The 71784-nt window shown below is 38.4% G+C and overlaps 6 protein-coding genes across 7 annotated transcripts in view; 2 read left to right on the top strand and 4 right to left on the bottom strand.

Annotated features, from left to right (window-relative positions):
* Nucleotides 1-2173, top strand: part of slc30a1a (solute carrier family 30 member 1a) — a 5428-nt gene extending 3255 nt beyond the window's left edge. Inside the window, exon 2 of the mRNA XM_062437554.1 lies at nucleotides 1-2173. This exon is cut by the window's left edge and continues 463 nt beyond it. Within this exon, the coding sequence (XP_062293538.1) occupies nucleotides 1-445 (445 nt within the window). The 3' untranslated portion in view covers nucleotides 446-2173.
* Nucleotides 2174-25430: 23257 nt separating this feature from the next.
* Nucleotides 25431-29652, top strand: rd3 (retinal degeneration 3, GUCY2D regulator). The gene is made up of 2 exons (XM_062437680.1): nucleotides 25431-25720; nucleotides 29286-29652. Exons 1-2 carry the CDS (start codon nucleotides 25431-25433, stop codon nucleotides 29650-29652), a joined length of 657 nt encoding a protein of 218 aa, XP_062293664.1.
* A 591-nt stretch (nucleotides 29653-30243) lies between these two features.
* si:ch211-22i13.2 (uncharacterized protein LOC553945 homolog) lies at nucleotides 30244-34647 on the bottom strand. Of its 2 annotated transcripts, none has more exons than XM_062437240.1 (7): nucleotides 34517-34647; nucleotides 33425-33497; nucleotides 32860-33033; nucleotides 32569-32630; nucleotides 32374-32469; nucleotides 31657-31746; nucleotides 30244-31562 (listed from the first exon to the last, which is right to left on the bottom strand). In XM_062437240.1, the coding sequence occupies exons 1-7, from the start codon at nucleotides 34517-34519 to the stop codon at nucleotides 31512-31514; spliced, it is 549 nt and encodes a 182-aa protein (XP_062293224.1). In that variant the 5' UTR covers nucleotides 34520-34647; the 3' UTR covers nucleotides 30244-31511. The 2 variants fall into 2 exon arrangements, with proteins under 2 accessions (XP_062293224.1, XP_062293225.1); XM_062437241.1 differs by having other exon boundaries at nucleotides 32374-32466.
* A 1936-nt stretch (nucleotides 34648-36583) lies between these two features.
* rhag (Rh associated glycoprotein) lies at nucleotides 36584-46413 on the bottom strand. The gene is made up of 10 exons (XM_062436850.1): nucleotides 46153-46413; nucleotides 40603-40786; nucleotides 40254-40404; nucleotides 40008-40155; nucleotides 39656-39822; nucleotides 39435-39572; nucleotides 38752-38873; nucleotides 38569-38639; nucleotides 38352-38425; nucleotides 36584-38049 (listed from the first exon to the last, which is right to left on the bottom strand). Exons 1-10 carry the CDS (start codon nucleotides 46331-46333, stop codon nucleotides 37975-37977), a joined length of 1311 nt encoding a protein of 436 aa, XP_062292834.1. The 5' UTR covers nucleotides 46334-46413; the 3' UTR covers nucleotides 36584-37974.
* Nucleotides 46409-66045, bottom strand: LOC133997968 (cysteine-rich venom protein TEL1-like). The gene is made up of 8 exons (XM_062437708.1): nucleotides 65967-66045; nucleotides 65524-65654; nucleotides 65219-65309; nucleotides 64918-65060; nucleotides 64646-64737; nucleotides 64178-64263; nucleotides 63692-63768; nucleotides 46409-46564 (listed from the first exon to the last, which is right to left on the bottom strand). The coding sequence occupies exons 1-8, from the start codon at nucleotides 66043-66045 to the stop codon at nucleotides 46409-46411; spliced, it is 855 nt and encodes a 284-aa protein (XP_062293692.1).
* Nucleotides 66046-69803: 3758 nt separating this feature from the next.
* The window catches only part of LOC133997966 (serotriflin-like), a 5232-nt gene continuing 3251 nt past the window's right edge, over nucleotides 69804-71784 (bottom strand). Inside the window, exons 7-10 of the mRNA XM_062437707.1 lie at nucleotides 71506-71648; nucleotides 71276-71370; nucleotides 70683-70768; nucleotides 69804-69931 (exon numbers count right to left, since the gene is read on the bottom strand). Of these exons, the coding sequence (XP_062293691.1) occupies nucleotides 69804-69931; nucleotides 70683-70768; nucleotides 71276-71370; nucleotides 71506-71648 (452 nt within the window). The remainder of the gene's footprint in view (nucleotides 69932-70682; nucleotides 70769-71275; nucleotides 71371-71505; nucleotides 71649-71784) is intronic.

Raw genomic sequence — 71784 nt, 5'->3', positions numbered from 1 at the left:
CCTGCTGAGTCTGGACGGCGTCCTGGCAATCCACGAGCTGCACATCTGGCAGCTGGCCGGCAGCCGCATCATCGCCACGGCACACATCAAGTGCCATGACTCCACGTCTTACATGGAGGTGGCCAAACGTATCAAGGACTTATTCCACGACGAGGGCATCCACGCCACCACTATCCAGCCCGAGTTCGTCACATTCAACTCGGAGTCTCGAGACTCCCTCTGCGAGCTCTCCTGTCGGACTCAGTGTGCTCCCAAGCTGTGCTGCGACTCTGCGGACAAACAGAACACAAGCTTGGACAAGAAGGCCAGCAGTGACTGCAAGGCCACTGCCGCTTCAGACCTGGAGGTGATCAGCGAGACCTCAGAGCAGGCCGCGGCCGCTCAGGTGACCCTAAGGCCAGAGGCCGCAGTCACCATCACCAGAGAGGTGGAGTCGTCTCTGTGAGATGGAAGGGAACGAGAGAAACGGAGGAGAAGCTGGAAAACCATCACAACGAGCAAAAACAATCATTGTCATCTTCAGGACCCAGGAATCTTTTTGACCTACACATAAGGAAAAGAGATGTTTTCCATTTGCCCCTTCTGATTCTCAGTTTCTATCCATCTCTCTCATATATATCCTCAATGGCTGGAAACATATTCAATATAAATTCCAACCACTGCCCTCTCTCCCCCCGACCTCTCCTCTGCCACTCGGCCCCTCTCTCGTCTGTTGCCCTGACAGTAAGGTAGCGATGCATGTTGGGGTTCACTGACCTATCTCCTCCTGGACCGGAGCGAGGCCTGCATGAGTGTCCCTCATTAGCACCGTGTTGTGATGCGTCATCTCGTCCCATGGTGTTTCTGTGCCAAAGCGTCTCACTACAGGACTGAAGGGATCGGAGAGACAGCCCCTCCTCCACAAGAACACACACAACACTTGCAAGTCAGAGCACACATCACTAGGTTATTTCGTTTAGCCTGTGGACCGGTTGGCAAAACGTCTACTTTTTGTTTCTAGCGCAGGCTTTGAGCAGATCTATTTTCTTAACCTCTGGCCCCAAATAGAAGAGTATTGTATTGCATTATAATTTAAGTATTTAAGTTATTAGAAATGATCTATTTCTCTCTGTAGATGCTGTTTGTAATATTTAGTTTGGGTGATAGAAACATTTTTGCAATTTTCTGTCTTGAATTTTTTTCTTTTTTTCTTTTGGACAAAAACCATCTATGCTGTAGTCAGTTTTTCAAATGTGATGTTTTATAATGATTTTATTTCTCAAACTCTTTCTGGCCTTGTTATTATTTGGATACAGAAGCCGTATCAACATTTCTCTCACTTTGCCTTTTAAATGAAACAAACTGCTGTGGTATAGCACTAAGTATAGTAGACACAGTTTAATGGAACTTGCAATGGCGCAGTATGTACGGTTAATTCAAAATCTGATGCATTACAAGCAAGAGGGGTTGCTTTGAAATGAGCACTGTATACCATTAGTAAAACACTATTCTGTGTGTGTGAATCTGTACTGGAAAGCTTTCTGATGATGGCTGATCATTTTCAGTAAAAAAAAAAATCCTCATGAATGTGTTCGGCACCATGTCACAATCCATGCTGAGGGAGTTTTTATATCTTTAGGACGTTCTCCTGTGTTTGCATGACAAAACTGAGACCTGGTGCTCGACGTTCAAGAGCTCCGCTAAGAGCTCCGGTTGCTGCTTACCAGAACGTGCTGGTATCCTCCAACAATACGAATTACTGTGTATGGAATGACTCATCATACAGCTCGCCTGTCCTCCGCTTTTGACAGCTGAGCAGGCTGTTTGCTGATTTGAAGTCCATACGGTGGCCTTTGAAATTGTTTTGAAATTTCCCTCATCTTTACAGATATCATTTAAATGGTGAGCCATCGATGCGTTTCAGATCTCCACTCCCGATTTTAATGTGTATGCAATGTAGAAATATCTGCTGGGAAATGTATTTTGACGCATTCCTTCATTTGTAATGTTTTGGTCACTTTTATTCTGTGTCCTTTGAGACTTGAGCTCTGTGTGATAATTGAAAAAAGTATTGTTTTTTTTTATTATTTTAGGTATAATATGTCAGCTGATGTGTTTTTTGAGATATATATTAGTATCTGTCCAATGTGTCATTGTGAAATAAAAATATATGGCTGTTTGGTACAGTTGATGAACCCAAATGTGTCACTTATCTCATTCTTACTAAATACTTAGTCTGACTTTAATTTCAGGTTGTAGCAGCTGTCGTGAGCACTTAGTGCATGTTTCTAACAGCGGCAATCCAAACTTTGATCTGCTGTTAACTTTTGTCCATTAAATCCACTTTAGCTGTACAAGTGTGAAGGGGATTAAAGAGGAGATTTAGGTCTAAAGCTCCCCGCCAGTGTATTTTTTCCTTTTCAAAATGTCTTATATATTTCTGAATCATTTCCCGACAGTGTTGATTAGCCACACTGTTGGCTAAATATTTTTTGACAATTCATTTTGTGCAAAAGTTTAAGCCATTGCTAAAAAGTAACGTGATGTAGGACTAGTAGAACGCTGTGGTCATACGTCATCAGCCGCCTGTGTGCAGACATGCTGCATCAACGGATTTATGTTTAAAATACACATTCATTTCAGTTAAACACTTTCCGACTAAAATCGGCACAGAAAATCACTTTTAATGTGGTTAAAGCAGGAAAGTCATTCAATGAGTCTGCAGTGATCTATTAATGAATGTGGGTGATTCTTACAATATCAATACATCATAAGCACAATCTCATGAAATTGGCAACACTGCTTCCTTTAGGAGAAGTTTATAACTTTAACATGAAGTTAAAGAGCTAAATCCTCAGTCACTGATTTTTGACTGGACTTCACAGTGTATTTCCTGTTAGTAGATTGCCCTGCCACAGTCTATGGCATCACATGTGTGGAGTCATATGATTTCAATGACGTGACATCCCAGTCTTATTCATCATTAGCATTCAGTAGAAAAGATATAGATATATTTGAGTTTAGGTTTCCCATATTTGACTATGTCCCATATTTTACTTATTACCCTATATTCACTTTCACTTAGCACATACATGGACCATGATAGCAGGTGCGCACAGTCTGTGTCTAAGATCTACCACGCTGCATTTGACATTTATTAAAATTTCAGCTGAGGGTGCAATGCATGCATATATCCCAAAAAAGTATAACTCTCATAGTGTTATGACATCTTTAAGTAGGTGTTTTGATTACAAAGAGGGGTGGGTGTACTGTTAGAATATGCGGAGCATATTTGGAAATCTGTTATAACATCTTTATTTAAAAGATCAGGGGTAACATATTTGGATAGACAAATATTCTCCATCAAAATAATGCTGCAACACTACCACACCACAATTCACTTTGTGTATACTGTAAACATGTGAGGCCTGGTCATTTACTAAAGGCTGAAATAAAGCAAGATTGCTTAGATGGTCTGATTTCACCCATGGTTTTCACACATCTGTTACTGACATGTAACCTAGTCTATATTGCTAATGCTGTGGTAAATGGACAGATTAAGCTATAATATCCCTACAATTCCAACACATCGGCAGTGCACTAGAATGGCAATCTGGTTGCCATAGTAATGGATTACGTCTGACTATTAACCGCAACCCCCATGCTGCGTTTGAGAAAGAACATTAACCGTTTAACAGGAAGTAACACTGGATGGAGTGGGGCTTTAATGAAGCAGCGATTGTGCACAGGTCTACACTCAGCCTACATTCAGGTTTCCTTTGAAATCCAGCGAATTAAAATCCATGTTAAATGTGTCTTATGCTTTTCTTTGAGAAAAAAACAAAAAGAAAAAATGTATGGGTTTTGGGGGGAGGGGTTGATATTGTGCCCATTAACTCTGTTTTTATCAAGCCATTTCATTTTAAACTTTACTTGCAAAAATGAATGAATGCAGCAATAGATTAAGACTATTTTTCTCACGCTCTTTTACTTTTGTAGATTTTTCATATGCATTAATTTTAAATGTATCCACCTGCTCTGACTATTTTGTAGTCTAATTCAATTTACTATTATAGTGGCCAAAGAGTCTATGCACACTCCACAGGTTAAAATAAAGACACAAAAACTATAATAAAAAAATCAATACAACAACAGGATTGAGGTTAATATATCCAGTTACAGAGTTCAGGTAACAACTTGTCAAAGAGATAAATTGAATATTTATACGGTAACCAAAGCACACATAGAAAAAATATGAGTTTTAATCATAGCAGAGCTTCCAAACTAGCAATCAGAGTTTAAATCATATTGCGTACAAGGTGATCATTTCAATTTGTCAGTGAAAACCACATCAATGAGCACGTTATGTGTAAAGCAAACATTCATCTAGGCAGTGAGGCCAGCAGGATGTTTGTGGCTGATGTCTTCTGGTTTCCTTACAAAACCTTAGAGTATCTAAACAGTAATGATGGTCAGAAGTAAATCTTCTATGCAAAGTGTGAGTGAGTTGTGGAGTGTCACGCTACAATTACATAAGTCCGTAATTACAGCATTTCACAACTCTTCTCCGCGGTGTAAAGAACACACACATACTGGCTTGAGTCGCACTAAGTCTGTTGCGCCTGCTGACCGTGGCCCCAGGGGCCTTACGTAAGAGGCCCGGGGCCCGGAGGCATTCCAAAGGCAACAAGCACGGGGCTCTACCCAGCATTCCTCTGTGCTGCTGGCTGCTTTCTCCTCACTCTCTGTCCCTTTTCATGTGGTTCATGCAGACAGCAGCTCTCTTTTTGTGCTCTTTGTGAAAGTCAGGTGCTCTTTACACCTTTACTGCCGGTCATTGTATGTAACAGTAAAGTGGGTCTGCATGCTTCACTGCTGACATCTTTTTTTCACACACGCACAACATGTAATCCTTTCATGTATTAGCTGCCTTTACATAGAAACAGAGGAATACCTAACCCAACCATCTTTGACAAGGATAATTTAAAGAATTAATCTTAAGATAGTTTTAAGGAATTCACTTTCTGGTGGAGAATGGGATGAGAATATTTATACTGCTTTCCGATTTTCCATTAAAAATTACCCAACAGCGAGCAGCCCATTAACTTAACTTAGCAACAAGATCCCATTAGAGCTGCAACAATTAGTTGATTGACAGAAAACTAATTGGCAGCTGTTTTGATAACCCTGGAGATTAACCAAAAATGAAAACTGTAGTCCATTTAACCTTCTTCCTGGAATATTCTGCCCACAGACAGAAGACACATCAAATATAGATTTTCTTACAACAAGTCACTAAAACAATGTTATACCACCTTCCTACTTCTCCATTACAAAAGGCACTACAGGTTACAACTGGAAGCAGGGAAACAGTAACAAAATACGCCTGCTAGCAACTCTAAAGCTCAATAGTTGTCTTGTTGTAGTTGTGCCCATCGCTAGAGTGTCTGCTGGTTGCCTGGCAACTGATCACAGCTAAAAATAGCTGTAAGTATGTCATTTCCAGCTACCTGAATTTAAAAAACATTTGAAAAAAACATGTTTTCTTTTGTGTGTGCATCTGACAGATTATTATTTGATCCAGGTGGTTTGAAGAGTCTTTGAGGATTCTGGAAATACTGAATGAATTGAGTGACACGTTTTGTTGAATGAGCCTCGGGATTTTTCCAAGATGGCTCGGTATTTATTTTCCAGAAACAAATGATGCTTAGTTCTGTGACTTGAGTGTGATACCAATACATGAGAGACACAATATGAGGCTAAGTTTCACGCATCATCAGGTCTCTTTTTTGGGGTATTGTACCCCCTTTGTTGAATGCCTCTAGTTTTAGCTTACGCATGTCGCTGAGCCTACAAACGCTGTGTTGGCAAAGGTGAATCTATTTAGCAGCAGAGTGACCTCTCACCCTCAAGTCCAGTGTTCAACCCCCCTCCCCCATAACCCCCACCCCACCCCCTGAGCTCAGCCTGATGTCCTGCTCACCCTGTTGAAAATCCCAGAAACAAAGCCAGTGAGACAGACAGATGGCCTGCTGCGACACAAACACACACACACACACACACACACACACACACACACACACACACACACACACACACACACACACACACACACACACACACACACACACACACACACACACACACACACACACACACACACACACACACACACACACACACACGCAGGGGTAGTATAGTGGCTTGGTGCAGGACTTTGAATATCCAGTATTGTCTGTCAGGTGTTTTTTCTTTGAAATGGGGGTTCCTGCTTTACCAGCTGTTTGCAAAATCTGAGATCACACTAGTATTTCGCTGGACATTGTTTTTGGGTACATTTTATTTATTCTGCCTTCTGCCTTGAATATTCTCCCCACAGACAAAAGACAGATTTTGGAATGAATGTAAGAAGCCAAACAGTTTTGTTGTGTATAATGGGAAATACAGAGCACTCATTCATTAATTCATTTAACTAAAGTAACTAAAACAAAAATGGATTAATCTCACATAGACTTAGAAATCATTAGCATTTGGTAGACTTAGATTTACTTATAGTTTTGGCACCTTTTTAATACTTTTACAATTTTATTTTTGTTAATATGTACAGTTATTTAACTTATTTCCAGATTTTTGTGTGTGGCCTGTTTAGCTCTTTCTTGTTTTACTGATTAATGGGGCTAGTGGGGGGCCAAATAAAGAATCAATACAGACCAGGATGATCCTCACTGTGGGCTTCAGTGAGTCTCTTGATGATTTGGATGCTTTCTAAGACATTTATCTACTCAGAGATTCTGGTAGAATTACAAAATGTTTGTCATTTTTATCATAGAAATAATCAAAAGATACTCACAGATATCAAATGTCTGTTTGAAATATCAGCAGCTGCATGTGAAAGAATATTAACATCAGTACGAGCTGTTCACTGAGGCCCTGAAGGCTACACAGACATGTATTATCCTGTATAATGTCCTTTTCTGCTGAGACAAGTTAAAAAAGTGGTTCTCCTTTTGTCACAAGCTGAAACACTGCTTTGCTGTAAAGTAAAGAAAACAAAAACAACTCCAGATTTGACTATTTTGAATGGAAGACTTTGATTTAAGAAAATGATCCTACCTGTCAATCCAAATAAACCATTTCAACCCTACTGCAATATTTGAAAATCTTTGGTTGATTGTGTTGATACAAGGAGTTTGTTTTATTGTGAATTTATGAGTATACAACACTGCTTGTATTTTACACTTATGAACCAACCACTCAAAACAGAACGCCATAAAATAAACACAATGCTCAACTGTAGGTTGCCAACACAGCCCCAGTCTTTCCTCTGTCTTCCTATTAAAAGAATGAAGGGGGTTGGAGGGTGAAAACTGACAGTAAAAGTTACTGTTGTAACAGCAGTCAGTGACTTCAGAGCTGTGTTCATGAAGAGAAAGAGTCCACTGTGTATCACAGTCCCATGCACAGGCTGCTTTCAAAATTTGTGGTAATGTTTGGCAGAAGAGATTTGTCCCAGGGCCTATTTGTTAATCCCTGTTCCAGTTTTACATGCTAAGGTGAAAGTAATTAAACTTGACATTCATAGCCTCAACTTCACTTCACTACAATTTTGTTGCAATTATTATCATCAACGCTAAGAATGAAACTCATCTGCAGCTCATGTGAGTCAACAACCCAGTTTTTTTGTTCAGTCTTTTGTTGAAGATCAATAGTATGACTGCAGGCTGTGCTGTGACATCACAGATTAACTGTATTAATAACAATGAATATGCTCTTTGATTTAAATCTTCAAATTCAATCACCGAAACTCTGCATCTGAACCTGGATTTTAGGACACACCAGAAACATGTGATGTTTAATATTTGCAGTATCAAATATTGTTGTTTCTCCCTTTGAAAGATTCACATGTAATGCTGTTCACTGAGCTTTGTGAACTGACCAAATGTTGGCTGGTCAGTTCCCTTCAGTTTTCTTTCACTGAAACAAACACAGAAATACTGAACTGAAATACTGATATTTGGTCTAGAAAGCAGAACTTTGACATTTAAGTCAGTTAATTTGTCATAAGCTTTTGAACATTTCTGGTTTTGTTTACGTCAGTGAGTAAAGTGTGACTAAAGAGTCATCACTGGCTCTAAGTGACGATGAATCTTACAGTTTGTTTCACTTCCATTGTTAATTTCCCTTATTAAATGTGGGGCTTTTTGTTACCCGCGCTGAAACTGTACCATACCATTCTTTTCCTCTCTTTTCATTACATTTCTTTGTGTTTTTTAAATGTTGCATTAATGCATTTTCATGTATTTTATGTAAAGCATATTGAATTACAGTTAAAGGGTGCTAAACAAATAAACTTGATCTGCTTTACTATGCATGTTTATTTTTTTAATTGATCAGTTTCACCTTGATTAAAATACATATATATTTTATGATTTTTGTATTGAAACTTTAGAATAAAACAAAACTTTTGGTTCTTTTGGTTACTAGTAATTCAGTAAATTATCATTTTAATTGTCAGCAGCATTTTGGCTGCATGTCCTGACTTTTCTAGATGCAATCTGTTTAACCTAATGTTTTAAATGAGATACCCTTATTGAAACATCCTTTTTTGCAGTAGTATTACTTTAACATAAGAAGCATCAAACTGCAACAACAATACATTAATCTCTCCACTTCTGAGGATATTTCTAGGCACCAATGATGCACCTCACAGAGCAGGGTTAGAGGGAGTAGATGAGTACGTACTGTAGTCTGAAACAGGGCGGTCGGAAAGTGAAAAAAAAGAGAATCACTCAAGAATCCCAGGACTTTACTACAGGACTGTCCTCTCCCACACTCTTCTCGGAAGCCTTTAATCTGACCACATGGCAGGTTTGTACCCACAAAAGACCTGTCCATCTCCGACAGAGATTAGAAGGGCTGGAATGTTAACCAGCTCCATGGTGATGATGATGATGATGATCCACGGTGGTGGAAGAAGTCCTCAACTCATTAACGTAACAAAAATACAATGGAGAAAAAAACTCCTAGTTAAAGTACTGCATTCAATTTTGAATTAAGTTAACAATAATTAAGAATTTTTGAAAATAATTGGGCAACAATTTTGTACAATGCATTAAAAATAAAAAAGGTAACAAGTTGACTAAAATTTTGAGTTATTAAAGGAAAAGAATCCTTAAAGGAATGGGTCAAAATCTTGGTTAATACACTTATTTTCTTTTTTGCAAAGAGTTAGATAAGAAGATCAATACCACTCTCATGTGTGTAGGGGAAATAGCTACAGCTAGCATCTGGAAGGTTAGCTTAGTTTTGATTTATTCTGAAAAATGTTTAACAATTACTTTTGCTGAGCTTGTATTTGTGTTATTATTGTAATTCATAGAAGTGATAACTAAACAAACTGGAATTGACCTGACTTGAGAATGATAAAGCTAACTAAATACTGTATAATTACACTAGTAAACATACATGTAAGTGAGCCCGCTAGTAGTTCAACATTTACTGGGTGCTCACACAGAACATGAAGCAGATAGAATTAGCCCAGGACAACATGAAATGATACAAAAATGCATTTCATGCGAGTTGAAAATGTTTCAACTTGAGTGAAAAATGTGTGCATAGGTCAGTGGTCAGTGTATCTGTTGCTAACTAGTTCAAAGCTAACGTACAGTTAGTACATAAACACAAACGATCCAATGGTCAAAGTTGTGAACATTTGCTTTACATTCTGTCTTAACACAGCATCATCAAAACATTAGCTTAAGATAGTAAAAGTGGGTGCTTGGTTAGCAGTAAGCTGATCCTAGAAAAAAAGAAATTCTATTGAATCACTGATCAACAATCACAAAACAGCTGCAAAAACTAAGCAAATATTTAGGGACATCTAACCAGATGCCCTTGTTGGGGCAGCATACCTGGGGCACCAAATATTTAGGGACATCTAACCAGATGCCCTTGTTGGGGCAGCATACCTACATATGCTGCCCCAACAAGGGCACCTGGTTAGATGTCCCTAAATATTTGCTTAGTCAAAGATCCCACAAACAGCAAGCGCAACTGAAATCTGCTGCTGCTGTCAGACACTGGGTTAAAAGTTGAGATGAAATTAAAAAAGTCTTTTTAATTCTACATCACTTCCCTGATCATATTGTGCAAAATCAATTTCTTTGTATTCTTATAACAACAAACAACGACAAACAAGAGTTCATTCAGTGTAACTGATAAGTCTGGTGAAATCTAGTAAGAAACTAGTTAACAGAATTTTGTGACTTTGTAATGAATCAAATATAAGGATTAGTTTTCAGGACTCAATTTGTTTTTTAAAAACGCTTAATCTATATAAGTCTAGATAAGGTGGGCTTTCAACTATCCATAGATCTCATGAGAGGATGGAATTTGCTCAGTGATTGTCAATGTAACTTACTCAGCTTTTTTTTGAAAAAAGCAAGAAAGCTGTTTTAAAAGCTCGTAAGTGAGATAAGATCATCGTTATAGATCTCACCATGGAAAGTGAACGATAAAAAGATAAGATATACAATTGCATCACGAGCATTTACTTCACAGAATTGAGCTTAAAAACAAAACCAAAGGCACTAAACGGTCCAATAAACATGAACAGTAACAATAAATTGTACCGAGACCAAAAAAAAGTAAAAAAAATACAATGTGAATCTTGACACAGTATTTAACACAGAGCCAATGACGCTGCAGAACAGGACTGATGTGCTCTATGGAAGGACTTCTGGTAATGATATTTGCACATGATATGAATTCTGGACAAAGTGAAGTTTATGAGGACATTTGAGAAGAAGACCAAAGTGGATAGAATTTGCATCAGGGTGTGAATGAGAATAGTGTAGCTGTTAGGTGTACCCAGCCTTTTAACTATAGGGGAAGGAATTATCAATAGTCAATGAAAAACTGGCTCATGTTCAGCCAAAGCAGCTTTAGAGAAGAACCTCATTTTTTATCACTATTAAGTTTGAGAAAGTCGTATGAGAACCAGATTTTGTGTGTGAAAGATGGGTGCACAGTTTGTCCTGACCTTTTGAAAACTTTCTAAGTGACAAATCAAGCCTCAGTTTCTCTCAGGGCTGTGGTATGGATATGTTGACGTAAAAGAATTTGAGTTAATGTTTCACCGTCTCACCTGCCTCACTCACCAACTTTTCAGACTTTGATCACAGAGTTGAGTGGGTACAACCAGCAATAATTAATTCCTCACAGATAAACAGAGTGCTAACAACTCCAGGAAGAGAAAAGAAAAGATCAACACCAAACATGCCCACTCTCTCCCTTCACCATTATGCAATCTACATACAGTAAAGATAAAAGTATCTTTATGGAAGTACACAACAGCCATTATCAGATACCACTACGATCTGAGAAGATAAAATAATAATATAAAACATATTGAAAATAATAATAGTCAATATTAACCAAGACTATTAACTTTCACCAAAGCCCTACACAATCATACAGCAATCATTAAAAAAAAGTTTTCATTTATTTCCTACAAGAGGATATTAGGAAAACATTTAGAGTTGCAACTAATGATTTATTATTGGCTGATTTCTTTTTTTTTTTGATTACGTGATTAGTCGTTTGATATAAAGATGTCCAAGAATGGTAAAACTGTTAACCGGTGTTTCCCAAAACCCAAAGTGACATCCTCAAATGTATTCTTTTATTCAGTTTACTATCGCAAAGGGGCAGAAAATATTCACATTTAAAAAGCTGGAACCAGAGAATTTTAGCATTTTCATTAAAAAAATGATTAGTAGAGTAGTTGGCGATTGATTGTCTGTCAAGTAATTTATCATTTTAGTGATATGGTCAGTATCAACATTTTGCAACACGACAGATACGTTGATTTCCTAAAGAAGTTGGTAGAAAACAAGTGATTGAGAACTGGATAAAACAAACACATATAATTCAAAACTGATCAAAAAGGATAAAAAACTCACTTCACTGAAGGACTGATAATAAATAACTAATAAATCATATTTCCATAATGTTTCAGTGTGGTGAAAATGTTGATCAGTGACTAGTCATGACAGATTCTCACTGTTATAAAACGTGTTTGCTGCTCTTCCTGCCTCCTGATGTCCTCCTCCTCCAGCTCACAGATTTTTTTATGGTTCAGATTTATCTTTGGAAACAAACACACAGTCAGACGTGGCTGTTGTATAGATACCTCATTCCTCCCCCGACCACGCGCGCACATACACACACACAAACACACACACACACACACACACACACACACACACACACACACACACACACACACACACACACACACACACACACACACACACACACACACACACACACACGCACACACATTATCACGAGGATGTGTGCAATAACTGACAAGAGGAATTCTGTGTAAAAACAGCAAACTCACTGCTGGAATTGTGGGCCCTCCTATCCAGCACAGCTGATTTATTTTGTTCTGATATGGTCCCCTCCTACACACACACACACACACACACACACACACACACACACACACACACACACACACACACACACACACACACACACACACACACACACACACACACACACACACACACACACACACACACACAGCCTCTGATTCAGATTTCCAAGTCATGAATTTAAACCACATTAGGAAGTGTCTGTTTTAAGTCACTTTTCAGATATTGCCTGTGACCAACAGTAAGTCATATCATAACAGAGAGCTGTGTTCATTTGTGGGTGTGCAAAACAAGCAGTATGTGGTGATATGGGATGAGAGTCATGTGAAGTTAGGCAATAGTGTTCACAACAGGTTTCACTCACTGTAATCATTCTTCCAGTTCATACTGGTTATTAAAAGATTTCCACAAAATGCGTTTACAATGCAAATGATTGGGGACAAACTCTGCAGTTTTTGTTTTGAGCAAAAATGTATTTAAAAGTTTATCTGAAGATAATATGAGGCTTAAGCTGTCTGAGTTAGAACTGGATATCTACCACGGTTACAGTCTTTTTAGTAAAGATGTCTTCTTGAGCAGTTTTCCTGTTCAGCTCTTGTGGAAGGGTTAGTGTTGAAAAAAGAGAATTTGGCACTAAAAACACTGTATCTTTGAAAAATATCAACTTAATTTGACTAATTTTGATGGCTGAAGCTTTATATTAGCTTCAGATAAACTAGTACATGTGAAAGGAGGGCTGTAGATTTAGTCCTCTATGAAAGTACTTTATTAAGTTATCTCTTAATGGTCAGTATGAAGGGGAGGAATGATTAAGGCAAGAAAAACATAGGTCAATGTCGTGTGAACCTATCCTTAATTTACATGCTCGAAAACAGACTTACCAAACAATTGTTTTACTGGCATTGCTAAAATAACTCAAGGGATTAATACATTATTACGTATAACTTGTCATATACAGTAATACATTGCTTTGTAGTCTTGTTAGATATTTTATGTCTCTATTTTAAAACATTTTTTTGCACGCAACATAAATCAAACAACACCAAAAACAGCACATTTACCAGCATCAACCACATGAAACCTGTAACCTGAGGGGTCAGTTGAGATCTGACATCTTGGGCTTGTTATTGGAAAATGGTCCTGAAAATGTCCCCCCGGGTATCAGAGTCTGTTTGACATGACGGATGAATGTTACAGTACTGTACATGTTTATATAACAAGGACTTAGCTCAGGAGTATCATCAACATAAAGAGTGTTATGTGTTGAATTTATAGTTTAAATCTGATAATTCCATGTTTCGACTCACATGATAACAGTACCATGTCTTCTTGTTTTCTCTTGCCTCTGTATGTAATGTAAATCTTGTCATTTATGCCCCTGTGGGCTGGGAACCACCCGCTATATAGCACTTGATTTAAAAAAAAAGAAAATAAGGCTGTAGCTCTGGGGTTAAAACTATGAAGCATGAAACAAACAGAAAACATTAAAGCTGAGTTATAAAAATACACTTCTGGTCTCTTCTGGGCTCATTCACAGTTGTTCTGTTGTGGTTTCACCAGATGGTTTCACAATTACCCGTCGGCGTGTTCAGACTCTAAACTCTGTTATTTAGAACATGAGAGATTTGGTACAAGTTGTTTGTTTGTTAGTGATAAAGGTTAAGTTAGTTACAGGTCATCAATGTTGTGATGGTAACCTTTCTTTACACTTTATATACTTGTAGGTGACATTTTCATTTTCAACTCTGCTGAGCTCATAAAAGGTGATGTCACTCTGGATAAAATGTGTGCACAAAACCCCAAGGTTGCTTGCTTTTTGGAAGTCTCAAGTGCTCGCCATTGCATCTATGGTAGCGTTCATGAATCTGACCTGGTGACAGACAAACTGGGACAGCTGCAGGGCAATAGGTCCATCAGTTGGAAGCAAATAAAGTGTTTTCTTTTCTTTTACATGAGTGTACAACAACAATAAACACTTTGGACACAGTCTTGTGGACTTGAGGCCTGGAGCTGTTCACCAACAAGGACACAATTATGGGGTCAAAAAGGGTATTTCAACACTGAGTTTAGTCTTGGTGTCAAGTTTGTGTGTGTCTGAAATGTTTAACAGAGGAAAGTCAGGTGAACATGGAGAAAACATGAAAATGGTCTCTCCAAAGAGGGAGGGAAGAGCTTTTCATGTCATGTGACAACAGCAACAACCAAAAAGTTGTATCCATTGATTATCATGCCAATCATAAAGAAAGAACTTTGGAAAGCTTTTCTTACTTCTCTTCTTATTTTTGCTTTGAAAAAAAAAAAAACACTTTAAAAATGTGGTCATGTGCTATGACCGGTACCTTAATATTAGTATGTATTCATCAGACCACTCATGCTGACTGGTCAGCTGTCAACACCCCATAACCAATTCTTTTGTCAACGCTTTTTGTAAAATAGAAAACATCAACAGACACCATTCTTGGAAAATGTTATAATACAGAATTCACATATAGGCCTATTGTATGTAGTAAAATGTAAATACACACATTCTCAGGAAAACTCAACACAAACTCCCCGTTGTATGCACAATTATATCCTTTCATTTGACAGGTATTGCGTTGTGTGTTTTTATGCTATTTTCTGCTTTTTTGGATAGCTTTTTATTTGTTACTCTGGCTCTTTGTTCTGTACATAATATGTATTGTCTTACTTTTCTCATTTGTTCCAGTATCTGCACACAAAATTCAGGATTTGTCTGTCAGGAGTGACAAACAGAGAGAGCAAGCAGTTTGTTAAAGAGGTCATTAGGTCATGTTATTGCAATGTTCAGAAGACAAACTGGAGACCTTCATGTAATGAAGCACAATGCAGATCAGTCAAGCTGAGAATGTTTGCAGTGTTATCTAAGTAGCTCCATGTACACTAAATCAATGAGCAAATCATTTGGCAATTCCCCTACTAAACAGATAACACCCTGAGCAGAAAGTGAACTCCAGTTTGCATACAAGAATTTATACTTTCATTTCATTACATTTCCAGCCATCTGGCCAAGCAAAATGACTGTGTAACAGGCAGAGAATCATGCCTCGGGGTGTCTCTGCCAAACTGCAAGCTGGCACACTGATCTCGATTCACTTCGGTGAGCAGGGAAAACGGGGATAAATTTTATATAACTTGTTTTTATAATGAATGCCTTCACTGTTCTTGTTCATGTGTTTAAAGCTGCTTAAATCAATATTTTTATGTTAACAATAGATGAAATCACTATGTATAATGTTAAAGGGGTCACTCGTGGTGATGAACCCACAAAGAATTATTAAACTGCTCTGATCTACACTCCAATCCAGAAGGTGGCAGTAATCATCAATAGAACAAACAACAAAAGACAAAAGCCACTGTGCATTATCTTTTCCCCGCCCACATTCTGCAACTGCTCCCCCCTACTCTGCCTCTGATTGGCTATAACCCTGATATTCTTATCCTAACCCTAACCCATCTGACTCCTCGTGCCTAAACCAACCAAACCAACAAAGGCAATGAGTACTAGCACAATCAGAGGCAGAGTAGGGCAGGTCTCTGCATAATGCAGGTGGGAAAAAAATAAGGCAGCCACTGTTTATTCCAAAAGTTCTAAAAAGTCAACTTGATGAGCAAGCAAGAGCCTGGCAAGCATTTAAGACACGCCCCAAACACACCTGAGGTGTATCACACAATCAAGAGCGATAGGTGGGATTGGACAGGGCTTTGCTCAGTCAAGTGGAGGCTGGCAGATGAGAGCAGGACCTAGTGTGGTGTGGGTCGTGCAGAATAGTGAATGGCATGTCTCTATTATTGCTTGTGCATAAGAAATTGTTAATCAGTTGCAAGAGGGGCAACAAAGAGACACTGCTAACACAATATTTGACTTTCTTCAAGCTTTGTATGGAGGCTCAGCCTCAACTGCTGATCTACTAATAAACTGAGAGACTATCCTTCAGTTAAGAAAAGCCTTCCAAAAATGGAGGGTTCACACCATCTGCAACACACACTGAGAAACCAGATGATACTTGGCCAGCAGTCTGGTTTGTGAAAAAAAGGAGCTCCAGAGGCAGGTGTATAGAAATCCAGACTTATGTTTTTTAAGCCGTTACTCAAGGCTATTTTGGCTTGTGTCACTTTGGACCTGCCTTTTAGACTGTATAGTTTGGAGGGCTTGAGGGCAGTCCTTTCCCAGGTGCAGGAGGACAAAGAACTGCTAACAGTTTATGCAGTAAGCTAGCTTAAATGTACCGTAACAGAAACATTAAAAGACTGTCTGTTGAACTAGCTAAGGTTACTATGTTTACCGACAATAACCCACTGGAGCATTTGAACACTGCAAATCTTGGAGCAGCTGAGCGGAGGTGGGTGGCACAGTTGGCAAACTTTAACTACATCCTTAAATGTCACCCAAGGAAAGAAAATAGCAAGGCATTGTCATGGAAACCACCAGAAGCCTCTGCCACCATGGCCATTGCAACGGAATAGGCAGAGCGCCAGGAGCAGTTGGGCTTGGTTAGCACGCCAGCAGGAGTACCCCACATTTTTACCCACACAATTTTGTGAAAGCCCGGATACTGAGAGGTGAACAGATTTCAAAACACACTCAGGAACACAGACTAAAGTTGTTGCAGATCTATGCTAGTCTTGGGCCCAGTTGTTCCCATGGTGAAGAAAAATGGTTTGGAAACAGTACCATGAAGCTATTGGCCATTTGACGAGCACCAAGACTTTATCGTGTTGCAGCGCAGATTCTAGCGGACAAGTGGCACAACAGCCAAAATACTGTAGACACACATCGTCCACCCAAATACCTGCCTGGAAAGGATACATTCAGACTGGGGAGTAGCTTTTGAGTCAGTGGTCTTCTCAGAACTGTGTCGGATGTACAGAGTCCGGAAGACTTGTACAACCCCAGGGGAACAGCTCAGTGGACAGGCTCAATCATACACTGCTGACCCTTCTGAACTCCTTGAAAGAAGAGGAGCAGACAAACTGGTTGTTGGGATGACGATCCTTAATGGTGGGAGAAGTATCATGAAGTTTAGCCAAGAAACTAGTGTTTTGTATGATATTTTCACAGTGTAAATACTCATTGTTTTTATTTTGGCTAATACATAGGTGCCTTAAAATCAAACATGGATGTCAGCCAATGCTCATTGTTCAAAGTACAAAAAGAACCCCACCTACATTTATTGGATATAGTATTATATTATGATGCACACCCTCACATGACCAACTCTGTGATGATACAACCTTTACCATCTATTCCATTCTTTATATTTTTATTTTAGTGCAGGGATCCACAGCAAGGAAACAACAGGTCATAAATGACTAATAATAAATGGTATTGATATTGAACCTGTAAATGCTACACCTTTATCCCATTATGAGGAGTGACTGAGCTTAATTTTACAGTTTCTTTATGCCTGCTCATACAACAGCTTAGACCATGATGAGCTATGAGAATATTCAGCTCCCAGTGCAGATTCACTGACCTTAGTACGCAATCCACAGAGGCTTTTCTAGTGAAATGGGACGCTGGACAAAGGCCAATGAAAAAGGGGATGTCAGCAAAACTGAGTTTTTTTTCCACTGCACTCATGTGATCTGCCCTGAACTTCCTTCCCTATAGTCACACCAGAGGGCAGTCAGGTTGATTTCAATTCCAGTCAGAAGTGCTAAAGAACATGTCTGATACTACACAGCTTTCGGATTACATAATGAAGTTTGAGCAAGAGGAAATTCTCAGTGCTTTTGTTAAGACAGTTAAAGAAGAAAGTGGATACACAAATATGACAAAAACGTGACAAAAAGTTTCCAGAAGTTAAGTTACACAGCGTTAACATTTTTTATATCATAATCTCAATGTTTACTTTTCTTTCTCTCTGTTTGTAGGATGTCCACCGCTCCTTCCTTCTTATCACCCTGCACACATTTTTACCTCAAATTCTCCACGTTCTCCCTTTTAATCTCAACACACAAGTGATGACATTTGGACTCAGTATTCAGATCACTTACTTCAGTACTTTGTCAAAACTAAAAATGCTTAAATAGGTGTTAAAAGTCCTGCATTTGAAATTCAGCTTAAGTAAAAGTTTACAGATACTTTAACTTTCCTTTTTCCTTTTTTCCAACAATTATGTTACCTTAGTTAGTTTAAAAATAGACAGATAAGCTAATATATCTTCACATAAATATGACACATATACCTTTTTTAATAAAGTAGTGAGTGCAGTGAGATCATAAACTATATTACTAGACTATATGATTGAGCATCATATACCTGGATCCATGTAGATTTAGAAGTCACAAATGATCACATAACAGAGAAAAAACTTGAAAACGAGCGCAAAAAGTCAGTTTCAGTGGAATGGACCTTTATCTTCAGTGTCAATGTGGTGTGCTCAGCTCATCATGTGACGGTTACTGAGTTCACTTCAGTGTGGAGTGCACAAAGCCAGACAGATGAGTATAGGGACTCAATGTGAAGTACTCTGACAATCAAACAAAGCTCACATTCAGTTGAGTTTGTACCCGTCTACGACATTTCAATGCTTGTTTCTCACTGCAGTGAAGAAAAAGCCGGATTGTCTTTTAATATGCTACACAGCAAGCTTTAAAGGGTTATATTGGGTATAATGTAGTGCTAATTAAGTATACCTCTAACTACAAATGTTTATCTAGTAAAACAAATGTACATGTCATATTACCTGAGGCCCCCTTCCCTCTTTTCTTTGTGGTTAGTAAGGAATGTGTTATATTTGATCAATGGGTGTGATGGCGTGTTGTTTATTGGATCAAACGCTTCAGGCTTTTTCATCTGGAGAAGTATGAGTTCTCAAAACAAAAAGTTATTTTGCTCTGCACACCCAGGAGTTCCTCTTTCTCCACCCAAAAACTGCATAACAATACTGACACCACCTGTGATGACTATAACCCCATCAAACTGAGATGTTACAGAACTGAGGCACAGAAACAATGAGGCCAACAGCTTCTTTGGCACCTTTGAGCCTGTAAAATGGTGAGAATCTTCCCCCTAGTGGTGAGTGTGAGTGCTGACAAAATGCTGGAAATGTGGAACAGGCCCAGCTTTGTTTCAGATTTTATCGAACAACGAAAGTGGTTTTCAAAAAAAGAAAAGAAAAGCAGTCAATAAAGAATGTGGCATAGGGTCATGTCATATTTTCCTTTTACATTTACATTGCACATTTATATCTAAATAAGCCATGTATGCAGATTCCGTGGGTGATTAAAAGCTAAAAATTTGCAAAAAATACTTTAACTAAAAATGTACAAGTACACATTACAGGAGCATCATATGTGTTATAAGAAGTTCACACCAGTGTCTGTGTTGTTGTTCAGGCTCTTGTGACCAGTCTGTGCTTCCCATTGACTCATACTGAGTCACTGTCTACATATGACAAGTCCTGTTCACCACATGAAGATTGTGAGGTTTATTGTACATCAAGATCCGCTTGTGTACGTGTAACAAAAAAGAACTTGAATACAAATCTTTTTCACCGTTTATAACAGAAAGAAGGGAAATGACTTTTATCAGATTGTCATTGCTGAGCTGTTTGTTCTGGTTTGCTGAGAAAGTGATTCAAAGCCTGGGTCTATATGGTGATGTGACGCCCCCTGCAGTAATTGAAAAAGAGTTGCATAACAGATACAATTCCAATTTTAAAAAATAAAAACAAAACATTTGTAGAATAGCAACACACACAAAAAAAGGAAAAAAAAGAATGGCAATAGAGAAAGTAAAGAAATAAAATACCTAAAAATATATCTAAAATATTTCTAGTATATACGAGCAGTTTTGAAATGAATAATATTTGCATATTCACAGTTTCAGAATTTTTCAAAGAAGGTAGAAGGAGTACATGAAAGTTAAAGTTTAAGGATGTATATTAATTTATGTATACATATATTTTACACTTCTTAACACGTCATGTATTAAGAAAAAAAAACTCTGCTTTGGACAATAATGTGTTTTGTTGATATAGGTTATTAAAATTGAATTATCTCATTAAAATCCTTAAAAATGGCATCTACTCCTTCTCCCTTATTAAAAAATACAGAATCAATGAATATCCAAATATTCACACCAGGTGAGTCCTTCACTGTACAGTCCATTCTCAGTATTTGTGCACTGGAGGCTTCAAGTTTCCACATCACACTTTTGTAAGTTGAATACTGGACCAGGATTGGCTTCCAAACTAGTTGTGATGTCACAAATCAAGCTCATAGGCCTGCCCCTTAAAACTGCCCCATTACTCTGCGCATACGCCATTCTGCACAGTGAGGCTCAAACATCCAACTGAAGGAACAAGAAGGAACAACATGTTTTTCAGTGGAGGAGGACTTTGAGAATCATTTAAATTGTTTGTTGCCCTCTGAATGACTCCCAATGCACAAACTCCACCCGTCTGCTAATCCACTGAGGGTCAACACAAACACCTGCTGTGACCTGCTGTGTGCCTGCCAAATGCACAGAGCGTGGGTGACAAACACATGAGATGAATTGCGGTGGGGGTCCTAACTTAAGTGTTGTGCGTCAGAAACCATAGGTGCCTCACCATCATTCATAGCAAATCTATCAAACCTAACAAACAACATTAGTGCCTGGTGACGCAACCCCGGAGCCCTGCAGACGGAGCTCTGCAGCCGGCACCGATGGAGGGAATCCCTTGAGAGGATTAGCACTGTCATCTGTTTGGATTACAGGGAGAATTTACCTGCCCATCTGTCACCTTCAAGCTGAGGTACACAACAGGACCAGTCACCTCTATTTGGATTGTGCTGCTGTTTATTTTGTGTTCTTCTCGAGTCCCTGACAAAGGAGGAAAAGTTTTTATAATTACATTTCATTTATTTGACAGGGAAAGTGCTCATTAATCAGGAGGATTGTGTTTCAGTATTTCACTCAGTGTAAACATTATGAAGCTCAAACAAGCTGATACAGAATATACATTATATGTGATACTGTCAGACAGTGTGGCGTATGAAACAAAAAACTGTGCAATACAGTAATGTATGAAGCCATTTAGTACAAGTAAACTACAAGATACAACAGAATAAGCAACCCAAACAAAATCTCACACTTTTACACCTAGAGATGAAAATGAAACATACCATAGATAATACACTAACTATATAAGATGGAAATGTCTTAGATATTTAAGTGGTTAATTATTGTGGTGGTCATTATTTTAATATTCGCTGTCATGTATATTTAATGAGTTTCAATTTTCATTCTTGACAATAATAATCACATCACAAGGCCTATTAAGTAGCTGTTTTTGGAGCGTTCAATGTGATCTTCCTCTGCAGATAAAGTTGCCTTTTATTACTTTTTCAAAAACGTTAAAATCAATATGACAAAATGAGAGAGCCCTTAAAGTTCTGGGAATTAAATGAACATTTGAACATCTACACACTCTCATGACCACAGGTGTAAAACAGCCTCATGGTTAACTATGGCACATTTACAGTAATATTTATTAAAGGTCACTGTCCTGTGCTGCTCAGAAAGTTTGGACCAAAACAAAAAAGTAAACATGCTTTCTATGTTTTTGTAAAGACATCATTTTTTGATTATTGTATATAAATTAAGTACAGTTTTATGTGTTTGTTTATGGGCTGGGGTGAGGGGAATAATGAAATGTGCAGACTTGTAGCATTTACAGTTTGATGAAACTGAAAATTATAAAAAATATATTGTAAAAAAACCCCAACAACAACTAGAAAGTTCAGAACAGCTAACCATTTGGTGAGATGATATTTATGCGGTGTTGTATATCTAATGTCTGAAAAGGACATTGGGTTGAAGCTTTGTGCATTTAAATAAATGTGTGCAGGGATTACTCACCAGTTATTATAATGTACACCAGCTTATTTAAAGTATTCATTTTATGTTCAGGAAAAAGACAAGCACACTGGTTTTCTGTTTTCACTGTTTGATGTGGAGTTCACAGTTCATACAGCATATTATTTAACAGCATGACACTGAGGAGGAGGAGGAGGAGGAGGGGGAGGGGGAGGAGGAGGGGGATGGTGTTGTGGTGGAGCTGTGATGGGGATTTTAAGGGTGCTGTGTACATGTGCAGAGGAAAAGCGTCTGAGGTTAGCTGCTCACACCTACACACAGAATAAACCAACAAACCTTGAAATCCACCTACACAAGAAGCGCTGCACATTCAATCTGGACTCTTTCCCTCTCTGTCTCATTATCATCTCGCCATCTGCATCCACACACACACACACAAACACACACACATCCCAGGAGACATTTCTTGCAATTAGCACTTTTCCAACCCTCCTATAATTTATGGAAGACTGTTCTGGGCCAGTGACACTCATTAGCTGTGGGAAGCTAATTTCCACCGGCTGACCTCTTGCAGGTATTGTACCACTCACCACTTTACTAAGCTGTTGTCACGGTGAGCCCACACTACACTAACCATGTCCTCAAAACAACATCCTTTGATTTATCTCTCTCTTTCCATCTTGCTGCTCAACCCACTCTGTCCTCTTTATCTGCCTCTTCATCGCTCTCTAGCTACCTTTCAGCTGATGGAGCTTATTGTGGACACTGGACAAATAGGCTTAGGAGCATCACTATGGCAACGGCGAATCGTAAAAAGCTACATAAGCACTTCATCAAGGGCCATGATCCAATGGATCCCATTGGAGATGGTGCCCCCAACCTCCGGCAACAAGTAAAGGCAGGCCAGAGAGACTCCTGGGAAGAGGAGGAGGAGGAGAGAAAGAGGTGGAGATAATACTGTGGGACTGAGAAGAGGACGGGAGTGCAGAGAGAGGCTCCATTTCTCTTCTCTCCGCTGTTCATTCAGCCAGGCTCGTCTCTGCAGCACAGATTGAACTGTGTGGTGTTTGAGGACTTTTATTTTTTTGGACTCCAAGAAAACTTAAAAAAAAGGGGGGGGAAGAAAAAGAGGTAAGAAAGGTTGTTTTTTCCCCCATTTGATCTTCATTTTACTTTGAAATACTTAGCAACAAATTGGTTATAACTAGGCTGTCAATAGCTGTTCAAAGTAGGCTTCAGTCCAAGCATTAAATGATGGTCAGGAAATTGAACAGCAGGGATTTTCTTGAAATGGAAAGAAAATATATGTTTCTCTTGCAACCAGGAGGAATGAGTCCATTATGAATGTCCCAGAAGCTGTTGACCACAAAGAAGAAAAACAGCTGACCTATTTCCTGTTTAAAGCTGCAATGATTAGTTGATTAACCAATTAGTCGATCAACAGAAAACTATTTGGATAATCTATTAAACTCTTAAGTCATTTTTCAAGCAAAATGGTAATAGTATGATAGATACAGGTTGTTAAATGTGAGAATTTGCTGCTTTTCTTGGTCTCGTGTGTAGTAAATTGAATATTTTGGGTTTTGGACTGTTGGTTGGATAAATCAAGACATTTCGATATGTCGCCTTGGACTTGACTGACATTTTCCACTGATGTCTTATAGACCAAACAATGAATCAAGAAAATTATAATTAGTCATAATTTATCATTAATGGCAATCGTACTCATACTTATTTGTTCCATATATTTATTCTTTACACAATACATCAAAACTAATCATTAAAACACATAATACTGGACTGGCAGTTGTGTAACATTCATACAGAGGTGTTGTATCTGTATTGGATGGATGTGTTTGACTCAATTTTGAACTGTTAGTCAGCTCGGAGTTAAACTGTTGGGTGCAGATGTAAAACCAGAGGTGAGACTAATCCTGTCTCTTTGTTGTGAAAGCTTTTCCCCGCACATGCTAATAATCAGACCTGCAGCACAAAAACAGCCCCACCATGCAGTGTTAGAGCATTCACAGTGTCTGTTAACACTCAGGATTTAGAGGACAGCCTCAGCATTAGAAGTGAAAGATTAACAGAGGACAGTTACAAAACTAAATGGACACCTAAAAAAATAAAACAGTGTTACACAAGGAAGAGATTTCCTACTAAACATACTACATGTATGTACTACTTCTTAATTCAAAGCACTGTAATACAATTAAGGAGGGTTTGATGGTACTTCTGTTTGTGTGAGCACTCATAATAACCCAACCATCTGTCATCTATAACTGTTTTTCTTTTTTTTATTGCTAAGAAATACAGTCTTCTTTACAGGTCTGCAACTGCAAATCTGTTTAATTATCAGTTATTATGCTAAATATTTCTCAGTTATATGTTTGGTCTATAAAGTGTGAGAAATATGAAAAATCCCATCACTGTTTCTTAAAACCTTGGTGCTCAGTTCTATAAATTGCTCATTTTATCTGACCAACAGTGCGTAAACTAAAGATATTCCGTTTAATGTAACACAAGACAAAAAAGCAGCAACTATGAACAGTTAACTCATGTCATGTATGATTAAAAAATGGATTAAATTGTTGCCATGTCATTTTTTGTTGATTTATTAATTAATTTTTACATCACTATTCATGCCAGTCATGTTTTCATGTACGAAACCTAAAGAGCTCATAGTGACTGTGAAGCTAAAACCTTTGAATCAGTGTTCTTCTGTGCCTTCATTACAAAAACTGTGCAAACAAAAGACTGATTGAAATGAATTGAATAGAAATGAATTGAATGTAGCATCTGTGGATGTGAATGTGACACCTGTAGAACAAAGTGCAGGTGAACGGGGAGATGGGGGACTCTTCTGTTTGGGGAACATTGAATCAGCCGCACAATGTTTTAAATGTTCAGTATGACAGCTCTGTGTTGTCTTGTCATGGTCTCTTATGAAAACACACAAAACTCAAAGCAGTATGCATTCTCCTATTATCACCCAGTCACACACAAGCTTGCAAAAAGACAATCAATTTCCAAAGTAATTAATTTGAGCAAACATTTCAATAGCTCGGAATTATAATCTGTGCTCTCATTTAATTCAAGGTGACATTCAGTTATTTCAGTGTGATGACTCTCTCTGATTGTCTCTGCCTCATCAGGAGGCTGTGAAGGAGGACAGGACCATGGCCTCCTGGTTCAGCTGGAACGAGCCTTATTACCGGAGCCCCCGGCGGGACCCGGCCGACGTGGTCACTGACACCTTGATGCTGGAGTTTAGCTGGCAGCAGAAGGAGGCGGAGAGGCAGCAGAAAGAGAGGGAGAATGAATACCGCCGCCTCAAGACTGGAGTGGACTACAGCTGGCTGGTCAGCACGCCTCGCTCCTCTTACAGCATCAGCACTGGAGAGAGGCTCGGCTTGGAGGACCTCTGTGCCAAGGTGCCCCCGTCCTGCTGCGGGCTGGTCATACTCAAGTAAGGAGACATCAGAGAGAGTTTAAGAGTTGTTGAATGTGGTATTATTTAAACATTTACTTGACAGCTACAGTTATAAGTTTCTTCCAGGTTACAATTTATCATCCAAAATCAATGGCGGAACTATTTTCCCCTGCGTTTTTGGTTTTTAACACCTTACTAAAAATCAGTGTCCAGATGAGACTCCTTGAGTTAATTCAAATAATTCAAAGAGGTTAAATGAGATTAAGATTAAAGTCCAAAAAATGAATACAAATGTATGTAACAGAACTTTTTTCTTCTTCTTTCCAACCCTAATTATCATCTCAAGACCCCTCAGATTCATCTTGTGGCCTTTTGAAGGGGTTCTGACCCCTAAATTGGCACCACTGGACTAAACTACCCAACAGTGCAGAAAGTGGTTAAGCTTCAAAAGCTTCAAATCAATAAATCAAATCAGTAAAATGCTTCTTATGCATTGATGCATCCATATAAACAATTACAGAGCAACATTTTGACACTTTAAGTACATTTAGTTGACAATACATTTGTGCTGTCACTCAAGGCTGTTTTATTTTTTCATTGTTGTATTTATAATTGCTTAACTGAAGGATCTGATACTTCTTCTACAGCTGCATAAAGTACAGATTAATAACAACTATATATTAGCCTGAAGCCACAACAGCCCATAGAAACAGATACAGTGTAACCTTCTGTCAACAGAGAATACATATGTTATCTATACAATACTTTAAAGCTTGGTTGTAATTTGTGAACTTCAACCATTTTCTCTGGTTAGCTGAACACTAGACTCTAGTGATGATGTCAGTCAGAGAAATCCTGGAGCTAGCGGACGGTGAGTCATGAAACAACGTGGAGGACTGGATGACATCAGCCATGAAATCCTCTTGAGATGTACTGTAGAGACAGCTTCTGATTCAGAGCTGGAAATTCAAACTAAACTAATTTGGATGTTAAACTTAGTCACTAATTTAGTTTTAATAGAAAAAAATCAAAAAGGTCCATCTGAACTCTGAATGCTCATATTTGGAGCTTATAGGAAGACTGTCCAAACATCTTGGGAAAATAAACCTGTTAATTTTTGTTTTAAATTTGACATTAAGTTAGATAAGATTTTACATACAGTAAGACAGGGCGATGTGGATAAATACAATAAAAACAGTAAATGTATCTATGTCAGGAATGCAGCATTTTTATGAAAATGTAAAAAATCTCTGTTTATTTTGTCTGACAGGTGTCATCATGTTGACCACCACTAACACACAGTCTAATTTACACTGATTTCATAGTTAAAGCCAAAAATAAACACTTAATGGAAGAAATATCAGATCCAGATCTCCACAAAACGTAATTAGTTGTTCCTTGGCTCTCATCCAGCGTGTTGTCTAAATTCCACTGAAATCTGTTCATATGATTTCAAGACACGTTGCCAACGGACAGACAAACACTAAGCGTCTTCTCTGGCAAGCACAGCCGGCCAACTTCTCTGTCATCCCACACATGACTCTGTAACGCATTGGTCTCTCTGTTCTCTAATCTGAACCCGTTTGAGCATCTGCTCACAGAATGCTGCTGAGGTCTCAGGTGTCTTGTTAGAGTATGACAGGTTTTTGGGAAGCAGTTTGATATGTGTTAATGTGAACAGTCACTGAGGTAAGATTGAAGATGGAAATGGTAGGCTGTGTTGTGCTCAGCAGGGACAACCTGGTGTTTTTACTTTAATTATCTGCAAAGAGGTAGAGTCCTATGTTGTCAGATTGGCTGTAAAGTGTAATTAACCGATGGTCTCTGTGTAACAGAGGCATATGAGGGTTTTTCGAATGCAAGCTTGTCTTGTATATAAGAGTCTTGATTTTCAGCCACGCTATGGATGGTAGTCAATTTGGGCCAAACTTTGATCCAGACTGGAATATCTACAGCTACTGGATGGATCCATGAAATGTTGTTCAGACATTCATGATCAATGACTTGTGAAATGTGTCAGAGCTGCCAGCATGTCTGTACATTCTTTAAGACTTGTTGTTCTTCATTTTAATCCTCATTAACTTCCACAAAGTGACTGCTAGTGTTCTCAGGGTCCAAATTAAACTATATCTAAAATGAAAACTTTTGAACGAAAACAAACTTTCAACTGTATTTTGTGGTCTTTGTGGCAGATTGAGTTTTCTCATCACAGAAATGTGGTTGAAAGCTCTAGAAAAAGCTAATAAGTTGACCTTGAATTTAGTTTTGTCAGACCTGATAAACAACTTCATTATCTGGTGTTAATACTTTATTACAGCTAAAAGATCCATCTATCAGTTTGAGAGTAACTGCAGGTTTCAGTCGTGTGCTTTGAATCTTGATGATGGAGCTACACATTTATTCATAAGTAAATTGTGAATTGTGCTTTGATAGAACTTATTTCCACTTTATTGGTAATTCTTATTTTTTTATGTTGTAGTTTCTTTCTAAAAGTGACTGCAATGAATGAATCAAAAGCACAATGTGATGCAGAACTACATAATAATAAATATGACTCTGGCCCTGGACCTTTTAGGAGCATCTTTTCTTTTCAGAAGCAACATGTGCTTGTGATACAGGCAGAGAAAAAGGCGGCCAATCATTAGTTAACTGGGCACACTTACTGGGAAACAGGTTCCCAAATATAGATTTCTATTTAAAGCCTTGTTAAGGCTGTAGCCTCCTCTTATTAGAAGGGGTAATTGGGGGTGGGGGGGGGGTGGGGGTGGGGGCTTAGCAGGAGGGAATGTGTGGATGTTCTTTTGGTTCAAAGCTGCAATAAAACCCTGGAGGGAAAAATCCTTGTTTCCAGGCCTCAGGTCGATTCTTCAGGTTACCTGCAGCACATCCTCTACTGATAGAAATGAGAGATATGTGTTTGTGGCATTTCTGCTGTATTACTTAATATTTTCATGTTAATTTAATTTCTTCGCTAGTATTTATTGCAGTTAAATCTAGTCTAAATCTAATATATTTAAGTCTGTGTGTAAAGGAGTGGTCAGATTGATTGTGGTTGATGCAAAAAAAAGAAGAAAAAAAGTTCTCTTTCTGTCTTTAGAGGGGAATACCACCAATTAGTATTGCACTTCCACAAAGTTGGGGGACTTGAAAGAGACAGATTTTTAAGAAGAAAAGTCAAATTTGAAGGAGCAGAGGCAGAGATATCCTGACTTTTAGTCCAAAGTCAAGGTCAAAGTTCAAAATGTTGAATCCAATATTTCCCACAGTGCAATTCAGACATGGTGTCAGTTGTATATGTATGTAAAGATGAACGTAGCAAAATATGAAATTTTCCATTGGTTTGCATTGGGACCAATTTGAAGGCCAGAGTTTCTTTTTACAGTGGGTGCCATTTTCTCTGTTTGGAGCTTCCAAATAAGTGTCATAAATTTGAAGTCTCTCATGCCTGACCCCAGGTTATTTTGACAGACTTTTAAAAGCTTGCTCCAGAGCCAAAGGCAGGAGTAGTACTCTTATCTTCATGTGTAAAATCACATCAAACTGACACGCTGATAATCAACAGTTGGATCACTGTCTGTGTTTTGTGTCTGGCTCTGCACAGGTTTCGTGAGGTAATGCAGGCCAACGAGCCCGAGGTGCAGGAAGTGTCCGGCCTCTTCCGCTCCGTCCTCATGGAGGCTCTTGACCACCTGAAGGAGGAGCAGGAGGCGCAGCGGCTTGCCCGCCAGTGGAACAACAAACGTGCCATGAGCATGTCCCTCGTAAACTTTAGGTCCCGGATCAAGATCAACCCATTCGGCAGCACTGTGGGCCTGACCTCAGCGGTGGCTGAAGGGGCAGGGATGAGCGACCTCAAAACCGTGTCAGAAGATGTGGAGAAAGGGATGGAGAGGGATGAGAGGTCACAGAGGGTATGGAGCATGCCTGACTTCAGATACAAAGGAGCAACCAGCAGTAAGGTTGTCTGATGTGGGACAGTGATAGTGGGATGTTGGACCAGTTGGACAGATGAGTGTCATGTGCACCAGGCGATTCAGGAGGAATCAGTCAGACCAGCTCAGTTCTTCATCCATTTACCGCTTCACCTTTTGCTCTGAAAAGGTAATGTCAGGTGTTTTTTCCTCAGATCTTCTGCACATTGACAACAGTTTTTCAGCACTGGAAACAGTTTAAACTGAGATTATCCCCTCTTGCAGTGTTCTTAAATTCTGTGGGCATCTAGGGGTATTTATTGTAGCCTGAGGGGGATGTGTATGTATGTACTGGATTTCTTAACCCCTATAAGTTGCAGAATAAATGAAGTATGGTGGTGTTGTCGTCACACAACACAAAATGGCCTGAGGCAGAATATTTGCTATGACACATCAGTATAAATCTTAATTTATGTCAAAACTTCTCTAAAACTAAGTGCTAACATTTCTGTCGTTCAGAGTGAGTCATCCTCTCTCTCCATAGACTGCACTGTTTTCTTTTAACAGCACACAAGGACAAGCTTTCCTTGCGTGTGCAAGGTTTCAAAAAAGAAGAACAGATGCAACGAAACGATCACAAAGTCAAATCCAGCAGTTTATTGCCATTTCTTTTCTTTTTGTCACACAGCACAATTCAACAGTACACAACACCATCCATATAAAGCTTTCAACTGGTTTGATAAAGGGGTCTAACAGTGATTGTATTTTATATTTAAATGTAATAAAAATGAACAATGAAACAATATGGTGATTTCACTTGGAAAATGTATGTTATGACTAAGACATTAAGCAATCATCAACACGGTCAATTCTCATATTTTAAACAAAATGTACACATTAAAAACTATGACACCAGTGCACACTGATAACAGCGTGGTTCCCAAGCCAAATTATACTGTGGAAAAATAACAGTCAATTATCTATAAAAAAATACACGTATGGGCTGCTGTGAATGTTGTTGGGTGGTCATGAATAACTGACATAGTCAGCAAGTAAAAATGGGGGCTGTCGTTTTAACAACAAGCATCTTACAATACTGATCGCTGACAGTCCTCCCACTTTCAAAGCTGTCTGATGACAAAAACCTTCATCTAATATAGTTGGCCACAGCTTATATATCTGATGACACTGCTCATCATTAAAGGATAAGTTCACAATTTTTCAAGTGTGTCAGTCAGTCAGGTGTCCATATGAACACAGAAAGAAAGAGGTTTTCCTCGCTGTAATCATTCCTTCTGTTCATACTGGCGGTTAAAAGTTCCCCTTCAAATGTGCTTTCAATGTAAGTGATGAAGTCCAAAATCCACAGTGTCTCCACATTTAAAAGTTGATGTGAAGCTTATATGAGACTTCATCAGTCTGAGTTCATCATATCAAGTGGATATCTGCAACATGGACGACTGAAGCTTCATATTAGTTTCAGATAAAATTCTAAATACATTTTTTCACCGAAGGACAACTGTGGATTTTGGCCCCCATCACTTACATTGTAATTAAATTATGGAGGGATCTTCTAATGTTCAGTATAAACAGGAGGTATGACTGCAGCAAGAAAAACCTATTTCAGTGTTCATTTGAGAACATGAGTCAACAGAACCCATCCTTTAATTCTTCTCATCAGCTATCAGGCTCAGCTGGCCAATTGGACAGTATATGATGAAAATCTGGCTAGCGGAATGCATGGCAACATGCTTCTTTAATCCTTCAGTTCGGTGCCACTCTTCTGTGTTGATACAAGTCCTACTCATCATCTCTTCCACAGAAACCCCTTTGTATTGATCTCCTGGACAGCCAGCTCGTTGTTTCCTGAGTTCTGCTGCCGTGTCCGAGCCCGGCTGCTGGTGTCCACAGTGCCCTCACAGAGTAGAGTTCAAGAACTCAAGAAGTTCTGCTCGATTTTTGTCCCGCTGCAAAAAATACCCCAAAACAAAACATAAGAATCCATTAAAAGTCTGTAAAGGCACACTCGCTCGCTTGACTGTACTAAGAGATTGAGAATACCTGTTTATCTTTCTTCGACTTCTTTACTTTCATCTTTATTTTCTTTCCTGAGATCATGCTGTACTTGCCTTTCTTCCTCTCCTTCAAGTACTGAAAGAAAAGAGTAAAATACAAAAAAATTAAAATTTTCCTAAAGTACTTGTGTTGACACATAAGAGACAATGAACTGAAATGTATCAGAAGACTAAGGCTGACAAAACTGTTTTAAAATGATCATTTTAACCACAGTGACCCAATAAGGTCCAGTTAAATGGCCTTCACTTATCTTATTGGTCTTGAGTCACAGTTTGTAGACAACAAAAACAGAACGTCAGAGCTGACTTGATTTTAGAGTAATTTAATAAAAGTAGATTAAAGTTTCCTGGTGAAACATGGCAAATAGACAGACGCTAGCTTCATGGTGCACTTGCTTTCTGGATCATTCATACATAAAGAAGAGGTGGAGGAGCATGAAGTGGAGCGACATGTTTATCCTGAGTGTCAGGCTAAATGCTGAATGTTTGTCATATGTTTATATGACAGATACACACTTTTGTTTCTGCTGCTAGTTCCAGTTAGCAGGATAGACTTGGATTCTTCATTTGATGGGCTATGATCACATTTTACATGATAAAATATATTCATATGCTGCTGACTGAGTGGTCAAATACATTTTTGGACACATAGGTAAGAAAAGGCATTTTTTTGTCTGATTTAACTGTGTGTACATGGTGCTACCTTGGAGATCTGAACAGGTCCTGAATTTTCTTCTTCTTCTCCTTTTGATTTCTTGTCCTTTTTACGTTTATGCCGCTTCTCTTTCTTTCCTTTCTGCTCCAGGATTTAAAAAAAACAACAAGTAAAACTCTTTTTTTGGTGAGAAAAATCATCATTTTGAACTTGTAATGCATGAAACCAAACACAGAAAATTACCTTTTTGGTTTGTTTCTCCTTTTTTCTTTTCTTAGACTGTTTTCTGGATTTACTGTGGGAGTCTAAAAACAATAAAGCACAATGAATCATAACTAACAGTCAATATAAGTTATGATAAAAAACAGACTTTCTGTGTGGATTGTTAAAACGCTTTGCAAAATATATCCATGAAAGCATTAGATATTAATTTAGTGTTCCTGCTCAGCACTGCAAAAAATCTGAGATAAATCAATTTAGGACAAAAAGTCCACAAAGACTTTACAAGCCAAAGTCATTAAAAAATACACTAACCGCGACTTCTGGAGCTACTCCGACTGCGGCTGGATGAGTGTGATGAGCCTGACGAAGAAGAGGAGGAGGACGACGACGAAGAAGAAGACGACGATGAAGATGACGATGATGAAGTGGAAGAGGATGATGAGGAAGATCTGCTACGGCTGCGTTTCCGCTTCTTTTTTTCTCGTCCTGAAAAAACAGATGACACATCAGTGCAAAAACAAACCAAAATACAAAGATAATTTCACATTTGGACAGAAAGTGGCAACTGATACTTATTAAGAGCAAGAAGTTAGTGGCAGAAGTGACAAGTGCCAAGTGGTAACAAACAGTGTACTTACAGTATTTGCCATTTTTGTTAATAACTACTTTACTATTTGGTGATTCTAATATAAACCGGACAGTGTAGTAAAGTAATGAAAACAGCACTTGAATTTAATGTGATGTGCATACTTCGAACTGGTCAGTTTTAAAAGACAGCAGTGAAAATGAATGAAAAGATAGTGACACTGTGGATGTTGCCACACTGGCTAGTTTTATGTTTCCTATGATGATGAGTTTATATTTCAGGTTTTCTTGCCTCTGCTGCTCGATCTCCTCCTTTCATCTGTTCTGGAGGTGGAACTGGAGACTCTGCACTCTGACTTTGTTGACTAGAAACAAAAAAGAGAAATACAGAGGTGGAAAATAACAAATTTACTTCAGTACAATTTTGAGGTACTTTACTTGAGTATTTCCATTTGATGCTGCTTAAACTTCCACTCCACCAAATTTCAAAGGGAGATATTGTACTTTATAGTCTACTACATTTATCTGACAGCTTTAGTTACTTACAACACATTGTTAACGATGAAACCAGTGGTTTTGGCTTTTGACGTCTTACCAAAAGCAGTGTGTAGTCGGGCTCACATTTCAGATGTCTAAGTTGTTAACAGCTCCACCAGTTAGTGATATTTCCCTCTAAACTTCTCACATGGTTTCATTTTAGTAAATGTTCAAATGATCCAATATTTCACCACAAATCAAAGATTAGAGAAAGTGTCCAGAAACTGAAAACAGATTTTAGTTTTTTCTTCTCTACTCTCCCATTAATCATCTCACACCCCTCACATATATCTGGTGACCCTTTGGAGGGGCCTCATCCCTAGGTTGGGAACCACTGACCTAAACTAGTTAACTGTACTGTATATAAAGTAGTGTAAACTAGCGCCACCTCCAGCAGCTACAACAGTAACAAGCTGTTTACACACTGATGCAATAATCTAATGGTGTCACATCAGAGGGACCAAACCTTAAATTTACTGCAATACTATACATCAAGCTCACAATATTTATGTACTTTTACATAAGTAGATTTTTTTCATGCAGGACTTTTACTTGTAATTGACTATTTTATTAGTACTTTCATTTAAGTAAAGGGTCTGAATACTTCTTCCACCTCTGAAGAAATGTTTGTATTAGCTTATTACCTCTCACATAATACAGTTTCACCTTGTGCATTAACACAGACATGGCGCTAATAGCCGAGACTTTGTTTACAAACTTATTGATTATTAACACACTGAAATATCGGCATTAATGAACCTTTCTCTGCTGCTGGACGTTAATCAGGCTTCATTTAATGTAGCTGTTAAACTCTTGCTGTCAGTGTAACAAGCACATCAGTACTCACCATGGTAGCAGCTGAGTATAGTTTAATATGAGAAATATACGAACACTACGAGGTAATATATATTTTTATTCGTAGTTGTGTAGCCCAAGTTAGCATTAGCTAGCACTCTTAGGAGGCATTTTGTATCCCAGGATGCACCGCTGCTCGCTACGTTCAAAACAAGGGAGGAAAACATCTGACAGCGCCCCTAGCGGTGAAGATAGAGCATGACATGTACAGGTCACGGATAGATGAAAACAATAAGGATTTAGAAGGTTACTTTGGGAATGTAATAGGTTACAGATTACTAGTCACCCTATTTAAAGTGTAATAAATAATGTAACTATTTAAATTAATTAATCAAAGTAATGTAACTTATTTCATTTAATTACTTCTTCTAATTTTCTAACAAATGAAGCTTAGCGAAAGTTCAGACAGGAAGACCACCTTTTTGTATGCTCACATCATAGTTTTATTTCTCATTCTTTAGTCATCCTGATCCTTCTTACAGCTGATACTGATCTCTGCCAAAGCTCATATTTTCCTTGCTGTTATTTCTGGAGCATCAATTGACACATCAGCTGTTCACATCACCTGGTCAATCTAACCAATAGCACGGTGACACACCTTCATTGTCAGCCTATCATATTGCAGCTGTCTATTTAAATGTTCTCCCTCTCTGCTCAGGTGCTCTCTTGATGCTGTTTTGCGCAACCCACCACCTCCCCATCACCACCCAGTCTTCAGATTCCTCAAAGCAACACTTCAACTTCATCAGCCCGATCAGTTTCAGCCTTATGATGACCAAGATTGATTGATCGAAGTCATCAACCACCACCACCAGTGTCTGGACTCCATGGGGGGATCTATCATGCTGATGCTCAGGACTTACGTCCTTCGATTCAAAAAATTCTCCCTGCAGAGTCCAAGCGCCAAAGGCTATGACAATACCTAATCATTAATATCATCTGCATAATAAACATATTTTACTTCATGGTCTCTCCTGATTGAAATGTTTTCAGCTGTTGTGGTAAGTGTACCATTAAGCCCACCAAAATTTAAGTTCAGGTGTTTTTTATGGATACTGACATGATTTATAAGGGAGATAATTTCTTATAAAGCAAGATTTATGTCTCAGTTGAAAACGTATTAATTAGTTCATATAGATTTTGGAATATAAAATAAAGATATTTTACGAAAAAAGTCAAAAGTCTTACATGTGCTTAATTGGTACTGTGACACCATTTAAGCCCATCATGTGTTCCAAATAAGGTCCACGTCATGATTTATTTACAAAATATAAAAGAAATATTGATTTCAAAGAATTATGTAAGCAATATATATATTCAGTAACATGTTAAATATTAAAAATTGAGGAAAAAACACTCCTGAGCAAAATCTTAAAGCTAAATTTCTCTTTCTTTTGTAATTAAATTACGTAACGCTGTTACATGTAACAAGTCACTCCCCAACACTGATAACAATTAAATAAATACTTATAGGAAGATTTCATAATACATCCATGTTGCAGTGCTGCTGAGTATGAAATATTATTAAACAGGTAAGACTTTTAAACAACAATGTTATACCAATTTATACATTTAAAGGACGGGTTCACTTTTTCTTTTCAAAACCATAAGACAATGAAAAGCATGTTTGAGAAGCTGAAACCAGCAAATGTTTGGCATTCATGATCAAAGATTATTTGATCATCAAAATAATTGCTGATTCATTTTGTCGATCAGCTAATTGATTAATTAACAAATTGTTGCAGCTCTAATCAACATACATGTATATGATGGATAACTATCAAGTATTTGCTACAGAAATGCCAAAGATACTGTGTGTTAAGAAACAATGATGCTGTTACACAGTTTTTCCACCAGAGAGCACTGACAAATAGTGGACTGAGTAACTGACATATTACCATCCCTCAGGCACAGCTAAAGTCACAGAGTTTATTAATTCATCATACATTTCTGACTTAAAGACATCATAACACTGTTATATTTCCAAAATTATCTGAGGCCACATTAACACAGTTGTTAATATTGAAGCACTTTTAACAAAATCACACATAACCACTGGTATTGTACAAAACCATATTTATTATGACAGTATTAGTATATTATACAAATAAAAGCACATGTCCACTGTATAAAAATACAAATTTTGGTGTGTTTCAGTGGTCTGAGCATCAAACATAATCTGACAAACTAAAATATTATTGAATAAGTCTACACGTAGTCATTTTCATTTAGCCCTGTAGTCCTATGTTTTGACACAATAAAAATCTGTCTGTCAGCACTGCAACACTCTGCAGATTCAAAAGATATCTAGCAGACAAAGCAAAGTCTAATACTGTGATAGACACAGTAGAGTTTGTGTGACAGTTCAAAAAAGACTGAAAAAGACTCTTTTATTATGACTAAACTGCAGAAAAAAGAGAAATAGACTGAAAATACACCAACAGATGCATTAAGGTGATAATGGGTAAAAAAACAACAACACATTTTTGTCTCATTTGCACCTAAAATAAATGCCAGTCTGTTCTTTTTTTCTGCAAGATCCTGATGCATTTTTATAAAGATATCTAAAAACATGCAGTACCAGTTTTTCTTTGACAGTGCAGGGCTTTAATCAAACTGACCATGTCAATCCATCTAAATGCTAAACTGTATGTACACGAAAGAGTACATCAGATGTAAATAGAAAACAGGAAACAATAAAACCACAGCTTGCCCAGTGACAGCCAATCCTAATGCACAGCTCATTATTGCATTGAAGAAATTATTAAGCTGCCCTCAGACGGATAGAAAATGTTTGGAAGCAGTGGAAGATAAGACACACAAAAGTTTATTAGTTACAAATCATTATGCTACTATCCCTGCCCATGTCAGAGCCAAGCTGACTTCACACAGTCTGACTGCAGCTCCTTGCAGAAGGACTGGGCTCCAGTGAGGTAACACGAAGCAGCAGATCAAAGCAGGGTTTGATTCCTGTCTTTGACCTGAAGCCTCAGCACAGATACGTATGCCAGGTGTATTAAAATATAGAAGAATGTATGAAGGAAAATACACACTATACTAATGTCTTAAAACATGCTTTTGTGTTTTTTATAATATAAAACAAAGTAAAGAAAAAGCTTATAGAAGTGTTTCAACAGTGAAGCTATGGTGTGACCCACTATTGTTACAGTGGCTCATGACTATTGGCTCATGACTATTGTGAACTGTTGATCACAACTTTCAGTGTAAAAAAAATCCCTGATGGTTACTGATCTCCTTTCAAATTCCTAAAATGTGTCTTTTTCTTGAAGTAGATTGAATTAACCAAATCAATTGTAAGAATCAGATTACCCTTATGATATTTTGGAGTCTATTGTGTTCCAAATTAAAAATGTAAACTGCGCTATGGTGAAAAATGTGTTATTGATGAATGATTTTCTGCTTAAAACTTTAATTGCTAAGTCAATCGCTTTACACCTCTGCTTTGTTCTTTGAGTGATCGGCATGAGCCCCACTCTCCTCGTTCTCCTCCTCCTCTGCGGGAACCTGGAAAACAATTATTGTAAATCACTTGTCTGTACCATGATGAAATAGATAAGCAAATGGTTATTGTCTGATTTGCAATACCTGATTTTTCAAATAATCACTGGAAAAAATAGTTTTCTATGAATGAAAGCCAATGTGGTAAAATCTTGATTTTACTGACGCAGTAAACCACATCCATCTAATATGATCCTTGAATCACTGATTTAATAACTTAAAAAAATATTGGACTACTGCATTTATCACTTTTGATGCTCAACAGTCAGAGACCGGAGGTAATATTTATGAGGATCGGGATCTCTTACCTCCCAGTAAATAGAGTCATCAAAGCAGTTCTGGTCTGGAGGCTGTCCCCAGAAGGGCAACTTCATTATTAAACCTTGAAGAAGAAGAAGAATTGTTCAGTCACCAGCTCAGCTCAGGATGTTGCCCTTTTTGCTGAATTATAAGAAACCCTGTGCTCAGAAATGTATCTGTTACACAATAACACATATGGCCTAATTTTCATTCATCTCCACCCACCTGTAATAGAACCTCCGACCAAAGCGAACCCGAGGGATGAAGCCAAGGCAGCAGCTTGCATGGCAGCATCTCTGTAGAGGAGGAGAAAAGATGACAATAATTTAAGAGCTTCAAACTTACATGTAGCTGACGTAATATATTTTTTCAAAGTTATAATATAATATTTTGGTGAATGGCCCTTACCCTTCTTTTCTTCCCAAAGCCACAGCAACGATACCAGCCAACCCTCCCAGGATGCCGGGCATGCCATGCAGATTGTGGACACCACAGGTATCCTGGATGCCCAGGTTGGCTGCCAGGATAGGCTACAGAGGAGGGAAAAAGACATCTTTTTTACAACCAAAGGATTGACTTTTCAAACAGGATATGAAAGGGCAAAATATGCATTTTGATTTAAAAATTGAGGTGGCATGAAGTTCAGCTTTCATATCACTGAAATATACAGGATTCCATCTATAAAAATGAAACAAATGGACTGATAAACATTTTTGAGTTGAGTATCAAATCTTCTGCAGGTGATGGTTTCATTATTGTATGTACAGATTAGTTACTTGATTAATCTACAAAATGTCAACAAATTCTGGAACATGCCAATCACAGTTTCCCTGAATTAATGGTGACATTTTCAAATGTCCTCTCTTATCCTACCAACATTTCAAAAGGCAGATATATAGAACAACAACAAAATTCACATTTGAGATGCTAAAATTGTTTTTGTTTGTATTTTTATAGTTTTGTTTTCCCATTTGAATACTTAAAAATCCCAATTATCAAGTACATTTTCAAAACTTAATTCAACTATAACTTAAAACTATCAGTATTGTTGTTTTATTAATGTTGCATCATTGCTTTGACTCTAAACTCACACTTAGGTACTTGAAGCCCAGGGTAGAAACGATGCCAGCCACAAATCCAATCAACATAGCGCCAAATGGCCCAATGGCCATGTCAGCACATGTTCCCACAGCAACACCACCAGCCAAGGTGGCATTCTGGATGTGCACCTGAAATATATCAAGATATTTAAAAATTTAAATCACATGTCTCAAACAGTGCTGCTGTGGATGTTAAAGGACGGTTGTCTGACCATGTCCAGTTTCCCTTTGTGCTCCACAAGGCTGGAGATGGCATAGGCAGAGAGCACACAGGCGGCCAGGGAGAGGTAGGTGTTGATCACTGCCGTGAGCTGAGGCAATCCAGGATCAGCGATGGCTGAGTTAAAACTGGGCCAGAACATCCACAGGAAGACGGTTCCTGTTGTAACAATGAAACAGTATTTTTACAATTAATTAAAAAAATCTCATATAAAATTACACTGCAATTGTCTGGCATTTCTGGATTTGTTTTTGCACGTTTATTGTGTCCACAAGATGACATACATGTGTAAGAGGCTAGTTATGAATCAATGAGGTCAGGTTTTAAATGTAAGTAGCTCTTACCAATCATAGCAAACATATCAGAGTGATAAACAGATCCATCATTCTCATGTCCATTCCTCAAACCCGGTCTGTAAAGTACTCGTGCCACAGCCAGCCCAAAGTAGGCTCCAAAGGCATGGATGGTCATGGAAGCTCCAACATCACTTGCCTGTGAAAGAAAAGGTGACACCATCCAATCATAACAATCCATATGCATCCAGTTGCAATGTAATTCATCAACACATGCATGTGTACTACTGAACTCACCCCAAGGACTTCAACTGCCAGATGCTCATTGACGCAGAAGATGGTGATCTCCAGTATAGTCATGATGAGGAGCTGCACAGGGCTAGTTTTACCCAGAACAGCTCCAAAGGAGATCAGGACTGTAGCTGTGCTGAAGTCTGCATTGATCATTCTTCAGGACAGGGAAGAAAATAAGTCATTAGGACAGCACCAAAATAGAACAATACCAAAAGTGATCTGTCAGAGCTTCTCAACATCTAACAGGTAATTGGTTTACTTAGCAGCAACTGGTGAAGTGGTGATGTATATTTAACTGCATGAAGGTTAGTCAGGTGCTTATTGAAAACAAGTGGAGAAACAACAGCCGTACTTTTCGATGCCAATTTTGATCTTGCCATCCTCCAGGTGCCAGATGCCCTGCATAAGGAGGCCCCACTGCAGGCCGAAAGCGGCCAGAAGTAAGTTCACACCCACACTGCTGAACCCATATCTCTTCAGGAAGGTCATCAGGAACCCGAAACCGATGAAGATCATGACGTGAACATCCTGGAACACTGGAGACATTGGAAAGGAGGTCAGGTCTTTGATCTAACCCTGAGTCCCACTTTAGCCTCAGCTAAATGTAGGGATGTAATTGAATCAGATGACACATTTTTATGATGCACTGCCTTCAATTACAAATGCACCATTTGCTACGACTTTGCTGTTCACGGTGGTATATTTTTAACTTTGAAATTATTTATTGGCCATTTACTGCTGTTCACAGGGGTCATTTCCTTTCACAGGGCCTGTATTGTCAGCCGTGACTTGTTAACTGGAAAAGCAATTCAATCACACTTGGAATGGGCTTCTGGGAAAATGCTCATGCTGTTCCTGTTGAGTTTGTGGCCTTGCTCTGCTTCTATTAAGTGCATATGACCTTAATAAGTTTAGACTTTTGAAGTCTCAGGGAGAGGTTACTCTCTGTTGTTATACAAAGACAGCAGGGTTAGGGATCAGTTCCATGTTTCATTATGAATATTTGATACATGCTTGACAGTAAAAACACATTAAATATTACAAGCTCAGAGTTAGGTTATAAATCAGAGTTAAAGAAAGTTCTTAATTCTTGACTTCTGTTTCCCAAAAACCATTTAGTTTGACATGATTAACTGCTTATGTGGATAATAGATGGAGATATGTACAGGCTGTAAAACAATGGGCTTAATTTCCTCTGTCTGTAGTGAGGCTAAAGGTAGCCACGATTGTTTAGACAGGACACTTGTAGGGGAGACCAGGAGCAATGGTAACAAATGGGAATGGTAACATCTCAAATTGCACCAGAAACAAGACAGAACCATGTAAGTCGTTTTATATGGTCTATAATGATCCCTCTTTGATCATCTCTGTCAAACTGATGTCTAATACTAATACGTTTTTCTGCCAATACTGATTTTTGAGGTATGATAGTATTTTATTTTATCCACAATATTTTCCTCTCCCTGTCTTAACCTTTAACCTTTGTGTCGTCCTCCCGGGTCAAATTGACCCCGTCTGTTTTGACTGTTCCTTCTTTCCTCCCTTCTTCCTTCCGTCTGTACTCCCTCCCTCCTTCTCTCTTTCTTTCTTTCCTCTCTCTTTCCTCCCTTCCTTCTTTCCTTCCTCCAGCCCCTTCCTTCCTCCCTCCCTCCTTTTTTCCTTCCTTCCCTCCTTCCTTCCTTCCTTTCTTTCCTCCCCCCTACCTTCTTCCCTTCCTTATTTCATCTGTCCTTCTTTCCTTCCTTCCTCTTTTCCTTTCTCCCTCCCTCCCTCCCTCCCCCCTCCCTCCCTCCCTCCCTCCCTCCCTCCCTCCCTCCCTCCCTCCCTCCCTCCCTCCCTCCCTCCCTCCCTCCTTTCCTTCCTTCCTTCCCTCCTTCCTCCCTCCCTCCCTCCTTTCCTCCCTTCTTCCTTTCTTCCTCCCTCCTTTCCTCCCTTCTTCCTTCCTCTCTCCTTTCCTTCCTTGTTCCTCCCTTCCTCCTTCCTTTCCTTCCTTGTTCCTCCCTTCACCCCTCCTTTCCTTCCGTCCTCCCTCCTTCCTTCCTTCTTCCTCCCTTCCTTCCTTGACTCGAGGACAATAGAAGGGTTAATGTTAATTTAATTGTTTCTAGACAGCTAGGTAGGTTGTGTCATGGAGTGTATGGTTGAAGTCAATTGTAACACGTTACAATTGCAATCAAAATGGTTTCTGACTTAGTAACGATGTTAAAATAGATATAATAGAGTTTCTTTTCTAATAATTTAAGAAAATTGTTTTTCCATTGGTTGCCTCTCAACCTGGAGACCGGGGTTCAATTCCCACCAAGAGAATTTTTTTTGCTTTCAGAATCTTCAATGTCCAAGAATCGGAAGTGGTCTTGACTTTAAATACTTCCATACTGGTTGAAATCGAACCTTTTTCACCTATTATTTGTGGTTTGTAATAGTAGCCTGGTATTGAAACTCTGATTCTACACATGGTTGGAACCATTTAATTTTTTTTACACATTTTACGGTATAGGCCGTATGCACTCAGCCACAGTCATCATTGGAGGTTGTCTCCAATGATGTGTCAAAAGAGAAAGACAGGATGACAGCAGCTCTAACTACAGACTGCAACCCAGCTAGTATAATTCATTAAACAGTTTTAATTAAACTGGAATTAATTGTTGAATGGAGATGAAATTGTTTAACAGTAAATATGAAGCTAAAGCCAAGACCTTGTGAGCTTAGCTTAGCATAAAGACTAGCCTGGCTCTATCCACTTTAGAGTTCTGGTCTGGAAGTTGTCTGCAGCTTTAGAGGTGAAGTTAGGCTGATTTTGTTTCCAGGCTAGTTTTTCCTTGTTTTAAGTCTTCATGCTGAGCTAAGCTGACTAGCTGCTGGCTTTAGCTTCATATTTACTGTAGTATCACTCTTCTTATCTAACTCTCTCTAGGCCTACTATTCCTTTAAATACTTTTCAGCATCCCACTTAAAGGACATTTTTATCATTTACACATGATTTTATTATGAGTGCATATTTTAAACATGTAATTTGGTAATTCATACATACAACATAAAACTCCTACATCTATTTTTGTGGGGCAAAATCTAAAAATGTTGATTTAAGTATAATGTTTTGTTTTACATGGTTAATTTGCTCTTTATATGTGCTAAAAATCACTATAATGGAACACTTAAATGCTGTATGACCTGAGCTGTATGTTGGAGGCTGCTTTAGTCAAAAGCAATTTGAAACAAATTATACTTAAAAAAGCTTCCCTTTTTACTTAGAATAACTTTGTTGTCAATAAAATCTGATTTATCTTCTCGTTTATTTAAAATTCATTTAAATACTTTAATTTGCTTTGACAAGAAAGAATAATGACCTGAGGTTAATCATCTCCAAAACTAAATTAAAGTCACATCTCATCTTGTCAACCTAGCCTATATTTTACACTGCTTTGGTTAAAGAGTATCATACCAATTTGAAATTCTTCTTTAGTAAATCATTTCCCAAACAATTTGATGGTTGTCTCTCTTCTGTAAAGACATTCCTCTCTCATGTCAAGCTCGGAGAGGGGAGTGTCGCTCAAAATGTTGTGACTTTTAATAACTCAACAAGGAGTAATTGCAAAATTAGTTGTGGGGGTTATCATGAAAAATCCTCTTCTGTCATTGTTTAATGCTGCATAACATCCAATGTCAGTATTGTTGAACATTGAGCAGCAGCGAGTCGAGGTGTAAATATCTGATTTGGCTTACATTCACAGAGCTGTTTTTGAAGAAAACCTGGTTGCCCCTTCAGTTTGAACTTTTACTCCCCCCTCCATTCTCCAACCTGGTCTCACCAAATAACACGCCAATTTCTTCTCAGCTGGGTGACTAAGAATTGCTTTCCTCGTAGTAGGGGGCTTCTAGTGAACAGCACACTGAAGATGAGGAAGTAAAGTTGGAAAGCAGCCACAGTGACTGGCACCACCCCAGATGTTAGGTAACACTCTGTAATGCTCTTGTGGAGAATTGGGTGAGCCAAAACGAGAGAGATTCCCCTCAGGGGACCCACTGTAGTGCAGTCTGTAGGGGAGTGATACAAGTGGTGCAAAAAGATAAATTATTTCTTCACAACAAATTTCCTCGTGTTGGTGTTTTCACTCTGCAATCATCTCCTAATTAAGATAAAATTACTTTCCAAGAGTCTTAATTGGAAACCTCTGCAGTGTTTTGTCATACCAGACAACCATAATTTGTTTCCGTCATTTACATTTTCTTTTTTGAATAAACTGATTTGCCCCGTGAAGATAAAGTCATGATAGCTTTTTACTCGCTCCAGTCCACATTTCCCTGCTTATTTGTCTTGCTTTGAACCTATAATTGCAGATGTCTTGTATGCTTTGGATAGGTTTTTCTCTGCATGCAGCACACGTTATCCAATCACATTTTAAATGGTCATGGACATGGCTGTAGCGCATTCAGCATAATTAAAATAGTTTTGTACTTTACTGAGCCTGCCAAAAGCAAGTGTTTTTTACTCACACATTGGGATGTGTCCCTTAACATCTGGAAATGGCAATTTTGAAGTTTTTAGCACATGTAGGTAAATCTCTTTTTTTAAAGCCTCCATTTACAATAAGCAATGTGTTTTGCTTATTATTACTTTATTTTAAAGTATGAGCAGAGATTGATATTAGATATTAGAAGTGTTTAAACATTCATCTGCTGACAGTGTAAAGTTTCTTTGCGCTCAGCTTAAATGTGAAAAACGTTAAATGTATATGTACGAGAGTATTTTATGACATCACAACAAGTTTGAAAGCTGAGTCATGGTCCACTATATGCAAGTTTTATGTGGAAACTACATGATCTTTCGACTATATAGATGGCACACATTATAATTCAAACAGTCTTTAAGCATGTGTTTAAATGTGTCTTGCTCCAGTGTAATAAACAGTGAAAAAGAGCCAAATAATGATTCTAAGAAACGTCCCATATGAAGTAAAAGATATGCTCGGTCTGGTTGCTGGACACTGAGCTAATCTCTATGGTTCACACTTGCCCCACCCAATCATGAGCAAACATTCATACAGTTGTAAAGCGCACCTATCTTAATGCTGATAAAGAATTTTCTGAAACGGTAAAAACTGCTCTGTGCTCACTCACTTTGAACAGAAACATTTAAGCAAGACATAAGTAGTTCCTCATCTTGATATTTATGCCTTTAAATGCTCCACAAAATACTAGTAAAAGCACTTTTCTGCCCCACTGACCACGTGTCTTTGATCAATATTATACTATTGTGTTTAACACATTAATGTAAATCACATGTGACCTCCACTGCATGAAACCTGACACTTTTCCCTGCCGGATCCCTTTGACTCCTCAGCTGCATGTGTATGAGGAGACTTGTGAAGGATGAGAATGCGACCCCGTGACTCCTGTTATTGCATTCAGCAGACCTGCTTGTGAAAAAATAGCCTTCAATTTCTTCTATTTCTGTTTGCAAGTAATTGGAAAATTACACCCATAAAACAGAATGCACATTATCCCAATGAAGGTAAAGGTCTGTTTCAGTTCAACAGCAACACTTATGAAGAAGGTTTCTCTTTCAAAATTTAAGACAAAAGAAGAAAAGCACCTTTTAAAAAATAAAAATAAGCTGCATTTTGTTTTTTTCTAATATTTATAAATCACACAATTGGAGTCAGCAGGCCTACAAACTCCAAAAAGTGGTGCTAACTTTGTAGGGTCTTGCCTCTCTTGAAGTGTCTCAAAGCTTGGCTGAATTTAAAACACAGTTTCAGGCTTTTTTCCACCAGTTTTTGAGAATATTAACTTTAAACAAAATCTGACATGTGTTCAACCTCTTCAAAAATAGTTTAGTGACCCAACATTCAGACATCCAGCAGCAGAGCATCCCTCAGCGACCAGCCCCAGGTAGACTTACTGGGATAGAGCTTCAGTGGCTCCGTGTCAGGGTGGGTCTCATTGTGTTTCTTGTCCCCCTCATCATGACTCTTTCCGTCACTGTAGACCGTAAAGACCGCATACAGGATGATTGTGATAATCTCCAAAGTCAAGGCCAAGATGGGGAACTTCAACCTCATGTTGGTGGCGTATGCAGGCATCCTGAGATGAACTTCGGTTATCTCTCCAGTCACACACCCACACTCACTCACTCAGTCCCTCCTCGTCTGTCTTTTTTAAGGGTTGCGTAGTGTGAAGGGAGGGAAGAAAGTGGTGTCTGGTTTTAAACTGGTGCAGATTTCGTGGTGGCCAATGACAGAGCAGAAGACTGGGGCCTGGATGGTGAACACCCCCATCGTGAGCTCACGGGGATGGGTTTCCTCTCTGGATGTCTGAAGGGACAAAGCACAACACAACTTAATGACACCCAGCCAGTGAGCGGACATGAGAGAAACAATTAATGACTGCTCACTCCAACTCATTTTTCACTGTCAAAGTTATCTTTGTTGACTTCCTGATTTCTTCTAGATGTTCAGAGTGATGTATTTATTTATTGTTTTAAAATATACATTCATCAAAACATTAAAAAGTAATGGTCTCTACATAGGGATATTTATTGTTTACATCTGTATTTTGCCTAAGAAACTAGACAGTAACTGTTACCATACAATTATAGTTTCGTTGTGATATTTTTTCACTCCAGTGACCACTGTTCCTCTTTCTCTGCACATATGACTTTAGAGACTGTTCCCTTGATATTTAATGTTCAACTGTTGTTTTTTTGGACTGGTGCACCTGTAGTTTTAGATACATCATGGAAATATAACACTGTTAGAACACTCAGTTACCAGTAAAAGTCCTGCATTCAGTGCTTTATACATGCAGTAAGTAAAAGAACAGAAGTGTTATCAGCAATACAGTATATGCAAAAGTTAAGTTAAGTACTCTTTATGCTGAATGCCACCTTTCAGTGTTATATGTTTTTTATTGGTTTATAACTGGTGCATTAATTTGCAATCAGCATTTTAATGTTGTAGCTGGTTGAATAGTGATAGTTGTACGTCTCATATTTAATTAGCGTATCATATATTTTGTATGTGAAATCTTAATCTGTGAAGTAGATAGTTTGAGTTTGATTTAAAATTGGCTGTTACTTCTGATGAACAGCAGCCATGATTACAGTTCAATTGAATAATGTCCTAATATTGTCATGAGTCAGTTAGTCTAAAGACACCTTTATTAGAGCGAGTAGAGAGCAGTCATAAAGTCTGAGAGCTGACTCAGTAAATCCAGTTACACTGCAAGATATTAAGATTGCTAACATCAGCCATCATTAGTTTCTGGTCATACCCAAACAAGCAACACTGTAAAATCCCTGAGTGTATTACAATGAGAAAGGTGTGCTTTATATGTTTTAATGAATCCAACTTCATTTTCAAGAGGAAGATTGTGCTATTTCATCTATTAAAAGTTACACAGTCTTGCTTTAAGTGTCCTACAGTACATGATGCCCTTAAATAAAAAAGTAAATTATTTCCCTATGAAATGTGAGTTGGGGAAAAAAGGAAATACTCAAATGCAAATATCTCAATGTTACTTTAGTACAGAATATATTTCAGCTTTCCACCAGTGAACCCAGACAAGGAAGATGTGATCTCTACAGAGATTTGCTAATTGTGTCATATTGCTTCAATATTATATTGATCATATGAGTAAAAAGTTAAGTGACACATTTCTTTGCAGTGGCTATACTAATCTTTTTTATGGTTATGTTAAAGCACTGGTAGCACTTGGTTAAAGTTAAAGAAAGATCAGGCTCTTGGTTCAATACAGAAAAAGGTCAGCAGTGACTTGAAGCACAGCACAGGTTTCGGTATATTTAACTGAAATTGCGATTTTTCACTAACCTCAACCAAGTCCAGAGTTTGGTGTAGTATATAAACATAATTTCAATAAGACAGGGTTGGTTGCTTTAAAACCGCTGGACATTGTCAGACCACTTACTTTATGAACCTTTCAGACGGCACTGTATGTGTAACTGTGATCAGGTTACAGGTTAGTTCAAACCTTTTACCATCAACTGTCTTGAGTCATGGTTACATAATGTACATGACTTTGCCTCCATTCCCACTGGAAACTATCCACACTGACAGCTTTGATTGGCCTGCAAGGTCCTGATCCAGTGCTCAGCTCCCACAGTGAGTATGGTGACAATCTGAGACCAAATTACTCCAGGCCAGAGGTCCTTTATTTGGGCCAAGAGCCTTAAGAACAAGCAGAGTAGTTAATCACTGCCAGCAACACATTTGTGTTTGTCTTGGAGCTGAGTGCAGTGAGGGTTTTCCCAGACCATTTGGGAAATTACTTCCAAATGTTTAGAAATATCAGAAACTCTGCAGCAACACAAGAACTAATCCACTCATGCTGACTCATTATTCAATCAGGGTTTTACTCTCATTTTTGGCAGACGGTGGGAGGCTTTTTCACTGGGTTTAGCCATGTTGTTGTGAACAGACAAATTTGAACAGTGGAGGAGGATTTGTGGTCTAACTACCACAGTCATGTAGTTATGACAATGACAATAAGATACTCCCTAGCGAAGCTTCCTTTTGACTTACAGCTTTTTTGGGGGGATTTCAGTCTGTTAAACACAAAGTATACAGTGGCTGTTTTCCTCCTCCAATCTAACTATTATTGTTACTCCCAGATTAGCTCTGGCGCTAAGAAATAACAGTGAAACTCCAGTAGGCCATTAATTGACCCATTATTATGTCTATAATTTGCAATGGATCCTGAGCTGTCAAGTTCAGTGTCTCAGCTGTAATTGAGAGCTTGAGAGTGCTGTTCATATAGAAAAGGCTGTTCAGTAACAGGAAATGCTCTCAGTCTCACATACCTACCTAGAGGTGTCAGTGCTCTTAGATAACATTTCTTCTGTAACTCTACTTGTGCATAATCCAGCTCCAGATCCATGTTAAGAGTAACAGCATGAAACTCCCCCCAAAACCAAATATTTCTTTTAAAATTCTGCTTGTGTATGGAAAATAATAGTAATACTTAGTACTCAGACATAAGAATAATGTTGTCATCAACTTTTCACCAAGAAAGCAATAAACATGTTTCTAAAAATGTCAAACTATTCCTTTAAAAAACTAGTCACACCAGAGTATAAAAAATAAAATAAAGCAAAATAATTTACATATATTATTTATATAATAAATATTATATAATATTGTATTATATTATATTTGTTTGGTTTTGCATTAAATTGAACTTTGATGAACTTTGACATGTGAATTTGCACATTGACTATTAAGTGTTCTTGACATAGTATATCTTTGAGGGAACTGAAAGTCGGAGAATCCATAATGGAGGAAATGGTTTTTAACCCTCCACTTGTATTTATCCTTTGAATGTTGGAGTACACAGCTCCACAAAAAAGGCACTGGCAGTTATAAGATAGGCATCACTCCAAGGTCTTTTGAATGACCGGTTTGAGCCTCTTGTTCTGTTAGCAACCAAGCTAACAAGCTAGTTAATTATAACCCTTAACTGACAGTTAGCAACCTCATTAGCTCTACGAGCATTTTGCCTTTAGACATTTTTGTCTCTATTGCGGAAACATAACATGAAATGCATCATGTACATTATGATTTATTTGCTGTGTCAGTTCCATTATCTTTTTATCAACACACCAATTTTTCCAATTAATTGTAAAAGCTTTTTGGCATGTAATGTAACTTCCCATCTTTCCTCTCAGGTTCTTTAATGGGCATCAAAACAGGTGGATGAAAACACTTTCTGTCCATGCTATGCAAAAGGGAAAGTAATTGTGCTTAATCTAGTTCTATCTAGAGATCCAGAGTGGGAGTTTATTACTGAGCCTGTGACATTGGATATTGTGAAATTCAGGCTCCTTTCTGTTATAAACTTTGACAGTCTTGAAATAATTTGGCAGTTTCTTCTAAAAAAGATAAGTACGTCATTTTCTTTAGGTTCACAGAATCAGAGAAAGTTTGAACATTAAAGCAACTAAGGATTGAAAAACTAGACAAGTATTCTTTTATCAGCTCAAATCAGTTTTAATCTAGCCTTTCTATGAACTTCACATTCCAGGAAAGCCATTAAGCGATTTATCTCTGCTCACAACCCCACCGTAAAGCACTGATTTGTGGAAAATAAACAAGTCATCAGGCCTAAATGTGCTCCATCCTTTGTCTCAGTTCCACACGTGCCATTACGCAACATGCATGACCACTCTGACCACTCTGATGTCCTGCGCTGCTTTGTAACCTGACTAACTGTACAGTTGATACTCAGTCCATCTGTCACAGACATGAGTCTTGCTGTAGTGGCAAGATGGCTCGGTAAATGTCCGAGTTCAAAGGGTGAAGTAGTCGGATGATAGATTACTACTTTAGATTTCTGTAGCTCCTTGTGTCAGGACATTCCTGGACATGACTTAGTCAACCAGATGTAAGGGTCAAACTGAGGTCCACAGCTTCATATGTACTTCGAATAATTACTTTTTGATAAAACTCCTCACATCAGGGAAAAGTTTTTCTTTCATGACAGAAAATTACAATTTATTTAGAGAAATCCCATTGATATAAATTCTTGATAGAACCAACTTACAGCTGATATTTGTGTATGGACATTCCTCTGTGGTTGTGTTTGTACAGCTCTTTCTCATGCAAAGGTCAACCCCACATGCACTGTTAATGTGTGCTCTAACCTTGAAAATATGAACTTCTTATCACTCTTCTTGAAGAGCAGTATTAGGAATTATAGTTATCATTAGGAGTCCTCCTTTCACACTGCATGATACAGTCTCTCTGCACCCCTGTGAAGCCTCTTGTTGGATTCCTCGAGGGATCAACACCACATTCCTCAGTTTGGAGGACTCTTCCATATAGAGATATGTATGTGCCTGATTAGAAACAGAGGCCAGTTATTGTGACAGACAAAATCCAGGTCTTTTCTCCTCATTAATCAAAACTGTAAAGCAATCAGGCTTTTGTTGGGTGGGGTAACGTTGTAATATTACATACATCTTTCTGCATAAATGTGCGTGAGCTCTGCAGAATGTTTTATGAGGAATATCTGTAATAATCCTGCTTGATTTATGAGGCCTAAAGAATAAATGGAGGAGAATTTATCGAGTGAATGTTGACCTTCCCTCGAAATGAGGCATTGTAGATACTTTGAAGTTTTCTATGAAACCAGTGCATCCACTGGGAAACTATTTTCCAGTTCGTTGCAGGTTCAGAGCAGCGCTGCAGGTCTGCCTTGCCTGTAGAGCTCAGAGCGCCAGGAACTGAAAGTTAAAAATACTGCATGCTTAAATAAAAATCACAGTTTAAAGTGCTCAGTGTTCATTGAGGTGTAGTTGTGATTCTAATATTCTAATAACAAATATACAGATTTAATGTCACTTCTTGAATGATATAGCCACACAAACATCTCATTAACCTCAGTGGTATTAACCCTACTCATAATTTGTGAGAAAACACATGCAGATTTCTTATTTACATATATTTTTATGCTTGGTAGAAATTTCTGCAAGAGGACTCTTTTTAGGCCAATCATTTAAATACAAATGTAATATAAGTAAATGCATATGCACATAATTATATTAAAAACAAACCGTTTGAGTGGTGTCTGATATGCCAACAACAGAAGAGTTAATGAAAAGGCTTATTATTAAATAATGCAAAGATATGGCATCAGGCTGTAGCATTCAAAAAATGGTTGCCAGTGGAATTTATTTTATTTACTTTTTCTCAGATAGATTAAAAAGGAACCCAAAAGAGGCACATGAACATGCCACTACTTAGGACAACTGAATATGAATTTGTCTGGAATTTCGGTTTGAAGAGTTTGAGAAGTCCACAGAGGTCAGATGTCAGGGCCAGCTTTGATGAGTGCCCAGAGCAAGTGGGCCATTAATGTTTAACTCAAGGACACTTTGACAGGTGTGAACATACGGGATCAAACAGCTGACAATGTAGCTTTGGAAGTTACAACACAATTTCTGCAACAACAGTATTTGTCTCAGACAGCAGTGAGCACAGCAGTGAGTCACTTTCTGGTGTCTTGTAGATAGTAGAAATCACTTTGCTCTCTGAGTATTTCACCGGAGCAACTCTGCTGGAAAAATGAATACATATGAAAGGATTAGACATGGATGATATTCATATGTGCAGTCAATGTTCAACATTGTTTCCAGCTGCAGAATTCCTGTTTTATATGAACCATCAGGTGTTTCACTTAAGTGAAAGTGTACAAAAATGTAAAGAGTTAATATTCCTAAGAAATTCAGTGAAATAATTCACTCCTTCCTCTGCTTTGCACATATTATTATCTCTGTGTGCAACTGCAGCCTTTTAAGTCCACTGACAGCAGGAGCAGGGATTGCTATGCTTAGGTTGGTCAAAGAAGTAGTCCACTTCAGACGCTCAGTAGGTAACCGCTGCTGTTCAAGCTGAAGATGAGAAGCGTGTCTGTGATGAGAAAGGATCTGGTCTCTTCATATTTCAAAGGACCCAGGCATGAGTAAATGTATGAGTCATGTGCAGTGGTGAAATCATTGTATAACTGCTGCCAATACCCTTAAATACCTACATTTGCATTAATTCTTTTCATGATCATGAGATATCTTGTGTGGATAATTTGGTTTGAGGGTAGCACGGGTAAAAACAAGTTGAAGTAAAGGAAACGTAAATGGTTAATGCTCTAGTGCAGGGGCACTCATATACAAGTCTTAGAGGTCCCCTTAATACATTTCCATCATATTATTATTATTGCATGTTTCATTGCATATCAAACACAGTAGTTGCATACCTCCTCCTGGGCAAAACAAGCACAATTTCTCAGTTCAGTCATCCTTGACTTCATATTGTTTACTATCAGCTACTCTTGAACAAGACATTTTACTTTATCAAGCGGAGTGCCTACATTCCACAACAACCTTGCTTACTACAGCAACATGTGGGCAGCTGAGTGATGACAGCTGTTGATGTGATAACAGTGGGTCACTCAAAAGTGACACAATTTATTTCCAGGTCTGTACCAAAACAAACGCTTTAATCCAGACCTATTGAGTATGTATGCTTTAGGGTCTATGAATGTCTACTATCATTTGATTATTTCTTGTGAACATTTTGGCTAGTTGAAAACGTCTGGGGTCCCAAAACATTGGGATTCATCCTCTGGGTGCCATGAATATCCTTTCATGTCTAACTGTTTTAAAATACAAGCTCATGGGCCAAAGTGTTGGTCAAACATGCAGCATGACATTGTGTTTGTGTTAGCTGATTTCTGGTTTGTAGGCAGGAGTAGTTTTGTCATTTTCAGCTTACACAGAAGTTTCAGTAACAGTTGGAAAGGCTGATGACTACACATTCATCAGGATAATGAAATAAATATGCAGATTTCTTTGTTGCTATTTTGAGTAAGTTGACTTACAACCTGTACAGCTGCACCATGAATCTATGTTGCTGTAGTTCAGTTCACATCTTCATCTTCCCACAAGAGGAAATTGTTTTTACAGCAAGGCAGCATAAAAACAGAAAACCATGAACAAAATAAAAACTCACCAAGGCAATAAACAGTAGTGTACATGCAATTCAAACAATAAGGATATATATTTAAAAGCAAAGCAAACAATAACAAGATGTGGATGCAGGTTGCTATGTAGGAAGACAACTGTTCTTAATATCGCCTACAAAGCTCTGATTAGTGTGCGGGCTGTAAGTCAGAGGTCTGGAACCAGGCTAGATATCATCCTCTGGGGACCATGCATATTCATACCAAATTTCATAACAATGTTTATGGCCTGTTGCTGTGTAGAAAAGTGAGAAACATCATATTACTCTGATGCCAGCAGGGTAAAAATATCCCCACCAGTACCACAAGATTTTTTTGTGATGTTCACTTTTTAAGACAGGCATTGTTTGCTGGACGGTCGCTGGTCTCTGCATTTCATTCCCAACTCCCCAGATGCACCACGGGGGGTGTGAACTGGAATGCAGAGGATGATAGCGCGTAGACACTCCTCCTCTTCATCCTCGGGCTACACACTCACCACACCCCCCTGAATGTACCCCACCCCTTGTTTCCTGTGGCTGGGGCTGTGGGGAACAGTTGCACACCCTGATAAGCCCACTCAGAGGAAAGCCTATGTGGACGGTTAATCAGCATGTTGGCTGCTGGCAATCAAGAACAATAACTAGCTCTCATAATGTTTATGTTGCGGTAGCCCTTTATGCTATTTAAGTTATGGACAATTATTTTCCCTGTATAGCATCCTGTAGTGTTACACAGCACTTCTGTCAGTGCTTGAGTTAATAGGCCACCCATCTGGTAGACTATTTGTAGAGTCTCACGTGAGGTGGAAAGAAACTATGGCAACAAGTAGCAAAACAGAAACCTTTAAGAATAAATTGTCAGATCCCATGAAAGTAATATTACCTTTCTGTCAGTCACACATTGCATTTTCATAACATGACCACTGAACTCCTTACAGCACCCAACGAATACTTTAAAGGCTTTGCACACAACTGCAGATGCTGATAGGCAGCGCTGTTTGAAGACGGCTGAGACCACTTCAATGTTTAACAGGTGTGCATGCTTAGGATTTTGCGCTATGCCTATCGTATTAACATGGGGTGCACAGCAGACATCAGTCAAAACAGAGTGTAGACAGAGGAGCGTGCGTACAGCATGAACACTGTGGGACAGAAACCACATGTGCATAACGTGATACAGAGAAATTGCAGTTATGTGTTTTTCCCGTGACAGCAGGAAGACATACAGTAACTGAACCTCTGAGGCCCGTCCATGCTTTTTAGGTGCATATATGGTTATTACTGGGAGGTTACTGCTAGTGCAAATCCTGGATGATTTAGATTTAAATATGCTCAGCATTCACTATCTTTTAAGTGTAACAAAGCAGCATGTCATACAGTTTGCTTGCAGCTGTGGAGTATAACGAATCAAATTAAGATGCATGACATTTTGAGCATTTACGAAACATTTAAGCAGAATAGATGTGATGTATGGTAATTAGAATGGCATACTACTGACTCTATAAAGGCCTTTTATGTCTACAAATATGTTCCTACCCATGCTTGCTGTTTACAGCAACAGTATACGCTCTACTTGAGGGAGTATGTGTAACAGGCCAGCTGTAGAGGGGCGATGAGGGGCTAGGGGCAGCTACTTTGGTTACTTTGTAGTGTCATGGGACTTCTACTATTTGCTCACACACAGAGATAAGTCTTTGCTGTACTTTGTAGTTTCCTCAATTACAAAGATAACACAAGCAAGTTCAAGTCCCAGGCTACTGCAAGTATGAAACATATGATAACACTCTCACAAATTTTAATGCTGACATTTTTTCTCAGTTTGAATTGCAGAAAAAGTGACAAAATGCATTCAAAGTTGTCAGGAGTTAGACATGAACTCATAATGTCACATTTTAACATTGAGTTTGTTTTCACTTTTAAATGTCAAACTAATTGTATGCCTTGCACAGTAACAGAATGAGTGGAGATGCGTTAAAGCACACCTCTTTCTTTTTTTTGGTTTTGATTTCCCACAGTTTTTATCCCACGGAAAAAAACTGCTATCACATTATTGTTAGATAAGCCTTTGTTTGATAGCCAGCGCTGCAGCTTCCTCTGCAGCACATCCTGATGTCATGTTGCGTTTTTTAAGACAGAGTCTCCCTGCAGTGATATGTAATTGCTTTATCTAGTGCAGGCTTCTTTAAATGAAGCCTAATTGAGGGCCTTCGCCGCACCCTTTCCTCATGTGGCTCCACGCGGCAATCAACCTGCTACGTTATCACTGCATCTTAATAAAAACTAAAATGATTGGACCACAACCCAGGACTTCCCATTGTAAAAGGAAAACGAAGGAGGGGAGGGACAGGGTAAAAAAGCAACAAAAAAACATCCTGACTTAAACAACACAGGGAGTGAGCTTTCAATGCACAGGATGTAGAGCAACTGGTGGTTTGAGGCATGACGGAGAAGTAGAAAAGGGAGGGAAAAAAGACAAAATTACTTGTCACGCAAACAACAGACCACACAACTGGGAGGAGCTTTGTGTATATGATATAATTAATGAGTCTTGTTAAACCTTTACAGTATTTAAAACATTTCAAACATTTAGAGACTGCAAAAGTGGTTGGCATCCTGCACAGACAAAGATAAGAGTCATGTAAGTTTCAGCTGAGCAATAGACTTTCTTAAAAATGTTAATTAAAAGCAATTTACTGATTATATGAAAGAATTTCCGGCAGCCACATGAAACAGAACATACAGTATGTTAAATATATCTGTTGTATGATTATACAGCTGTTTAAATGTTTCCCCACATGCTAGTTATTATAGGAGGCATGTTAATTACATAAGGGCTACCCAGATGTGCAGTATAGATTCCCTTTGCTGTATGTGGGAGAGCACGTGTTTGTTTTTCCCATGATAGTTTTACACCTCAAGCCATAAATTAGGAAACACATGGTTGATTTAAAATGTAACAAGGCACGGTAGGGTTGTACAAACCCTTGATGTAATAATATTGGCAATTTTCCTAGAAGGTATGAGGTTTGTATGTGAGTGCATGCATGCAATGTTGATATAGGGTCAGTGTTCAGATCACAAGGAGGCATGCCGAGCTTACTTACCTCATAATTTTCATCATCCAGACCTATTTTGAAGCACTAAAAAATAGCGTACCAGTGCATTTAACCAGTGGGTAAATGATAATATCCTGACCTGTGCTCAGGAGATTAAAAGGTAGTTTGGAAGATGGGATGGACCTTTTCTGAAAATCAACACAGCTACTGTAAGAACCTCCATTGTCAGGAAAGCCACAGTCTTATCATTCTGAAACATCCTGTTGAAATCTCAACTGTGCAACAGCAGGTTCCTCCCCTTCATTCAGGATTAAACTCCATTTCATAGAGAGCTATAATATACTGTCTTACATCTTCAGCTGCAGACATTACATCAGGTACAAATATGACGGAAGGGAACTTACATTATTAAGTCAGGGTTGAAGGTGGGGGCCACACTTCCAGCCAATTGGAGAAGGTGGTTATTAATAATGCCAATTTAGTATTTATTACTTCTGAATCAGTTTGCTGGGGTAAAGAGGGGAATCTGGGTTGTAAGGAAAGGTGGATTTAGAAAAAACTAATGTTGGTGAATAAAATGTCACAGATATGTTTAAAATAGACTCAGTATTTTAAAACAATTTTTTTTTTAAATGAGCCATGGGCCATGATACAGATCTTTAAATATTGGTATAATGGTGCACATTTTCACTTGCCTGCAGTAAAATATGCACATACAACAGCTGCAGTAAGTTTTGACAGAACCATAAATTACATTACAATAACACTTCATAACAACTTGTTTACCAAGTTGAGCACTCTCTGCTGTTTGTGACTATAAAGGATTCGGTGGTCAGCACAGATCTCTGATTAGGTAACTGTGGACATACCTACTATGATTCTTTATGATTCTCTCTCTGGTTTGGTCATTTATGTTCCTCATGAAAATGTGGCCTGTCATAGTGAAAATGAATAACTGCTTCCATAAGCCAGATGCATGAAAAAAATATTGTCTCACAACCATTTATCTACATTGTGACACCAGTGTGTATCCCCGTAGAAAATAATGGAAAACATATGAGGAATTTCTAGGAATAAATGCATTTTCTCTTTTGCAATCTAACCTCAATTGATTAATAAAGCTGAGATAGATGTATGAATACAAAAAGTCTACTTTGCTTTTATTGTTTTTGTGGCTCCAGGCTGGTTACACAACTTGCACTGTAGTATCATGTAATGTAATCTTGTGTTTAACATTGTGAAAAAAACATCTGAAAAGCAAATGGCCAATAAAAATGACACATTTAGCAACATTTTCATTTTAGAGTATACTCCCTGCAAGTTATTAAACTTTCTTATCAGGAAGACTTGACCTTTCAAACTATCTCCTCTCATGTCACACAACCACTGTACAAGTAATGCATCGGCTGCCACTGAAATAATGAACCGTGAGTGATTGACCCCTGCATGACCAAGCCATTCCTGAGTGAAGCTTATGGATTTGGTCCCTGCATCTGTCTGACACCAGCTAATGGTGAACAGATTTACCAGGATGAGAAAAAGGAATGTTCCCCTCCCTCTTCTGTGTAAATGTCAGGTCCGGCAAACGTCTGTGTCAGATTACTGTGGCAGCAGCGATAAGCAGATGTAAAGACCTGTGGGACTTATTTATTATTAAGGCAAAGAGTGGGAAAAATAGCCGGTCAACTGCAGTGAGAACAGCACTCTGGAGAAAATAACGCGCTCTCATGCAATATTTGTGAGAGCGTGAGGCCTCCCCAATGTGATACTACACCAGGACGGGTATACATTTCATAAATGTTTCCTAGACACTCATTTTCATGAATTTCATAAAGAAATATATTTGAGGAAATATGTGATATTAAAGATGACATGGAGGTTTGTTTAAGGCAAAGAAACTATTTATCATTCTTGAAAAAACAAAGCATTGCATGATGTTGGTTGGTTGTGTAACAGTACATCATGGCACATTATATTGTGATACAAAAATCTGAGTCCATGGGCTCATTGGGAGTGTGAGCCTTAAAGAGACAGGAGCTAAAACACAGAGGCTAAACTGAAGGGCTGCATAAAAATAATGCAAAGATATTTGAGTATAGCTCCAGATTAAAAATTAAGACATGTAAATGTACACAATAGGTTCCCCTTAACTAACTCTGATCAGTTTTGACTCTCAAGAGGAACTATTTCTTGTTTACATACATTAAATACCAGTAGGAGCTGTTAAATGTCCTCCAGTAGTACTATTGTGAACTGTCAAAGCTTTCACGGGTGTTTGTAGAATGTAAACTCCAGCCAAGTTTGGCATCTGCTGCTTATCTTTATGAGGATTCTTGTTTGGACATTTTAAACTTAACTTTAGTTTTATTTGTATAAAGAGATTCTATAACTTACATTTGCATTGGAAGTTAAGTAGAAAACTTGATTATTTTCTGTACCACCTTCAAAAAGACCCTTTATAAAGGGTTTATAATTTGTAATGAATGCTTAATACGTGATTAAATAAAGCATTGTATTACTTCTGAATAATCCATTTCACAGTTTGGACTATGGGACCAAAGCTTGAAAGGCTCTTATTAAGTTATTATAGAACGTATTCATTTATAATAATTTATTATTTGGTTTATTAACATTTGTTACAGGAAAGTATAAACAGGTGTAAAAGGATTTTTTTCATAACCTAGCAACCCAAAAATGTGATGTTTTTTGGCAAATAGCATTAGTAATAATGAATAGACCTTTAAACATATTTCTCTTTTTCCACACATTGTAGATGTATACCAGCACTCACTGACAGAGTACACATCATTACGGACAACAACAAACAAACAAAACTGGGTAGAAAGATATAAAGAATAAAAAATCTAGTCTATATATATGGTTTTAAAGAAAAGTGTGAGTTTATTTTTTATTTCAACTTTGATTTAAAAAAAAGTGAATGTCCAAAAACTCTGCATTGTGTATTTTACTAGACTTTAATAAACCGTTGACTGTATCGTTACTCCTCTATTATCCTTGAGCAAAAACAATTTGGATGTAGCTTCTTAACTGCAAATTATATCTTGACTTGACAGTTCTTGATTTTCTTTTCTTTCACAGTTGTGGTTTTGTGTGTGAAGGAATGTTTTGCTATACATTGTGTTTGGGATACACCCACTTTAACCATTTCCTCTGCTTAAGGCTTGGGACCCCTCTTCAAATGTTTGTTTAACGTACATTTACTTCTTGACTGAGAAGAGCTATCAAGCAGGCACCGGCTCGGAGAAAGAACAACACTCGCTCGCTAATGGCTGACGTGAACCAGGCCTGTTTTAGCTTAGTGTGCTGGGAGAACTCAATCTATGGCCACTGGTTGAACTCATAGCCAGCACGCTCACCCATAAAACAATAACCATGGTCACACACAACAGGCACTTAAGGAAGCACTGGGCACACAAAAGCTCCATACTGTGCACCCAATCCATAGGTTATGAGCTTTTGGGACAATATAGGGAAGTATGCGGTTACTATAGAACTAGCTACCACATACAGATTAGAAATAAAGTGTTTGCCATGGCTACAATCCTCCTTCCTTCAAGCCTTTATCGATGAAAGTGATCTGTCAGTGCTTTGGTGTGCAACTAAGGAGTTCTGTTTGCAGTGCTTCAGATGTTTCCTTGTGTGTGATGAAATCTTAATAGGCGACTTGGGGATCCTGTTAGCAAGTTTTGTTGCGCTGCATCTCAAAGCATTCAATGAAGGGAAGGAAGCAGCACAACCGTCATGCTCTGCTTTCATCAGGAGCATGTTTGAATGTTTCTGCAGCACTCAATTGGCAGGAGATGCACTTCCCATAGGTAACACTTGCTGTATGAGGCCTAGCCCTGATGTTGTTTTATAGTTTATTTCGATCATTAGTGCCCAAAGGGTTTGGATCAGACAGGAGATGTGAATTCACAATGAGTACTAGATGGTTTGGGCAATCATTGTTTGGTATTCTCATCATTTAATACTATCCAAACGCTTTCTGATTTGTTGTAATCCAGTGAAACCCTCCCATCTGGTTCTCAAGGGGTTTTAGCACAAACTTAACTATTATTTACAAATGCTAGTTGACTCATTGTCACGCGTATTTAATCTGGCTTTTAAAGTCAGTTTAGTGCAGAGAATAAAGTACAGTTTGCTGCACCGAGCCCTGAGATCTTTGGTCAGTTTTCGAGCTCTCTCTTTTTTTTTCAGCATCCTGTTTCTAGTCCACGGGGATCATGATACAGGGAGATAACAGCTCAGACTAAATGAAACATGTCTTTAGCCTGGACAGACTGATGTAACTGATCTCCGAGTGCCTTCCTGCCTTTTTTTCTCAGTATGAAAAAGTGCTTTTGTGTTTCCGCCAACTCAGTTCCTTCTCTTTTTGTCTCTTCTGTCTTTCACGCTTTCATCACTCTTGTTTCTAACATTGTTTAAGTCACAGAGATAGCAGGGGAAATGTATCATCTATACTTGATTACTTTCTCTGTGGTCAGACATGCAGAAGGTGGTCTGGTGGATTCGTAATAAGCTGTGTTAACACGGCCTGTCTGATTTTAACTCAACCTGAGAGACTGAGGAAACTACAGAACAGGGCAAATCTTGCAGCAGGTCCTTGCAGGTTTCCTGCAGTCACATTGTTGATTTATACGAGAATACATCAACTTTAACAGTGGTCATTATTTCTTCCATATTACACAATCTACTGTTCAGGAAGACCAACTGACGCCAAAGTTATAAACATTTTCTGGTCTGGGACTGAGGCTTGCTGCTGGAGTTGATAAGCCCCACAGGATGGCACAGCCGGGCTTATCGAGCTCGGCCAAGCCAGAGGACCTCTGATATCACTGGACACACTGGCAGAGGAAAGACCCCATCTCCCCTCCGCTGGGGGAATAACACTCCACCTCCCCTGACCACTCACTTCAGGTGGTTCTCTTATCTGTCAATTTATTCAACCCCATGGGGATTGCAGATAATGACGGAGCAAAAACGAGTTTTGTTTTCTTTACCTCTGTTATATTTGTATGTACTCCCATGTGTGATGGTATGAAGAGTGAGCCTTTTCTGGCATGTGCACAAGGTTACAGAAAGTTTATTTTCAATGAAAGCAGGTTGTTATCACATGAAAATGGGACTAATTTCAACACAATAGTAGTGTGTGTAACAATGTGCCAATAGGAAATCTATGTGGAAGTGTGAGCGGATCATTTTATGAGCCAAAATGAAAACAACCTCTACTGTGAAAGTAGAGTGGAAACACACAATGGTTTAAACAAATAAATAAATATTCATATGCAGCCTGGAGGAATTCCAACTAGCTGAGCCTGTAGATCTATCTGTGCTTCTCAAATGTAGACTGTGTGAGGCTACAAACATGGCCTTATTTGAACCAGGAGCCTGCGGTGCAGCCAGAACATGTGTGGTCAACCCTTGAGGGGAGGCACACTCACAACCTCAGGTGTGGAAGAGGTTTTCTTTAATATAAACAAACAATTAAAGTATGTCATTGAGAAAAGCTGCAGCCTGACATGATGAAGGGCATACCACCAATGATGACAATTTAAACACATTTCTGGAAGCCCAAAGGAAGAATAAGAGTTGAAGTTGAAGTAAAAGTCCTGGAATCAAAATCTTTCTTAGGTCAAAGCAATAGTATTATCATCATAATTTACTTACACTAACAAAACTTAAGGTACTAAATAGCCCCTTTCATAGTATTATACATATTCATATATATATCACTGATGCATTAATATTGGAGTGCCTTTTTTAAATTGTCATTAGTCAAGGTAAAGCTTATTTTAACTACTTTATCAAGTGTTTGGTTGCTTAATCTACAAAAACCTCAATCTCATAATGACATTTCTGTCAATAATTGAATCCTTAAACACATTTGTGGCAGAGCAGTATGAATATCTGAACTTTTAATATATACCAAGTTTTCCAGAAATGAGTTTTTGTTTCTGTTATCAAAAGAGGGGCATTGTCACTGCACAACAATGATGAAAAAGTTTAGAACATTCTTGACAAGTTTACATGGATAACAGGATGTTTTTCCTTCACTTTTCATAATTAGTGTTTCCGTCTAAATGGGAAGTCATGTATTTCATTGGAAACCTATTTCAAGGTCAGACTGCCGTCATATTGAAAAGGAAATTACCTTTTAATCTCCCTTTGGAGTCCTGGCAGCTTGGATTATTGCATATAACATCATAGACTATTTCCAAAATGTACTTTCAAGTCTTATCAGTGTGACATTTTGAAATGAAAGGGTGTTTTAATTGTCCTCACTCATTAATCAGTTGAAATATGAAGTCAGGATTCTGAAATCTTGAATATATTCCATACAGACAAAAGGACTAGATTTTATCAGCACTCGTTTTGTTAATAGTAGCCCTGGCCAGCAGGTGTGGCCTCAAACTGGGGATGTTCTTTGGCTCAGGTTTGGGGAAACTCTGTGGAATTACCTTTTCCTCTCTGCTTCTGCCAAGCCCACCCTGTCAACTGTGCTCTCCTTCCTCTTTGGGAGTTTACAACTTACATACTCTACAGCCAAAAGGCACCTGCCCCTGCAGGGAGTGTTTGTACAGGCAGTGCGCCAAAGTAAATTTCCTCTTTAATCTTTACTGATTACTGAACAGATCAAGCAGCCTGAAGTGTTAAACTAGAGAGAAGCACTTATTTCCTAACTGCAGAAAGGGGTCACATTTTGGGAGGTGGGTTTCAGGTGAGTAAGACAAGGACACAGAGATTGATGCTGCAGATCTTTATTGAAACTGACTGATGAGTCAGAGCCTATGTGGAAAGGCATTTAAAAAATCTGAGAGCTGCACTTGCAGGAGGCACGACACCAAGAGCCAACATCTCTGTTGCTGCAGCCCCACTGCTGCTTCAGCTCTGGACAGTTATTGTACTTATCAATGTAGGGACAGGGGTTGGCTGAGAAAGAAAGACACAGAGAGAGAGAGATGAGAGATGAATGATATGCCATTTAAACTGGAGTGAAGGTCCTACAAATTGACTTCTGGAAGAAGTTCTGGAGGAATAAATAATCTCACATGTTTTTTCTTTCCATCTGTGCTTGGAGAAACAGTGATGGCTCTATTCACTGAGATTAAACTAATGTAGTTATAACTCGCATAAAATTTTATAAGTTTGACTTGAAGTTATTTTATTATGTAATATTAGGTCACTACTACATATTCGATGTGTATTCTATATATTTCACTTGGACTGATGCATTTTTCCACAGTGGAAAAACTAACCTATAAAATTTAATTAAAAAGAACACAAAAAAAAAAACTGGATGAGAGGATTACATCTTGCAGCACCAATATTTGCTACTTACTGCACAGTTTGTTGTCGCAGGCGTTGGGGCAGTCACCACAGGGGCGTCCTCTCTTGTAGGGGCGAGTCATTTGGCCAGAATTACCACTGAAATGTAGGACAGAATATCAAATATTAACAGCATAAAGACTCACGCAGGATATCAGCCCAAACATGTCACAGATATGCTCAGAGAGGAAAAGCACTTTTGAATGACTATTTAATGACCGCTGAGTGAGGTGTATGAGGATAAATTACATGCAAATTGCAGTTTTCTCCTCACTACAGCAGGCATCTCTTATGTTGCATCCATTTTTGCATTCATCTTACAAGAATTACAGGTAAACCACAAAATACTTCAAATGATGTTTTCAGCATTATTTGCATTAGATTAGCTTAATCAACATATAAAAATCATCTAGGCATTCAGAAAATGTGCTAGACTTGCAATTTTAATGGAAAAATCATGAAAAAAAAGTTAAGTGCTTACGGTGGGCAGTACTGGCAGACGTAGAAGTACATTCTGGCGCTGCGGCAGTACTTCATGGCACAGCCAACCACGTTAGACCTGTACCAAACCACCTGAGCAGAGAAAAAAACATCAAATGTGAAATTATCAGGCTAGTGGCATTAATGTGTGTATCACCATGTGTTTTTAATTTATTTTTTAAGCGGTTAAAATTGTTTTATGAATAGAAATGACATATGATGTATGTACACAAATTGTGATTAGAACTACAGTGTTGTGGGATAAAAGGGCACCTGTGTGTAGTGTCCGATATCTTTTCCGTTCACAGATCCCACTCCGTATCTGAAGTCGTTCACCTCATCATACCAGGACTGGATGGCGTTGCTCCAGCTGTTCTTCCAGCTGGACATGTACAGGTTTTCTCCACAGCCACTAGCTGCAGTCAAAGAGGAGGAGAAAGGGTGTGTAAGAGAGAGACTCCATAAATAAATATCACTCACTGGCTGGCTATGTCATCCATCTCTGACACGATGGTATCGCCTCCCTGACCACTGCCACATGAAAACATGAAAATGAGAGTAAGGAGTAACTTACTGCTGATCTTTCTGGAACTTTTAGGACTGTGGTCCATGGCGCAGCTATTTGCCCATTTCCGAGCATTGGCTGCAGCCTCATTGCTCCAGGACTGTGGGGAGCAGAGGATAGAATGGCTGTAAAATCAGCATATGTAGACCAACTATATACATTATATGATCTCAGCGCTGGAACATCAACAGCAATATCACATCAAGGACAAATAAGCAGAATAAAGGAACAGTTCAGAATCTTTTCACACAGGCCCAGTGAAGTTTGTTGTGCTTTCGAGACTATGAGATGCACTTAATACACCAGAATTTTACCATTTTCAACATGTTGCTAGCAGTAGGCCGAACACCTCTCCTCAGCTCATTATGTTTGTTCACAATCTCATTAGCGTCTGAGGAGGAGGAAGAGGAAGAGCCAGAACCAGAGGAGGAGCCACGGCTGCTAGCTGAATAAGAAAGGAAAGCATAGATATAGGAGATACTGGCAAGTTTCGGAAAACAGTAGAGGCTAATGAGTCTGAATGAACATATTGAGGATGAATAATAATTACAAACACTTACAGAAAAACCAACCCTGCATCAGGTTTGATGTACAGAAAAGAGAAAGAAAATACAGGTTAACATTTTGCACGTTAAAACCAGAAATTAACATTGTTTAATGAGAAAAAAAAAAGATTTTACAAATAACAAAACAAACTCACTTCATGAATACATCTCAAAAATTTGACTGCGCATCTCAGAAGACATGTCTTTTATACTTACGTTGGCACCGGGAGGCAGCTGAAGAGCAGCAAAGAGGAACAAGGCACACAGGAAGGTGAAAGTGTAGGTAGCCATGGTCAATCCAGGACTGTCAACCTCTGAGATCCACAGGTGTCATTTATATACACAGGAACACGCTGACAAATGACATAGAACAACAAGACAAACAACGTATTAGCTTAACACACAGACTCAAGGGCATCCTAGTTAGTAAGAGCAAACAAGCTGAAGATAGTCAAATGACACCTGTGAAATGTCTTCGATGATGTATTGAAAGTGTCAACGCTGTGTTAATGTATACGTCCGGGTTCTTCGTGATAACGGATTGAACAGGATGTTCTTTATATTCTTAATCTAGAGGTGAGGTTATGAGGAGAACGTGTGCACATTAGAAAGAAAAGTGCTCATGCTATCTAAATCAAATCTTGTTAACATTACAAACAAACAAGTAACATTAAAAAAGTTAAACAAACACTGGAAACACTGATAGACTTGCTTTTCTCATTACTTTGCGAGGTCCTGTAAAAGCTGCTTTCATCATTAAACCAGTTTGCTGTGAAGATCTTTTTCCCACAGCCTTGTTTTTTTTTTTTTTTTTCTTTCAAATCTGCTATTTTTATTCCTACTATGCAGCTGATATTCAATTATATATCCCTTGGTGTATTTGACATGCTTGCCTAAAAGTTTGACTGATTGTTTACTACACTTAAATGCTGATAAAATTGATATCTCTATATGTGGCTCATGTTCCTGAGGTGAAGGAAAGCCTTTATTCCTTGTCCTCATTTCCTCAGTAGACCCACAGAGCACAGACATGATATAGATGATCATTCATGCTTTTATTTGATCTTGTCCAAGCTATTGTAATTGTATCCCCTTTCACCTGTCTTAGGAGTTACATGTAGTTTATAATCATAATTAAATGTATTTTATAAGCTTCTGTTGCTGGTTGCTGTAAATTCAAACTTAGCCTACAGCTATAACGTCATAGTTAGTTTACTTGGTAAACATGTTCAACATGCAAATTTTGTCAGGGAGGGATTATCTGTTAGTAAATATTTACATACTAAAATGGTTAGATTTTTTAATGAATCAACTGACCTAAGACTAAAAGGTATGGTATAAAGCTGACATGTCTGACACTTTAAATTTCACATAAAAAAACATAGTAAACCACTTACAAAATGTCATGCCAAGGAGCGCCTTGGTAGCTGAGTGTTTAAGGCTCATGCCACATAACGGCAGTGTCTCTAGTTCAATTCTGGCAAGGGACTTTTGCTGCAGGTCATTCCCCTCTCTCCATCCCTGATTCCTGTCAGCCTCTATGCCATGCCACCCACTGACAAAATAACGGCAAAAAGCCCAAAAATAAATCAAAAAAAGAAAAATAATTATGCCAATATCATAAGATCAAATAATGATGGTTAGCTCAGCATAATGAGATGGTTAAGTTATTAAGTTTTATTATATTTTTGGAAGTTACATCTCGGGATGTTATGTGACTTCCTGTTCACATAGTTGTTTTCCTGTTATATTGTATTTGGTTTATAGGTGGACCCTTGAAGTAAAACGTTATATGAATTTATGCACTTATGAACTCTCAAGTGTAAAACTAATTTCTTCACTACAAATGATATAAGCTTCACAATTTGAGTAACAAGTTGAATATTTGAAAAAATGTACATGAATTTCATAATATCTTTTTCACCTTTTATTAGTGTGTGTTTATTTGTGTAGTTTGTTGCTAGTAGACAGTCCTCAGGGATTGTTGTCTATGGTGAGTAGGGAGGCAGTAAAGGTTTGTTGTTTAGTGAGTATTTTCGTACCTGTGGCCTAAAGCAACCTTTAGTCTTTGGTTACAGACTGAGGTTAGTGAAATGTCTTTCTTTTTTTTTTTAATAACATGAGTTTTTATATTGCTTTTGATGCACCCTTTTGGGCCTTCATCTTTAGGGGTGGGGTGAAAGCCTTCTCTCCTTCTCTCTCCCATTTACCTTTCTACTTTTCTCCAACTACAAACCTGTTGTCTGTTTTCCAGGAGTGCCAGTGTTAAGAGAGTTGTTTGGCTGCACCTGAGGAAGGAGTAGCTTAAGGATATAAAGGTCTCCTGTAATAGGAGCTCCACTTTTGCTGAGCAGCCAGGAGCTTGGATTACTTTTCTTTTGGTGTTATTTTATTTTACTTGTACAACCAACACCTCATTCATCCCCACACAATTTACATCACTGATGCCTAAAATTCCTATATTTCCTTATATGCTTAGTTTTCATAAGTGGGTGGACTCTCATTTGTTGCCCTGAGGTAGGTATGTAACATCCCTTGCTTTACTGACAGCATACATGATGTCCCATGTTATCCCAGCATGATTTGACAATATTACAAAGAGTTTCTTGTAATGTCACAAAATGATTGCCTTCCTCAGTCTTCAAGTGTTTGTATCTGTGATTCTATATCTGTTTCTGTATCTTTCAGCAAACTAAGCTGGATGTATTGATCTTCTCATGGTGTGGTCACTTTTAGTCACTCTGTCTCAAGAACCGACCAGGTGGATTCAAATGCAGAAACACAGGGATGAAGAGTATCTCAGTAGACGTTTTAATCAATCCAAAAGGTAAAAAACCGGGAAATCCAAGACACAGGCAGAAGTACAAAATCACTCAGGCAAAACTCAAGGTCCAAACGGAAAAACCGGTCGATAACACTAAAGACAAGAACACTGGAACTCTGACAGGAAACTCACGTATAATTGATAAGACGATCTGGCACAGAAGGGAAGGCGCACACCACATATATACCCAGGAGACTAACGATGCACAGGTGTAGCACATTAGGGGAAGAGAGGCAAACAGGAGGGGAGGAAGCTACACAAGACAAGGGAAAACACACCAAAATAAAATAGGAAGTAGACAAGACAAAAACTAAACCTACAAAAATACATCACAACACTACCGCGCCCTGACAAATTGTGCTTTGTATAAAACTGATTCAGTTTCTGCAAAGCATTTAGAGTCCCATGCACTTCATCCTTAGAAACCATTAATGCAGCCCAGATTTGACACAGAGAAAGCCCCTTTTTTGCTTAAAATAACAATTTGACTTCTGATACTATCACTTAGTTCTGATGCCATGTTTCCCAATATTACAATGCAACTCAGTGAGCAATAATCTGCCGGAAACTTTAGGCACAGCCATATTTATAACAGGTGAGCACTAGCTGCAAGTTGAACCACTTGAACAAACCACAAAAAGAGTTTTACACTGCACATAGATCATTCTAAGAAGCTCAAACATTCAACATTCAAAATTCAATACATTTTTGAATGGAGGGGGACTTTAAATCTTGAATATATTCCATAAAGACAAAAGGATTGGATGTCATCACCACTTGTTTTGTTAATAGTAGCTCTGGACGGCAGGTGTGGCCTCAAACTGTGGATGTTTCCTGGCTCATGTTTGGGGATCTTTGTGGAAATACCTTTTCCTCTCCACTTCTGCGAAGTCCACCCTGTCAACTGTGCTCTTCTTCCTCTTTGTGAGTTTACACCTTACATACTCTACAGTCAAAAGGCACCTGCCCCTGCAGGAAGTGTTTGTACAGGCAGTGTGCCAAAGTAAATTTCATCTTTAATCTTTACTGATTACTAAACAGAACAAGAAGCTTGAGATATTAAACAAGAGAGAGGTGGCCAACTTATTTCCTAAGTGCAGAAAGAGATCACATTTTGGGAGGTTGTTTTAGGTGAGTAAGAAGAAGACACATACAATGAAAATAAATCTTAACAATTCATATCTTTATTGAAAAAGACTGATCAGTCATCTATGTGGAAAGTCATTTAGATAATCTGAGAACTGCACTTGCAGGAGGCGGGACACCAAGAGGCCACATCACCGTGGCTGCAGCCCCACTGCTGCTTCAGCTCTGGACAGTTACTGTACTGATCGGTGTAGGGACAGGGGTTGGCTGAGAGAGAAAGAGACAGGGAGAGAGATGGTTGATAGATAAAAAAAAAAAAATACATAAACAACCAAAAATAACGACGTTTTTCAGATTGAAGTAAAAGGATGGGTTCACAATTTTTCAAGTCAAAGGGCACCGGTCTGTTTATTGTAAAACAACAGTCAGGTGCCCATATGAACACTGAAATAGGTTTTTGTTGCTGTAATCATTTCTCCTGGTCATTCTTAGCATTAGAAGATCCCTTCATAATGCATTGACAATGAAAGTGATGGGGGCTTAAATCCACAGTCCTCCTTCTGTGTAAATGTATTCAAAAGTTTGTCTGAAGCCAATATAAAGCTTCAGCCATCCACATGAATCAAATCAAGTAGATATCTTTCAATGTTATTGTCTTTTTAATGTGACAGTCCATATTTTTGTTACTACCACAGCTTAACAGGAAAACACTGTCAGAGGAAACACAAAGAGGGAATTTCGATGCTAAAAACACTGTAAATGTGACAGATATCCATTTGATATGAGACTGAGACTGATGAAGCTTCATATAAGCTTCAGATCGACTTTTAAATATACAAAATAACTGTGTGGACACACTGTAGATTTTGGCCTGCATTACTTACATTTTATTTTAGGTATTTATAAAATAGTTTTCTGTAATGTGATGATATTATGATACCAAAAACGTATGCTCTAATATCACTTCAGCTAATGGATAAGGAGATTACACCTTAAAGCACCAATATTTGCTACTTACTGCACAGTTTGTTGTCACAGGCGTTGGGGCAGTCACCACATGAGGGTCCTGCCTTGTAGGGTCGAGACGTTTGGCCTACATTACCACTGAAATGTAGGACAGAATATCAGATATTAACAGCATAAAGACTTACACAGGATATCAGCCCAAACATGTAACGGATATGCTCCGAGAGGAAAAGCTTTTGAATTACTATTTAATGACTGCTGAGTAAGGTGTATGAGGATAAATTACGTGCAAATTGCACATTTTCTCCTTGCAGGAATAACCTCTCTTATGTTGCATCCACTCTTGTGTTCATATACCTTTTTTAAGAATTACAGGTAAACAGCAACATGTTTCTATGTTGTTATCAGCATCATTTACATTCAAATAGCACTTAAAGTGGACCATCATATTGTGAAAAAGAATGTTGTGCATGAAAAATAGAAGCTTATTTTATTAATAACTCCCAACTATATTTGATATTACATAATGAGACTTGCATCTTGGACAAATAAACAATCATCTAAGCATTCAGAAAATATGCTAGACTTAGACAGAATATATGTTCATTGAAAAAAAGATTTGTAAAGAAAAACTGTGGTGCTTACGGTGGGCAGTAGTGGCAGACATAGAAGTACTTGTACTGGGAGTTGGGGCAGTAGGCCATGGCACAGCCAATCTGGTTAGACCTGTACCAAGCCAACTGAGCACAGACATAAAATGTCAAATCATCAGGAACTAGTGGCATTAATGTGTTATTCTTCCAGGAGCCACATTTGTATTTGATGTGTGTACACAAATGAATAATTAATAATAAAAAATAAGCATAAAAGGGCACCTGTGTGTAGTGTCCGATAACTCCTCCGTTCACAGATCCCACTCCGTAACGGAAGTCGTTCACCTCATCATACCAGGACTGGATGGCGTTACTCCAAGTGTTCTGCCAGCTGGACATGTACAGGTTCTCTCCACAGCCACTAGCTGCAGTCAAAGAGGAGGAGAAGGAGTGTGTAACAGAGATATTTCAATCTTCCGATCACACATCAAAATTTATCATTCCCACTGCATGACTGTCAGGACATTTTCTCGGTCCTGAGGACATATGGCCACTATATGT

This window comes from Scomber scombrus, chromosome 17 (assembly GCF_963691925.1).
Source record: "Scomber scombrus chromosome 17, fScoSco1.1, whole genome shotgun sequence".
NCBI classification, from domain to species: Eukaryota; Metazoa; Chordata; class Actinopteri; order Scombriformes; family Scombridae; genus Scomber; species Scomber scombrus.
This window is presented reverse-complemented; position numbering and strand designations above follow the sequence as displayed.

What these genes read in the sequence shown, in the direction of transcription:
- rd3 (XM_062437680.1), top strand. Translation starts at nt 25,431, where the DNA reads ATGGCCTCCTGGTTCAGCTGGAACGAGCCTTATTACCGGAGCCCCCGG. An exon ending in TGCGGGCTGGTCATACTCAA is followed by an intron (nt 25,721 to 29,285) that starts GTAAGGAGACAT and finishes GGCTCTGCACAG; the next exon opens with GTTTCGTGAGGTAATGCAGG.
- si:ch211-22i13.2 (XM_062437240.1), bottom strand. An exon ending in GAGGAGATCGAGCAGCAGAG is followed by an intron (nt 33,034 to 33,424) that starts GCAAGAAAACCT and finishes CTGTTTTTTCAG; the next exon opens with GACGAGAAAAAAAGAAGCGG. An exon ending in GACCTGTTCAGATCTCCAAG is followed by an intron (nt 31,747 to 32,373) that starts GTAGCACCATGT and finishes CTTTTCTTTCAG; the next exon opens with TACTTGAAGGAGAGGAAGAA.
- rhag (XM_062436850.1), bottom strand. Translation starts at nt 46,333, where the DNA reads ATGCCTGCATACGCCACCAACATGAGGTTGAAGTTCCCCATCTTGGCC. An exon ending in GGTCGGAGGTTCTATTACAG is followed by an intron (nt 38,426 to 38,568) that starts GTGGGTGGAGAT and finishes TTCTTCTTCAAG; the next exon opens with GTTTAATAATGAAGTTGCCC. An exon ending in ATGACTCTATTTACTGGGAG is followed by an intron (nt 38,050 to 38,351) that starts GTAAGAGATCCC and finishes ATTGTTTTCCAG; the next exon opens with GTTCCCGCAGAGGAGGAGGA.
- LOC133997968 (XM_062437708.1), bottom strand. Translation starts at nt 66,045, where the DNA reads ATGGCTACCTACACTTTCACCTTCCTGTGTGCCTTGTTCCTCTTTGCT. An exon ending in GCCTCCCGGTGCCAACGTAA is followed by an intron (nt 65,655 to 65,966) that starts GTATAAAAGACA and finishes TTTCTTATTCAG; the next exon opens with CTAGCAGCCGTGGCTCCTCC. An exon ending in CTAGCAACATGTTGAAAATG is followed by an intron (nt 65,310 to 65,523) that starts GTAAAATTCTGG and finishes TGCTCCCCACAG; the next exon opens with TCCTGGAGCAATGAGGCTGC.